Source organism: Oreochromis niloticus, linkage group LG12 (assembly GCF_001858045.2).
Source record: "Oreochromis niloticus isolate F11D_XX linkage group LG12, O_niloticus_UMD_NMBU, whole genome shotgun sequence".
NCBI lineage: Eukaryota > Metazoa > Chordata > Actinopteri > Cichliformes > Cichlidae > Oreochromis > Oreochromis niloticus.
In genome coordinates, this window is record NC_031977.2 from 7,314,907 (window position 1) to 7,377,617 (window position 62,711).

At 42.6% G+C, this 62,711-nt stretch overlaps 2 protein-coding genes across 5 annotated transcripts; both read right to left on the reverse strand.

Moving 5' to 3' along the window:
• Positions 1–3,832: 3,832 nt before the first annotated feature.
• tet3 (tet methylcytosine dioxygenase 3) lies at positions 3,833–40,094 on the reverse strand. Of its 4 annotated transcripts, XM_005472976.4 has the most exons (11): positions 39,772–40,094; positions 38,951–39,010; positions 21,201–24,129; positions 18,105–18,195; positions 14,864–14,957; positions 13,283–13,491; positions 12,173–12,323; positions 11,911–12,000; positions 11,532–11,669; positions 11,049–11,403; positions 3,833–10,900 (listed from the first exon to the last, which is right to left on the reverse strand). In XM_005472976.4, the coding sequence occupies exons 3-11, from the start codon at positions 24,079–24,081 to the stop codon at positions 9,102–9,104; spliced, it is 5,808 nt and encodes a 1,935-aa protein (XP_005473033.1). In that variant the 5' UTR covers positions 24,082–24,129; positions 38,951–39,010; positions 39,772–40,094; the 3' UTR covers positions 3,833–9,101. The 4 variants fall into 4 exon arrangements, with proteins under 4 accessions (XP_005473033.1, XP_025752688.1, XP_019221066.1 ...); XM_025896903.1 differs by lacking the exon at positions 38,951–39,010; XM_019365521.2 differs by lacking the exons at positions 38,951–39,010; positions 39,772–40,094 and adding an exon at positions 32,357–35,961.
• A 13,654-nt stretch (positions 40,095–53,748) lies between these two features.
• On the reverse strand, positions 53,749–60,966 carry ap3m2 (adaptor related protein complex 3 subunit mu 2). The gene is made up of 9 exons (XM_003448583.5): positions 60,810–60,966; positions 59,832–60,116; positions 59,560–59,731; positions 59,202–59,339; positions 58,700–58,785; positions 56,795–56,928; positions 56,271–56,478; positions 55,969–56,113; positions 53,749–55,325 (listed from the first exon to the last, which is right to left on the reverse strand). Exons 2-9 carry the CDS (start codon positions 60,102–60,104, stop codon positions 55,225–55,227), a joined length of 1,257 nt encoding a protein of 418 aa, XP_003448631.1. The 5' UTR covers positions 60,105–60,116; positions 60,810–60,966; the 3' UTR covers positions 53,749–55,224.
• Between the last annotated feature and the right edge of the window lie 1,745 nt (positions 60,967–62,711).

Consider the following 62,711-nt stretch of genomic DNA (forward strand, 5'->3'; position numbering starts at 1 on the left):
TTTGTAAACTTACCTCAAGTTTCATCAGTAGTTTGACTTTTACATAATCATTAGTGTGACAATTCTCTAGTTATCAATTATTATGTGATTTTTTTTTCTTGTTTACAAAGCGAGACTGCTTCATGGTCTTAATAATTCATTTCTCATTATCAATATATTATTTAACATACTGAAAATAGATCAGGAATATTTCATTTATGCTCTGAAAAAAGGTCAAATTCAGTGTTAAGCAACTTCCTGCCTTCTTTTTTAATGTAATACCATTCTTGGTATTACAGAGATTCATCACAATGTATGTTAAATACATATGTACACACACACACATATACATACGGTCTTCATCCTTCAAGCTCGGGTCCTTGACCTCCTCTGGGAGCTTGAGGGTCCTGCTCAGTATCTTAGCTGTTCCCAGGACTGCGCTCTTCTGGACAGAGATCTCGGATGTTGTTCCTGGGATCTGCTGCAGCCACTCGCCTAGCTTGGGAGTCACGGCATCTAGTGCTCCGATTACCACTGGGACCACTGTTACCTTCACCCTCCACATCTTCTCCAGCTCTTCTCTAAGCCCTTGGTGCTTCTCCACCTTCTCGTGTTCCTTCTTCCTGATGTTGCTGTCATTCATTATCACTACGTCTATCACTACGACCGTCTTCCTCTGTAATCTCGTTATGTTTTTTCTAAAATTATAGCTTATTTTTCCTTTGTAAAGTGGCTTTCAGCTGCCAGTACACTAATCAATGTGATTGGCCAGATGTTGCCAGTGCCACCCCTTTCATGTGAATATGTTAATTGGGAAACCCTTCATCCAACCCTTTCCTGTTGATTTAAAGGTGGCTGAACTACAAGACTTAACTGATCAACAGGTGATGCTTCCTCAGGTTTTGATTTCCAGGGTTTGCTGCTGAGCTCATTGCTGACATCACTGGTTTAGTCCAATCAGCTTTCAGCCCACTTTCTTCAGGCCAATCAGCCTCCTCTCCATGTACTTTAAATTTCACCACTCATCTGTCATTCTCCCCTGAAGACACCTTAATCTACCCATTTCCATGTCCACCTCTCCAATTGTTACTCAGTGTTATACACTCCATCTTCATGTCCACCACCAGCATCACTGTAAAACTTCATATTGTACAATACTGCAAAATCTGGTATCAATCGATGCCCAGTAAATACAGGGCCAGTATTGCCAATACCAATACTGATACTTTTAACATATAAAGGCAGCTTATGTAAGGGAGAGCAGTGTGTGTATTATGTCATGAATCATCATCGACCACTAAATCACTGTGATTTTTAATTTCAGTCAGTAGGTGGGGGTATGTGGTGGGGACCGGCGTTGGAGGGTGGAGTGTGGAGCCAGCTGGAAAGCTGCCCACATGAAACTGAGAGCTATTTGATCCCAAAGCATTGTGGCAGAGGTGCGGAGCTGAAAGCATTGTGTGCACCATTACCTTTGAATAAAAAGCAACCAAACAGTTACTGAATGCTTTGTGGGTCCGAGTCATTCACAACATTTTTAATTGATTATGTCAATAACGTAACTACAAAGTTATGGGAAGCTTAAACTTAGTTTCAGAATAATTAAATCTGAGACTTTGTATTGTCATGATCATCTTTGTCATTGTAAGGTTATTAAAGTTTTAAATTGTGTAAAAAATAAATATACCATTTAAATTTGATCATATTTAAAGTATTTTTAAATAACACAAGCTACAAGGGTTGCTAATTACTTGTTTGTTGTATTAGTATGTTGGCTGATATACATTTTTGCATTTGAAAATAAAAGTTGGGCTGATTTTAATTCCGTTACAAGAAGTGTTGTTAATTATTCTTTTTGAATCACACTTACATAAAGTGCTTATATTGATTGTTGTACTGTTCTAGAAATCTAAAGGATGATAAAACATAATGTAATTTAGTTATATTCAATTTGTATATAGCAAAATTAAAAAAAATAGTAAATTACCACAAATAGTTTTTTAATATAGTCGAACTTGAAATGTTTGTCAGTGGGTAAGTTATTCTTACTACCTTGTACTTACAATGAATAAGTTGTCCTGACTTAGTCCTACATCAGGGCGATTTTGGTCCACTCCTCTACTGATGTCCGAAAAAGTTTTAACTACACAACGAATCCCTAAGATATCTTCATATGAAGAAAAAAAGTGCAATTTCAACAGCACATGTTAGTGTCTTTTCTTTTGTTTTACTGTGAAAACACTTTATGAAAAAATAAATTTCTTTAGTATATAGAGAAAAAAACAGGAAGTTTTCTGTCATTTAAATGTTTATCTATTGCTTAATTGCTTTAGTGCACTATGAATGACATTGGAGGTGTTTAGGTTTGAAAAGCTGTAAAAAAAAATTGCACAAGTTTTTGCAGCATATATATTATGACCAGAGATGGGCAGTAACGCGTTACTTGTAACGCGTTACTGTAATCTGATTACTTTTTTCAAGTAACGAGTAATGTAAGGGATTACTATTGCAAAAACGGTAATTAGATTACCGTTACTTTCCCGTAGGAACGCTGCGTTACTGCGTTACTAAAACCGTGATTTTTTGCGAGAACGTCTCATGACAGTGACGTAAGCGAGTGCGACGTTCGTGACAACAGCTGTCTGCAGATCATGCAGCGTTTAAAGCGTGGAAGTACTGACCTTATTTTGAGTTTGATTCCATAAAAAGTGACAAAAACATTAGTGTCCGTTGTGCGTGGGAAGAAAACTTCTTTTTACAGCGAAAAAACCCCTAAACTTCCAAGCAAGCACCGAGTGTACTACGACGTAATGTGAAATTCACAGAGAAACTCGCGGATTCTTCCACTGACCGCCGCGGCACACCTGCACCAGGGTAAACCTCCTCCGCCTACCCCAGTCCTGCTTTACAGGTGAAAATAGAGCAACAGGACCGCTAGTCTTTGATTTGATTTATTTTCTGCTGTGTTTCACTTGCATCTATTTGAAAGAGTGAGTGTAAACACAAAAATATATTTTATTTTATGTGCTGGAATGTGCAGAAAATAGGTTTAAATGTTAAACAAATTTCTTCCAGTCAGAGAATGTTGCATATAATTTAATTTTTGCTTGATGCATAAAGTTAAAAGATTAAAACTAATAAAACAAGTTTTAAAAAGAGACTTTTCCATTTGATTACATTTTGTATGATGAATTATGCAGAAAAAGTAGAATTGGGCTGAAAGATCTATCGCTTTATCACCTATTCAGGTTGTAAATCGTGTTTTTAAAAAGTAACTAAGTAACTAAGTAACTAAGTAATTGATTACTTTTGAAAATAAGTAATCAGTAAAGTAACGGGATTACTTTTTGGGGGAAGTAATCAGTAATTAGTAACTGATTACTTTTTTCAAGTAACTTGACCAACACTGATTATGACAGCCTTGAAAAAAAAACATGTAAACCTTTCTATTTATTGGTCTGAAGTTATAGAGACGTTATTACACAAAAGGAGACCAGATATACCAACATGAGCTGAAAAAAGCTGCCTTGAACCCCTCAGAAGCAGGACTACTCTCACCACCACAGACACATTTTTGAGAACCTAGGCAATATGTCTTTATTGAATTGAAAGAAATTGGTCACCACTTTCTCTCTTAACCCATGTCCACTCTATGATGCCCTCACATTTTCTCCCCAGCTGCATTTTCGATGGCTGAAAGACTAGAACACATTGAATATTTACAGTTTTCCCTTTTTAGATCCTTGAGATGAGCCTTCACTGAGCAGAGGCCAGGACTCAGTGATCCTCGCTGCACTTGGAACCAGAATTAAATACAACTTGACCAAGAAATGAAGTCACTAAGAACAACACGTGTTTCACTTCAATTTTATTATTTATCGCGCAACATAAAACAATATTGTGGGTTGTTTTTTTATTCTTTTTTTCTTTTTTAACCACATACACTATGTATTCACATAATACACCATACAGCTACAAAGAGAGAGAGAGACTGAACAAAAACACTTTTTTTTCCTTTTTTTTTACATACTGCATCCTTGACATGAAAAATAAAGAACCAAGAACAATCCTCAAACTTAAAGGAATGTAGCTGCCAGTTGTGTTGGTTCACTTTCTTTTTCTTTCTTTTCCTTTTATTTAATTTTATGGGTCAGGGTCTCTATCCCAAATTTCAAGTGTGCGTTAAATTAGGACTGTGGGCCGTACACAGTTAGATGCAAATCTATGTGTGTTTATCTATGTGTGTCACAAACTATACAAAATTTAGAAGAAAGAGAGGGAGTGAGTAAAGGAAGTGCATCACTTGGGAGAGGAAGAGGGAGGCAGTACGCAATTTTTTTTTTGTTTTTTTTTTGTGTCGTTCAAATATCTTAGCATTCAGTTAACATGAACATGTACAACATACTCAAAAGATCATTTGAATAGCCTCTGGTACTTGCAAAGTACCAAATGTAAAACCCAGCTAACAGTCTTCATATAATATGATTCTATATCTCGTCCTATTTTAAATGAATTCAAGTACAGTATGGAATGAAGATTAATAGAGAATGTAATCAACAGTTTGAGTGCACCACCTGCCCTCAAAAAGAGATGTAAATTTGTAGCGTTGTAACAAAAGACTTTTCATAAAGTCAGCACCAGGGCAGCTTCCCTTCCTGTGAAACTGCTTTAATCAAAAGTATAGTTCTCTTGACATTCGAAGAGCTCAGAAAAATATTTGTGGTAATTATTTATCCCTCGCTTTTTTTTCCTTTTTTGTATTTTTTTTAACACAGTGAATTTTTAAGGTATAGCATCATAGCACCGACTGAACCGACTCACCCCCCAGGATCTCAGTACTTGTCCACTTGGGAGGTGGTGCCTCTCATGAGAACCATCTACCAAAGTTATGAAGCATTTAGAAATGTACAAAGTCACCAAGATATCATATGCACCATATCCTCAGCACCCTTTTGTTGTTTCGGTAATTGTTTGTGTTGTGTGTGTGTGTGTGTGTGTGTGTGTGTGACTAATATATGGGCAAGTCTTAAGCTCAATAAGTAAAATGGGTCTTGTTACTGTACTATCAAACTACTGTTAGACATGGCGTGGGTCATCTAATTATCATGGCAAATGAAAGATCTGCAGTCTTCCGCAGGGGAGATGTGATTTTTCTGCCACGTGCATACTTGGCTATTATAAAAGCTAGAGCGAATAATAATGATGAGACATCTAAGCAAGCAGGGCGGTGGTAACACAACTGACAAAGACTGCTGGGCAGTAACTCATTAAAACGTCACCCAATGTGTCACCTCAGACTGGCTCCGTGGCAGTCAGTATAGTTATAGGGGGTGTTTGATATTAAAAGAATAGTTCATTATTGAAAAACTTCTTATTCGCTCTCCTGTTGACACTCAGAAGACAAACTCTGTACTGTTCTAAAGTCTGTATGATAAATATGAAGCCGCAGCTATGAGACAGCTGAGATTAGCATAAAGACCGGGCACACAGGAAGCAACATAGGTGACAAAATCTGCCCGCCAGCAGCTTTAAAGCTCACTCTGTTTTCTTGTTGTTAGATTTTTTTTCTTTGCAGGGGAATGTGTACCAGACGGTTTCCAGGCTGCTAGCAGTGATTCTTTTTTATTTTTTATGAAATATCTGCTGGTGGTTTTGTTAGCCTGGGTTCTAACCCCCAGTAAAATCACAATGTGACAGTGGTGTTGACAAAGCTTACTTAACGTGTGTTAAAGAGGTTTAAAGTGCCGGCAGTTAGATTTTAGTTAGGCTAGCTGTTTCCCCATGTTTTCAGCCACTCTGCTAAGCTAAGCTAATCAGCTGCTTAAGTCAAGCTAGTAAACTAGCCAAGAGGTAACTCTTATCACGCTCATGGGAATGTGGGAATCACATTATTCCGATTTTGGTGTTTGTTTGTTTTTTTAAAAATATGATGCTGTCATGAATCTGTCACAGAGTTTGAGACTATTGTCAACAAAAATGAAAATCACAACAACTGAAAGCTGTCAAGCTAAAACTCTAAATTCCTACATTAGCACAACTGCAACACGGGGGATCTCTTATTTTCGCTTTACTGTTGCCAGTGAGTCAGCTGAGTGTGGTTTCATGTTACATAATTGGGCTGACTAAATCATTTTCAGAAATTTCTGGGGCTCTGTCAGTCGCATGCCGACAGGGGGTACAGTACTTAGGAAAGCAAAAACAGCAGAGTGACTAAGCACAGATTTGCACACAACACACTGGGGCCAAGTGTTGTTTACTGATGTTCAGGGCTGTCAGAGACTTCAGAAATACCCCCATGTCATTCGTGGTTTTGTTACTTTCCTCACAAGTTAAATAATCTTACCTAAATAGTTTGATATTTACATTTTTTATCTCTCTCTTGAGGAAATTAAAAAAAAAAAAGCTTCAAGTTGTCAATAATCGGCTCTTTCTGTGTCATTAAAATCAAGATTAAAAGTGCTTTTATAAATCTTTTCTTCTTTATGTACAATTTGTATTAGCTATATAAAAAATGATGAAAAAAACAATAACATCAAAGACAATCATTATCATTATCACCATGTAGTAATAAATAAGAGTAAAAAAAAAAAAAAAGCAGGTTAAAATGAGTGTGGAGATCTAGAGCACACAAAGGGACATGCATGATTCTCTGCCCTCAGTAGCAAGTCGTGATTGTGACCAGTGTCTCTACAGCGTGAGGTAGAGAGCTGGAGAAAATCGGGAGAGGTAACAGGGTCTTTCACAGATGACCAGGGCCTTGGCCCAAACGACCGCCCAGCAGCTGGGAGTCGGCTTGCATCAGCAGTCTCTCATTTTCATTTCTGACACATGTTGCAGGTGAACCATGTGACCACAAAGGGAAATAAAAACGAGCGATTTACGGACTCTCGCCAGGCTATCAAATAGTCTCTCTCTTTGGCTCTTTTCAGACACACTCGCACGCAAAGTGAGAGATTCATCAATCTGATGCGCTCGCGTTCGGCGCCAAACCCTGGAAGCTACAGAAATTTTCTACGGTTTCCCTTTTATCTCTCAGTACTATTTTCTCTGTGAAAAGCACTGCTAAATGGGTTACCAAGAAATGCAGTGAATGACTGTGCTTTCTCTGCCCTGTACAGTGTACTTTTCTTTTTGTTTGAGACAAAAATCACTACATGCCACAACAAACTGCAAAAAAAAATAAAAATAAAATAAAAACTCCTCTAAAGGAAACCAGTTTTTGAGCCCAATGCGGAGCTGAACCACACGGTGGCCATTTTGATTGGCTGGCTCTGCGGTGACAAGGTGCCTGCGGAAGGACACGCCTCGCTCTGCTCAAAGATGACAGCACCATGCAGAGAAAGGAGTGGGCCCTTCACAGTAAATCAAGTGTAATAGGAGAGCACCAGAGTGTGTGTATGAGCACCAAAAGCACTGCTGTCCCAACACTGTTTCCTGCTGCTCTAACCCACGAAGGGTTTCCCGTTCACATCTGTGGCACATTTGTAATGTCAGCTTTGCCTTCAGCTGTTTTATCAAGTCCAATCTATGGTCAGCAAGCAGGGTGGAGAGCCCCCTCTAGTGGCCATGGATGGTTAAAGCAACAATGAGACAAGGCTGCCATCTAAATGAATCCCAAGTGCTTATAGGTTTGTTTGTACACACCACTTTGAAACAGCAGTCGACGCTGCCCTCTAGAGTTTACACTTGGAAGTGCTCACTCCTACTTGAATGTTATAGGAAGATAAAAGAGTGCCACCTGCTCCGTCTCTCTATGTGGGGATAGCAGATCTGGGTTAAATGGCTTGCACAAATAGTATCGCTTGTTTTGGCCTCTGTGGAGCACCGGGTATGAGAACTTCAGCTCTCCGCACAGAGCAGAGGAAAGCATCCGTGAGATAACTCGTTAGGGCTTTTCCCTAGCGCGACACAAGTTCTGCACCTTTGTGTTAAAAGCAGTAAATCCCAGTGTTCTGGTATCCCACCTGGGCCGAAACACAAATGTTTAGTTGCAAATACTACTTGAGCCGAATTTGAGTTAGAGCACCTAAATACAGCATCGAGTGCCATGAAGAGTAGCGGAATGAAAATCGATCAGAGCAGGAAGCTGAGCACCAGTCAGAAGCTAGAAGGGAGAGTAGGAGGAGCGCATCATCTCATCATCACGACAAGGCAAGCTGCAAAGGTTTCTCGCAGTAATGCTTAAGAGTTATTCTGAGCCTGGGGACTATTTTCTTCCTTCAGCATGACACTTGAAACCAATTGCTGCGCTTTTTCTAAGTACCTGGAGCAAAAGGGCTTTGGTGATTTCCCTCCTTACTGTTATCTTTTTTAATATTTGTGTAGATGGTTGTTTGTTATAATAAAAAAAACATACTGTCAGTGGCGTATTTGACAGTGGTGATGCTGGTACTGATTGATTAAAAATCAAAAAAGCTTTTGATCACGATCTTCATAATGGTGATTATCGGGATTATTCATTAAAAAGGCCCAGAAATGGCTTTATAAACTAAAAGAAATGATTGTGGTTACTATATTGTTGATTTTTCTGCCGTATCAGGGAGATAATGGCTCCTCCTCATCTAAATACAGCTTTAAGATTGATAAGAACAAAGAAAGTCAAATGGGGGGGAAAGGGTGCATGTTTTCCAAACATGGAAAAAGCAAGTGTCCAAGTCTGTCAAACTCAGACTGATTGATTTAACAAAAATATAAAACCAAAACAAAACAGATCACCTTATTAATAATAACATTAATGAAAAGAGCAATAAAAAAAACAAGTCTTCATCATAATAATACCTGTAATAACAACATTGACAGTAACAATCATAATAATATTGATAATAATAGCAATAATTAGAATCATTAAAATTCTATAAACAAGAAAAAGCAATGGAGTTCCTCTCCGGGGAAAAGAGAGGAAGAGCACCACAGGCAGTGTGTCTGAAGCCCAAACCACTGCCTGACATGAGGTAAAAAACAATAAAAATGTCCCCCTCCTCCAAGTGGACTGTAGAGGGAGGCAGGATGGAGGGATGCCAGACTGCGGGACGGCTGAGAGACATTGATTCTGCTCAGTGCTCTCTCTCCAGCCCTCCACTGCACCACTCTGTAGCTATCAGTCACTCTGTGTCTATGTGTCCTCACACAAAGTGGCTGTAGGGCCCAGTGACGACGGTGGAGGCATAGGGAGACACGGTAACCGTAGAGGTGGTGTAGAACGTGGGGGCTAACCGCGTCACCGGCCCCTCCTTCTTGTCTTTAGATTGTCCAGGTCCTGGACTAGCGCCTGCCGCCGTAGCGCCCCACTTGCGTTTCTTCCCGAGTGTCTTGATATCCTCCTGGGAGAGGCCAAGGAGAGCCGCTTCCTGCTGCCTCTGCAGTGCTCGCTCTGCCAGCAGCTTCATTTTGGCCTCCCACAGAGCCAGGCCATGCATGGGCTGGTTGAGGTTCTTGTGCTGGTAGAAGACCAGGGAGATGCGGGAGGGGTGGGAGCGGTCAGGCTTTTTGAGTGGAGTGGTAGCGTGTAGTTCCCGACGAGCACATTCGATTAGGATGGAGCCGTGGGCTGGTGCCACTGCTACCCCGCCAATGTAAGGGTCCAGGAAGTTGTGCTCACTATCAGACCAGACCTCATCCTCCTCATCTTCGCAATTCTTGGTGCTCTCAACGTCGCTCTCTGCTCGGCTGGGCGTGTAGCAGGCCTGATCTGATTGCTGCAGGGCATCGGGGAAGAGGCGACCCTCTGGAGCAGGGGAAGGGGTGTTACTTGCCACAGAACCTCCAAAAGATTTCCAGGCCTTTTCCTGGGGCCCAACCGGAGTGGAACACCGACTTTCTCCAGTCTTGGACCAGATCTTGTCGGGATAGGCCCCTGCAGGATTGCTGTGCTTCATACCAGGGCTATAAGGCCCCATGCCCCATGTTTGCGGCTGTGGGCTAGCAACGGGGCTCACCCAGTGCCTGGGGGTGCCTGGACGTGGGGTACTTGGCCGTGGTGTAAGTGGGCCTGAGTGAGAGACACCGGGCTGTGGGGTAACCGAGTGAGGGGTGCTTGGGCGGGGAGTGCCAGGACGTGGGGAAGCTTGATGTATGTTACCTTGGACCACTGTGCCTAGCTGAGGGGATGGAGATGGAGAGGGAGGTACCTGGAGTGACGGTGATGGGGCAGGGGAAGCCCTCATAGTGTTTAAGCCAAGGAAGGATGACCACTGCTGCGGGTAAGGAGAGGCCTGCCGCTGCTGGAGATGCTGGTGAAACTGCTGCTGTTTTTCTGATGAGGCCTCGGAACTTTGTTTATGCTTCTGATGGGCATCCCAAGTGGTGGGAATAAAACTTCCATTAAGCTTGTGCCCAGACCAGGTCACAGGTTGCGGGGTGCTTCTTGATGTGTTGGCTCCGACCTGGTTCGGCAGCGTGCCTTCATAGACTGGCACATCCATAGGCTCCTGTTTGATGACCGGCGTGCCTCTGTTGGAGGACTCAGAGGAGGCAGAGGAAGGACGGGATTGGCTATAAACTGGGGCCTGGGTGTAAGTCGTGTGGTTTGGTTGGTTGGCTTGCTCCGCTTGGCTGGAGCAGGAAAGGGCCACCCTGGACTGAAAGTTTTGAATGTCAGGCTTCTGATCTACCTGGACAGCTTTACAGCCAGCTCTGGGCAAAGAGCCATTTCGACCCTCGTAGGTCCTCAGTACAGGGGGGAAAAGTGTATTGGGTGAGCACCTGTAGTAGGCATAATCCATTGGGGGCAAACTGGTGTGGAAACCATTTACTGTATCAGGTGCAGAGGGCTGGCCAGTTGTGGGGAGGCCTCCCCTTGCATAGTAGACAGGGTTTGTATACATGGGATTTACTGGGTCTACTGCTTGCACAGAATATCCATCTATCGATCCGTTTAAGGGATCCTTTTTGATGTTGGGCTTCACCTCTTGTTTTATAATTGCTGTTTGTTTGACACAAAAGAAAAGTAAGGAAAACAGGTTACAAACAAGTCAAAATCTTAAAGTATTTCAGTTTTTACGATCCGGTAGATGATAACAGGTAAACGCAAAGGACATTTTTAGTTACTTAGATCTAAAACAGTAACTAACCTTTATTGCCTTGGGGTTGAGGGGAACTGCTAACGCAGACCTCGGCTTTGATCCCCGTCTTCTCCGGCGTCTCCCCTGCCTGCTGGATGAGCTTATTTTTCTTCTTCTCTGAGGCAGCCTTCTTTGCCTCCAGTCGGCGCTGTCGGCATGACTTGGCAGGTTCGGGCAACTTGCGCACCTCACGGCGGAAAGCGTTAAGCACCTGGATAGCTCCCGTCTCCATCTTGCGGCGCTGGGCCTCCTCACTGCCAAACTCATCTGTCGGGGACACCGTGTAAAGAGGCAACACGTGGAGCTGCTCGTCCTCTGGGATTTCTCCTACTGTTCGGTTGTCCTCCTTTGTCAAAGTACACACCTGGCAGAGCGCGGCACAGAGTGTGTGATAAAACAGCCGCACTTTTTATGTAGCATTTTCAGCTCATGAACAAAGAACAATGTAGCCATCATTCAGTGCAAAAAAAGAGAAAGGTTTAATGATCTTACCACTGTGCATCCATTGTACAGGTTGTGCTGGTCCTTATGAGCGTGAGCACAAAAGTCCATGCAAGCAGTGATTCCAGAGAATGGACGGCCTTCCTTCAAGCCCAGCCTGCAATCAGGAGCTTTGGACTCTGTCTGGCACTGAAGTAAAGGACAGAGATAGCATTAAACCAGCTATAGGAAGGGACTAATTTCTGCATTCTTAAAATACACAGAAACACAACACTTAAGATTCCTTCTTTTCTCAAAGCCAAGTCCTCACAGGTGTACTAAATGATAAGGTAGTAATGCATGCAAGTTGTTTTTGTGTCTTTAGAAAAATCTCCTGCTGAGATCTTCTTTCCTGTGTTGGTTTGCTAATAGACGTGCCTGTACAACACACCTGGTTACTGTAGGCTTGTGGTGCTAGTCGCTTGTACACAGGAGCCACCTCAGTTGCCAGATGCTGGAAGTTATCCCTGAGTTTTTCCTCCTGATGACGAAAACATGGATCACAGGTCAGACAAAACACTATAAAGTGGTATCTTAAAATTTACAGATACTATTCTGAAAAGAACAAGAAGAGAAAAGAATTTTGAAATAAAAAAATAATATTAATCTTCTCATTTGCATATATATGTACATATACAATGCTTGATGAGTACCTCTTCAGGGTGTTCTCCCTGTAACCTGAACTTTCGCGGCATTTTGCTTCGGGCATACTTGCAGCCGTTAAAGTACATACTCCATGAGCAACCAAAAGAGAAGGAAGCACCACAAGTTTCAGGATCCTTGCCTTGACAGGCACAAGTACGGCTGCAGGGGGAGACAGAGAGCACACTGAGCTTCATTCATAGAAGACGTGCAGTCTGGCATGTTTTACTACCTCGTGTGCACCACTGTAATTGAGAGTGTTAGCAAGACAGTTGGTTTCATTTGAAGCAATGAATGTTGAATGGTGTTACAGCAGATCATCTTAGACTTAAGCCAAACATTTTAATAATGTCTGGTTTTTTAGTATTGCTTTATATGTCAAAGTTTCTGTATGTATGTTACATACATATTGGGGGGAAACACAAAGGCAGCTTCAGTGCTTACATAGAGGATAGAAGCAAGACTTATTTCTCCATCCCAGATGGTGAGTGGTTCACATATCTAAGCCACCAGACACGGGGGTGTGTTAACATTTACTCATGGTTAGCTGAAGGGCTGGGTACTAGGTGAACAGTATAACACAGAACAAAATGTACACATTTCATTTTTGTCGAAATTTTTGTCTTAAAATTCACTTTTATGTCATGAATATGAACTTTGGACAAATTTGATCCAGTCAGGATATTTTCCACAGTTCTCCACTGCTTCTGACTTATTCCCACTACTGGAAATACAAATACAACAATAGTAAGGAAGCATTCTGAACATGCAAAGAGGCTGGACACATGACTGACTAGCAGTGAATGTAATGAACAATAACCTGTGCTTTCCCACATGGGTGAAATCCAACACCACTCTGACTTTGTACTAGAGAGTTGGCAGGTTTAAGACAGGCTAATGTCTAATCGGACTGAGTCAGACATTACTGTTGTCACACGCACTTCTGTCTAAGGATGTTTATAAATGTTCAGGACAACCATGTGTGGCATGTGTGAAAAAGATACCCAGAGTTTAAACAGTATATCAATAATCAATATATTCAAAAGTGCATCCATTTGCTGACAGACATCCTGACTCTGTCTTTACATATTCACATGAAAAACTAGCCATCCCCTACTCACTCCTCATTGAGGCCACAGCGTCGGCTGGTGGGGTTGCCATATTTGGTGAGCGTGTCTGTGACCTCTCTGTACAGTTTGTCAGCCAGGGCTCTCGGTACACCTTCCCAGGCTATAATGACGACGATGATGACAGCATTGGCACAGTGATGGCCTGCACGTTGCCTCACCAGACACAGCAGCTTCTCTTTCTCGCTGCCTCTACGGATCACCTGACAGGAAACAAAGCTTGTGAGCTTTTACTCGCACAGAAAAATCCAATGCTAATGAAGTCAAATACAATTTCAGTCAATTAATAGGATGTTCCAAGAGCTCCTTGTAGTTCCTGCATTTGGCCAGCAGATGTCCAGCACACCCATATATTTTGATAAACTGACACAGCCAGACATATTTGAGGGTTACATTTTATTTAAGAAGGATATTTACTCCTTGAACTAAAGTCTGACCCACTTCTGTGACTGAATACCAGTTCTTTTAGTCGGCTCCCCTAGCTTCCTTGTCTTTCTGTCACAAAACACACCCACACAGTCACCCTCCCTCAGTAGGGTGGTTGTTTTGAATCCATAAAGTCATTAGCAGGATGTGTCAGGGGTGACACAGGAGAGGAGGCCAGGCAGTTGTCACAGAGTGAGACGTCCTACTGATTTGCTCACTGTGGATGACAACTCGCCCGTGTGTCTCCCCAGGGCCCCTCACTATACAAACACACACACACACAAGCCACATAAATTGCTTGTTGACAGGCTGTCAGTCTTGTCAGGTGGGATAAACACTGAAAAAAAAAAACCTCACTCTCACTTTTTTAAAATCTTTCACTTGAACTGACACAAATGTTAGCACCCAGTCAGCCTCTCTTTACTCTTAGGGCCTTGGTTGGTCAAAGCCCATTGGTCGCTTTGTGCACTGCTGGAGATATCATCGGAAAGCGGCACAGGTACCTGCTGCAGTATTCTCCCGAACAATAGGCATCGCCACTTAGACAGTCCCTCCACATCAGCGCTGATACAGGAGAAGACGAAGGCAAAACTGGAAACAAAACCTCATCTTTTCAAACTGCTGCAGCATATCCCACTGTATAATCTATGCACCGCTGAGCTTCTGTATTCATCATTGAAACCGAGGTAAAAATGACACGATTGTACATGCGTGTCATCAACCTGGTTGCAGCTATAGCACCATGTAACAAGAGTCAAGAGGTGCACGACAGCAGCTAGGGCGTCAACTCTTTTTGACCGGTGCTGTTCACCAGATACCAGGCAGAGGGTATAACGGGCTCTTTAGTGGAACATTCATTTATAAAATTAACATCCTCTTTACTGAGGCTTGAATCAAGCGAGCAGTAAACATCTTATAGGCTCCAACTCAAGACTTTGCTCCCCTGGCTGTTAGAAATAAAGCAGATGTAAGGCACTTAGCACTGGCTTCACTTTTCAGATCCAAAAGCTATGATATGTTCCTCCTTTATATACAGTGTAGAGACATATATCTCAACACTATTACTTACTGTCTGTTGTAGGCATGTGTGTTGGAAGTTATCCAGTATTTTCCAAAACCACATGTTGGATGTGCTGTGATGCTACTTACCCACTTAGCAATAGGACATCCGTGGGAACTCTTTCCCTCTTTGCCTGTGTAAACCACCTTCTCAATCCGGATGGCTTCCCCCTTCTCTCCAAACCTGCACACAGAAAGAAGCAATTCACTGTTTTACTGCATGCCTGACTTTAGTGTTGTGACACAAAAACCTGACACTCTCAATGTCCTACATATAAAAACACACTGCAGTCATTTCTATGTTTTGGTGTCCTGAGAGAAACCAAACCAACCGCAAGGAACTGGGGCATTTAAATACTGAACCTTTACAGCTTCATGTTTTGCTACAGGGGACTTGTTATGCTCATTTCCAGCTCCATGTAAGTAGAAAAGCTTTGCACATTTCAAAATACTCCTTGTTTATCTCAAGTCAGACTTGGTGAAGACCCCCAAATTCATTCACTGTCTGGAACAAACTGTTCATCTTCCTTTAAGCCAGCTTTATTTTGAATAGCTACCGTCTCACAAACAGAAGGCCTAAATCTCAGGTGGGTGTGGCGTTCATGCAGCCAGTTCTCTGTACCTGTGTGATGGTCATATTCAGGATATCCACTCTCACTGACATCACACAGATCCAAAAGTAGAAAAATAGTGTGAAAAGGAGCATTTAGAGAAGCGTGAAAGCCTGAACCTTCAAAAAGAAATTGCATATTCTGACCCTATTCTTTGAATTTTACAGAACTGACTGTAACAGCAAGCAAGGAAGGTCACCTTTAAGAGCTATACTCAAACCCCCCAAAAGACTACACACATGTAGTTAGGTGCAGGTACAGTTTCTAAAGGTACTGTGTTTCAAAAAATGTTGTAAAACTGGGAAAACTTTCCAGTTTTTCCATGTTTTCAAAAACCAAGGAAAAGTGTGACATTACTGATTAAGAGAGCAGAAAAATATGCTGGCCAAATGCTATTGGTACCAAAACACAATAACTATGGACAATGAATGGCTACTCAGTAGCCGTTCCAACAGCACCTGATCAGTAACAGGAGATTTCAGATTTCCGCTGAGGGATATTAATCAAGGGTTTCTTATTGCCATAAGTGACTTCATCAACAGTGGTTCTTAGTCTTTCTTCCAACTGTTCGTTTTGCCTTTCTCATTTTTCTCTGCCTCTAAGTAGTCTGAGGGAGTCGCATTAAATGTCAATCCTGACAAAAACAGGTCAACTTGATTAGGAGTGTGTGTTCACAGTCCTCTGCTGAGATTCACACAAGCATGGCAGAGTAAATCTGATCCCTTAGCTTCCAAAACAACTCCGGCCAAAAGGACTTCTCTTGGAGATATGTCTGTGCTGATAGTAGCTTGAATGCATTAGCCATTGTACACAAACATTTCTGTTTGTTTTTGTGTCCTAACGGTGCATGGTGTGTATTTCTGCAGGTCTGTTTGTAGTTGCACAGGAGGAGAGAGGGGGTCAGAGGTTGCACCGGGGCGCGGGTATGTCATTGGGGCTTGTCAGATGTTTGTTCACAGATCATATCAGGTCTCCTGTCAGCCAGATACCTGCCATTGTGAAAACCTCAGCCTTGAGCAGATTTGGCATGGCAGTGAATACGCCGTGCACCTCCTGAATAGGAATCACCCTGAGGTGGCTGAGAAAGTGGGAGGGGATTAGGCTCTGTCACCACAGGGGTGGCTGGCTGGGGTGAGGGGTAGGTCAAAGGACTATAGGGGCTTAACATCTTGCGTCATCTCTCAAACAACAAAAAGTGGACTCTGGTTGAACACCCCCTCCGCTCACTTACTCAAGCTGCGCTCTCTGGGAGCTAATGACTCATTGGCCCTACAGAAATCCAGCCTCTCAATGAATAGCAACCACTACAGCATTCAGCATTGTGAAAATGAAGCTTAACACAAGTGAAAGATCTGGTAAAAAAAAAAAAGGTTAAAGTGTGTTTACATTCTGCAGAGAAAAATATTCATTAATTCAACCTTGAAAAGAGCTGTTTCGTGGCATGTTTCTGCAAGATAACCCAACAGCAATTTCATTACTGAGGCTGCAGCTGCACTTTGCTTATTAAGGGTTCTATACATGAGATTACAGCAGCAAGCAATTATTTGTGGTGTAAAGATCAAGTGGAGTAATGGTGTTTCTATCAGAAAAGGAAGTCACACTTCCTCCGTGTGTTGCAATTTGAGCTTCTCTTTTCAGTGGTTAGGTAGCCGGTCTGGCTGCACATGATGCCCCCTCCCTTTAATGGGCTCATTATGCTCGCCACCCAGCCTCTTGCGAATGGTACCGAACACAAAAAGCGCCATCAAGTCCTCTGGCATAAGCTGCACTTTAGTGTCATTTTGGTTTCAGCCGGTCAAGCACTCGTCAGCTTTTGCAATATTCCCCAAGTTGAAGACACAAGTGCACGATCATGTCAGTTTTGACCTCCAATTCAGTGATCTATCAGTATAGTAGAGTTATAGAGATTCAGAGATTATACAGTCTGAGGCTTTCTGGAAAAACTTTGCCTTTGTTTTCACTTCTTCTACCCATACACCTGACATAGAGGTTTGGTATGAGTGTCACTATCGCTCAGGAGAACACTGCAGCGAGTACTCGGACCCTCAGTACTGGTATAAATGGTATGTTTGGAGACTTTGCTGTTTGTGTGCAATACTGCCAATCCGGTGGGTATAATGGGCCCATAAAGGTGTTCTACCTTCCCATCCTCCCTGCATTTATAAAGGGAATACGAGTATTTCAAATCACATTACTTTGCTCTCTAAAATGCCCTTTAAAAATGAAAGCATTTAGAAAAAAAGATCTCTAATAATGTTATTTACCTAATTTATATGCACATCTACACATATACAATCTATTTATATAGATGCACATGTGACAACATATTTATTTTATCTTTAATTTGTGAAATTTCTTGTTAAATTTTATGTTTCACACAAACCAAACTCATTTTTATATCTACATTATTGAAAAATAAGTTTACCCATCTCTCTGTCTCCCCTCACTGCTTCTCTGTTCATTTTTTCCTCCATATTTTATTGTATTTTGTCATCAGTTGTTCTTCCTTCTGTGTTCTTCCCATTCTCAGCTGTCATCTGCTGCTAATCCTGTGCCTTTTGCTCTGCCTGTGATATGCTGATGATGCTGATATTTCCTGTTCCTCCTACTAGATTCTAGGTCACAGATTCCCTAAGGACAAAATGTGAGGAGGAGGACTCGAGAAGAGAAGAGAAGAGAAGAGAAGAGAAGAGAAGAGAAGAGAAGAGAAGAGAATATACCTTGTCTCCATCAGGGTTCGTATAGAGGCCACAGTAGGTCCAGATCCCAGGTGATTGTAGTAGGGCCCTTCATCTTTCTCAATTATGTGCTCTGGGGGAGGAAAATAGACAGTACAGAGTAAGAACGCAACATTTTATCTGAAAAACTAATACAAACTGTGGCAGCAATTGACAATAAACACTGGATTACAGTGTATCAGTGATTCCACTACAGCATGAATTCAACACAGAATCAGAATAAGATTGGGTAATATAGTCACTGCTGTTCAAGTCTATAGCTTTGATGGCAATGTCCCCTAACATCAGCCTATTTAAAACAGTTTCTCTTTTGAATTTGAATCTTTAGTTTTATAAACATTTTTGCCCTTCACATTGACCAAAACATTTACATCTAAGCCCCAATTCCTAATGAACAAACTCTTGGATCTGAGTGTCACCTAAATTGCACACAGAGAAGACTTGAAAAGTACAGCTTGGCTTTGCATGTTCTCACATGTTGTAGTGTTTTGTAAAAGGACAAAGGTACAGCGGATGTGCTTTGATGTATTTCTGGCCAAACTCAAAGATATTTTCTTTGTAGGTAAAGCCAGATCTTCTACGAGAAGCATGTGAAAGTAGAGCTCATTGCGACATCCAGTTCAAACACACGTTCACACACATGAGCACACACTCATATTTTCTCTAATCATACAAAGTAGCCTGTCACTGTAGGGAGTGGTGTGGGGAGCAAAACATGGTGAAGCAGAAGCTTTTTGAGGTAGTGTGTGATTCAGTATGTAGGGATGTTTAGAGGGAGTGTCAGTGTGTGTGTTTTGTGTACATCTGAGGTGATGTTGTACATGAGTATGTGCGAGCATTTGACCATTCCCCTGCACAAGACCTATGGTTTTAAACCACACTCTGTGACTTCAGTGTTACATTTTCTATGAGATACTGTGCAGATTAATGGTATGATAGCCTCGAGGAATTTCGCATTGCCCAGCTGTATCACCTAACTGTGTGTTGTTAAACTAACATTGTGTTGTTTTTGCTCTTGTATCATTTCTAAAGTACAACTGTGGATGCCAACATTACAAAAAATGCTCTTAATGCGCTCCACACTATCAGATGATTATCTGAAATGTAGTCTTCCACTCTGTGTGTGTGTGTGTATGTGTGTGTGTGTGTGTGTATGTGTGTGTGGTTGTGTCTGGTCCAGAGGCAACATGAGGTCACATTCTGCTGCTGGTGAAAGGAGGCTCCAGGGCGTGGTTCATGGCAGGAAATGGAGTAGTCATAGTCCATTTATGTGCAAAGAAAAAAAAAAGTGTGTGTGTGTGTGTGTGTGTGTGTGTGTGTGTATATACTGTATCCTGTCGATGTTAAAAGCAACCCATTCCTATGCAGTGTTATGCTATACTGCTTAAAAAAGGAAATGTGTAACCAAATTATGAAGGCTTGTTGTTTGTTGCTCTATACCCCTAGTAACACCACATGGTTAGCAAGTGTGTGTCATTGACGGTGCTCTTCCCACTGCTGTGCACTCCTTTTAGTGCTCAGATGCAACACAATTTCATAGACCAGGCCTTAATCCATCCCAAATCCACACCCAGCAAACTGACAGCTGAATAACTGTCAGTTTACCCGTTTTCTCCACATCTAGTCTTGGTTGTAAAACAACTCGTCCGACCAGCCAACCAACCCCTGGATACACTTCTTGGGCTTTCTGAGTCAGTCACACAACAGGTTTAAAAGGCTGTGCGATGGCTGTGACCATCCAGACACATGCAATACAAAAGATTCCATAAATTACACATAAACATATTTATATTTGTTTGAAAAATGGTAAATGGTAAATGGCCTGTATTTGTATAGCGCTTTACTAGTCCCTAAGGACCCCAAAGCGCTTTACACATCCAGTCATCCACCCATTCATGCACACATTCACACACTGGTGATGGCAAGCTACGTTGTAGCCACAGCCACCCTGGGGCGCACTGACAGAAAAATGGGAGTCCTAAAACTAGTCTGTGTACATGGAGTGACTGTTGTGTGGCCGGTCGATCACAATCATTTCTTAATAAAAGTTGTCAATCAAATGTTGCAGTAAAAAAAAAGCTTTCTGTATTATGCTTATATCAAAAACAAGATTTTTTTTGCCTTGTCAGAGAGACTGGCTGGAAATGCTGTTGTAGGTGGAAACAGTGACAACATCTATCTGTCTATGGTATAGTTTTGCCATCATACAGTGACCAATGTTGACTGGGAGATAAAATCAATGTGGGCAACTGGTACACAGTAACTCCAAGAAACAGGTTGTCGTTTCTCAGTAGCCTCTCTGAGAACACAGTCTCTCGTTATTTGGTATGTGTGTCGAGTTAATAAACTATTAACCACATTAGCTAACGCAGCAATATTCAGATTTACTGAGTTATTAATTAATGACTTAGTGAGACACTATGCATTAGAATAATGTGAGTGTAGTCTAACAAATTAAATCTCCAGCATATAATGTCTTTAAATGTAACATTTCAACTGTAGGACCACCTACTTGGTTGTAAATAAATAGGCTTCGCTAAACAGGGTTCCAAACTATGGGACTGAACTCCATTCTGTCTAACAAAGGCTGTGTTCTGCTTGCCTGCAAGACCCAAACCCACACAAAAGAGTCCTTCTGCCACCAGTGCTATTGTTCCTGCCTGTTGCCTTTATTGCCCCACACTGTCACAGTCTAGATGGTCACTACCACACACCCTGGCAACTTACACATTCTTTCTTAGCTGCAACCAACAAGCAACCAGAAAGAACTGGGGTGGGAAAGGGGTGAAAAAATCTAAAAGTCAATCTGTTTAGATCAATAAGCAAAGTGAAATGCTTACAATGGCTAAAAATAGACTGATTATTTTTTAGTGGAAGAATAAAACATTTCCAAAGACAACAAAATGTGCTCAAATTGACAAAGACTCAAATTGATCTCTAGTCAGAGATTAATAAGTAATGTTTGCATAAGACTGATTATTGTTAGACCATTTCTAATTTGTGTCTGAAATGCACTTTGTGGATGGAAAGTAAGCTGTGTGACCATAAGCAGAGGCTGAGACTGATGCAAAGACTTACCCACGCAGGTGCAGGTGGGAAACTCTGCCTGAAGATCCTTGGAAGGAGTACTTAGCAAGCTCTTAGTGGGGGTGTCCAGATAGCGTAAAGGAGAGTCCAAGAAGCCTTTGAGAGATGGAGAAGAGGACACACCTTCCTTAGTTGGCGTGTCTTCCTCAGAAAAGCAGGTGGTGGACACTACTGTTATATCACCCGAGGATTCAATCTTCATTCGTTTTGACAGCGGAGAAGCTGGCATGCTAAAAGTATCCTGCACCACTCTGGACTGCTGCTGCCTATACACTATATCTTCCTGTTTCAGAGGAACTTGAATGGACCCCTTGTGCTGCATCTCCATAGGGTGTTCTGTAGATGCCTGGCTCAAGGCTGCCTCACTTTGGGTCCTGGACTCATCTTTGCTCATTTCCATCTGATGATCTCGATGTGTTGTGGGGGTGGGTTGACTTGTGGAAATTAAGGGAAGTGGCTGGGAGGTGGATGATGATGCAGGACTGAGGTCCTGAGGACTGCTCAGGGATTCATTCCCTGACTTTGGGGCTGTAGCAGTCTCCTCCACGGGCTGACTGGCAGATATGTCTGGAACTGAGTCCCCAAATTCAGCCTCAAACTGGCGGATCAACTCTTCGTACTTCGGGTCCAAGTTAATGACACTTGGTACATTTGAGGTGCTGGGTGAAGATGTGGAGGTCATAGGTGTCATGGTGCTGGTATTACTGGAGGCCAGGCTGCCCATCTCTTCTGACTTATTGTGAGCTGCAAGGCCCACAGGTGGGAGTAGAGGGCCCAGCTGGGCTGGAGTGTTTTCTGATGGAACAGAAACAGTGGAAGTGGGTGTCATTGAGGAATTGAAAATGGATACCTGAGATTGGGCTGGGGCAGGGAGGCCTGCAGCAGCAGCAGCCTGAGTGAAGTTACTGTGGAGGGGCAGTTGGTCGAGAGGACCTAGTTGCAGGTTGGCCAGGGGTGCGGCTCTGTCCATCATGTGGACCGGTGGTTTCTGTATGGTGATCTGAGTCTGAGGCAGAAAGGTTGGCATGGAGGCTTTCTGTTTGGGCTTCTTGATGATTATCTGTTTGGGTTTGGGGAGGGGAGGACCCAAAAGCGTCTCAGTCATAGCTTTAAAACCAGGAGATCCTTGGCTGATTTTTTTCCTCTTGGGTTCCTGTTTGATGGCCAGATGTGACAGGGCCTCTGCATCCATCTGTGGCCACCATTTTTTCAGATTTTGGCAAGCCAGAGGCCCACGTGGGCCAACGCCTCCAAAGCCAGAGGGGTGGTTTGAGAAAAGATTCCTCTTGTAGTGAAGGTGCTGTTGTAGAGCTGCCTGAGTGGAGTGGCTAATGGCTGCTTGGCCAGGAGAGAGGGGAGTGCCAGGGTAGTGCTGACCCTGGTGCTGACCATTAGCAAAACCATAATGTCCCATGGAGGCAGGGTGATGATAGTGGTCAGCAGAGTCTGATTCTTGTTTTATCCTGACCAATGCTGGGTTATCCTGGGCCTGGAGAGTCCCATTCTGGTTCAAGCTAAGTTGTTGCGAAGCTGGAAGCTTAAAAGGACCATTGCTAAACTTGCTACTGGTGTCACCAAGCAGCTGTTTGAGCTCTGACATGGGGTCTGAGCTACTATGAGGTGCCGTGGCAAGGTGAGGCTCAGACTTCACACACATCCATGGATTTCTGTGTTCAGATCCTCTGCCCGAGGGTTGCTGCCACTGCTGGGGATTAGGGTTGAAGCCTGGTGGTTTTCCCTGACTCGGGAAGGGAGAGGTAGAGGACTGGATAGGGGTAACATGGGGCGGATGGCCCTGGGATTGGGGTCTGTGGTGCTCACATGACTCTAGGGCCTGCTGGCTAGTGTGTAGTCCTGGGGGGACAGACTGAGAGCGTGAGGAAGATGAGTAGGTGCCAGAAGAGGATGGGATCATGCCAATGCCATTAAGAGGCTGAGATGTGGTGTTTTGGTTATGTTGATGGTGATGGAGGTTATTTGTGTAGGGGGTTTGACCTGGTGAAGAGGCAGTTTGTGGACTAGTACCAGATAACTGTGTCAGAGCATCTATGGCGATGGCTGTCTGGAGACTGATGTTCTTTTCCTTGGCTATGGAGAGCACCTGGGGAGAGCAAGGAATTGGTGGTTTGGAGCAGGGCACTTGATCTGGGTGAGGGCCTTGGGTTTCCTGTTGCTGCTGGGTGCATGAAGTAGACAGATGGTGGCCACCATTTACTTGTTGGTAGGTCTGAGAGTGATGCAGCAAATGGGGTTGCTCTATGTGAGGTTGTAAATGTGAAGGAGTATCAACCAGCTTGCGGGAGCCTTGATCCTCATTGGTTGCTAACTTTATCTTCTTTTCCAGCCATTCAAGGTAGTCTGGACAGTCGGGCCCATCACAGTCGCAATTGGGAGGCTTGTGTCCATGTTTTGCTTGGCTCAGTGCTTTCTGTAAGGTGTCCAGGTCTTCTGAAGGTGGGCAGCTACCCTCAGGAGCCCCTGCAGAGATTCTAGCTTGAGCCTTCCCAGCGCCTGTTTCCTGGGTAAACTTCTCATACAAATAGGCTGTAGTAGCCTGCAAGAGGTGGCAGGAAGAGGAGGAAGAATGAGGCAGTGAGCCAGCAATAGCAGAAAAAGCCACCAGATTGTGAGCATCCTCCATGTCTGCATGGTGTGCAGGTTCAGCAGGGGTTGCGCCACACGTTTGTTGTTGTTGGGTGTCGCTGACCTTGCCATGTCCAGGCACCCAGCACTGCCTTGGCAGCACGCTTTCTGCACACTGCTGCTCTGTTTCTATAGATGGCTCACCATCATTAGGGTACTGATTCACCCCATTGGCCAGTTCCAGGCTCAGCGCGCCTTCCTGGAGGCCGTCATGTGACCCAATTTCCATCTGGCCTCCACTTCTGGGGCCATCCACTGAAGTAACTTTGTGAACAGTCTGAAAGACAAACACAGAGAAAAACAATGGATTCAGATGCACATTAACATATACATTTAGGTATGGCTTTGAAATAGCAATTGTGCTAAACTAGATTATGCTATGCTAAATGTACTCATGGAATTCAGTAGTTACTATTACATCATTCCTTGGATGAGTATCAATCCAGTAATCCAGGACTCCATTCCCTTCTTTCCAGCTCTTATCCAGATGTTTGCCACCCACCTCTCACACATACATAGCATAAAGTTTCTCCGGGTCACACCAGTAAGGCTGGTGTAAACTGAATTAACTCTTCCCATATTCAGTGGGCTTATTTTACAACTGGTAAGTCACAAGTCATGTGACAAAATTCCACAGTTGTTTATAAATGGACGTTCTGCTTGAGATCAGCTGGGCTATACAAAGCAGGCAGTGGTGTTAGGAGACATTGTGAGCCAGATGTGGGAAGCAGAGAGAAAAGAAAATGCAGTACAAATCCACATCCTTGGACTCTTTGTTTTCATCATTTATTACTGGAAATATAACAAAACACTGAAGACTTATCTGCAGTTTACTCTTTTATTTCAAGAAACCAATAAGGGAAACAAGTCAAATGTGTAGTGTAGCTTTTCAGAAACACAATTACTTGATTAGAACATATAAATGCTTATAATTTATAAATGTAAATTATAAAATAATAAATCAAATCAGAGAGTGAAGAAGTGGATTCATTATGGCCTGTGCCATTTTACCAAAGGGTATAGAATCAAGAAATGTCTTCAGTTCTTTATGTCTGTATGTGTGCAGCACAGCTCTATTTACTGGGTTTGTAGACTCATTTTTTTACAAGACTAAAATTTATTTCCTCTGAAACAACACCTTAAATGGTAAACCCAAATTGACCTGAATATCTAAAGATAATCTCCTGTCTAACAGCTACTCATCAGTAGATATAAATCAAGCTGAACCAAGATCAAACTGCTATGGATGTTGAAAGTACAGTCATGAGATTTATCTGAGAGAACTGCTGACCAAGTGTGGATTTACAAAATACTGGTGTCCTTTGTTCAAGAGTGAAGGGACATTTTAACATAACCTCATGATTGAACAATACAGTTATTTTGTCATGACACCAACACAGAGGGTTTTAACCCCTGTATGTATGCACTGACGTTTAGTTTGAAAACACACTGGATATGCTCACAGTGAACCCCCCCAGCTGATTATGTATCATATGATTAATGCTTATTTAAAGCCCCATTCTATTTTTAGGAAGTTGGGGAAGGTCAAATAGTGAAAGCAGAAGCAAACTGAAAACCATCTGCTTCCATGTCACCGCTTCTGAACCAGAACTTTCAGTATAAAATAAGACCAAAAACCGTTCTGTTTTCATGATTTAAACAGCACTGTAATGTGGGACACCAGTGGCTGGTTATATCTTTTAGTACCAGTCCTATGTCCTACACCTAGAGATTTACAGGAACAGGAATATCAGGAGACCATGTTTTGCATCTTATTTGAATCTTTCACACTGTGTGCTGCTTTGTTGTCCCATCAATTCATTTAGTTGCGCTCTCTTTTCATCTTTGCTTCCACTTATTGAATAAGTGTAACAAAAGTCCTTGTTAAGGTTTAGGAAAAGAATGTGATTTGTGTTAAAAGACACACTTCACAACAGAAACCCTGCACATCAAAAAGTGAAGTCTGCCTGGTGTGTTTAAATGTGATGCAGAGAGGTCTCCTGAAAACAGGCTGCAAAAAGAGAACTCATACATTTGTGAGTCAGACTTTAAGCCTTCACTTAAAGTAAGAGGGTTTCCATCTGAGTGACCACATGCAACATTAATCATGTGATTATTGATTAGTTCTATAATTCAGATCATAGATTGTTATCATGTGGTCTTTTGGCTTGATCACGCACGCTTAGTAGATTAAGCAGGCACAATACTTCCCAAGTCAGGATTGTACAAATGATTTGATGGTGGGCTTGCATGGGAAGTGGTTGAAAAAGCAAATTCACTAGTTTAATTCAATAATTTGCAGACACTCCCAAGCATCAAGCACCCCACAGCTATAGGAGGATAGCTTAAGTTATCATTTATACAATACACCAGATATTGCACATAACACTGCACAAAAATGGACCCATGATAGCACTTTTAATTCAATAACATTAACAGTCCCATGAGTCTTTGCTTTCTCTGACACAAAACTGTCCAGAATCCCAAGTGACTGCCCCTCTCAGCTTGCTACAGTACAGAGGGCCGACTCAGAGAGAGGACAATTAAAACACTGCTGCAGTTTTAAATCTGTGCTTCATTCTTTCTGTGTCATTAGTTACTATGAAATCCATCTCAAGTCAAAGCCATTTTTAGGGACATTTTGTTTGATGATTACTCATTTTAAGCTTTCAGTGTTTCCACATTGTTGAAACGTGATCACTGAGCATGTATATACATGTAGTGACAGTGGCTTGTGCTATAAACCATGTCCTTTTCAAACATTAGTGTAGCAGTTCAGGAATTTGATTCATTATTTTTCATTTCTGATTTCTGATTTCTCCACATCTAAAATGTCTGTAGGCTGTGAGGTTTTTCATAGTTTGACTTCCTTTTTTCTGAGATTGCAGCTCTATACTATTATCTCTTTTCCTCCAAGTCAAAACGCCAACCTGGTCATCTTGAATTACATTTTCAAACTTTTTACTTTAGTCTGCTTGAACAATGGAACAAAATGTAAAGTGGTGTTGATCTTTCAAAAGTTATGTTGTTAAATTTGTCTAAATCTCAGTGATCTTAATACATTAAGTCCAGATGCGGTTTGCAAATAAACCCAGTGAGTGTACAATCCATTCAGTCTTCAGGTTGGTTCCTTGTAGATTATATTATGATGAATCCAGCAGAGAAGAAAAGCAAACAAAGATAATCCAAGGGCAGCTTCAGAAATCATTGACAGAGTTCATGTTGTTGCATTTGAACTTGCTCAGTGGTTCACGAGAGAGGGAAACAGTGGCACTATATAATTGCATTAGATGTGCTAACAACACAGAGGGAAGTCTGCAGGCTGTATTACTGTAAATAGTTGAGATACTTCAATTTGCACCTGCTGCATGCTTTGTGCGGTTGTGTTCAGTTTAAGGAGCCCAAAAAACTACAAGATGCTTGAAGATCATGTCATAGAGGAAGACATTATATGTTTTATGCATACATTTTATATATATAATGTAAGTATCATCCAGTAATAGATCATCCCCGCCAGAAGAAAAGAAAGAAAGAAAAGGGCTTCAGTTTGTAGATCCATTAGTGTGCGGTAGCAGAAGTGAGCCTGATGTCCAGCTTCCCCATCATTTGAATATTATTGAAATGAGCGTTTGAAGTGGCTAATTACTGGACGTTCTGTAAGACCTTCTGAATTCACTTTCTGTACTGGGTGTCTAGCAGGGGGCTCCCAGGGGGTGTTGCTGGTGTTATGGGTGAGAGGTGAAGCGGGTTTGGAAACCGGAGAGTTTTGGAGGAGGGTGCAGCGAACAGCCGGCATGCAATACGTGAGAGGCCCCATGTTTTTACTATCAGTAGCATCAGATGGGAAAGAGGAAGGGGGGGTGGAGGTAGTTGCGTGCAGTTATGAGAACTGCAGTGTGTTGAAACAGAGCGACTGCAACACTGCATAACCTACGAACCCACAATCACGCACAGTCACACACCGACACTCTCTTTTCCTCCTTTTTTCACAGTTGTGCACACAAAACGCAGCAAAAGAAAGGTCAGAGGGGTTCGAGGCTGAACACTCAGAACAAATGGACTTCGCTGAGCTTTGACGCCAAACAAACCCAAACCCTCCTCCACCGCACACACACACACACACACACACACACACACACACATTAAAGGCTCTTTTGACAAAACTTAGTCGATCTAAAACCAGTCCAGATTGTGAAATGTTGTGCTGACACCTGCACCGCTTCACACCTACCCGGCTGCCCAAACTGCACAAACCACGTGCTTTTGCAAATATTTTACACTACGACATAAGATAAGATAAGATAAGATAAGATAAGACAAGATAAGATAACCTTTATTAGTCCCACACGTGGGAAATTTGTTTTGTCACAGCAGGAAGTGGACACTGCAAAAGTTATATAGCAAAATTAGAATACAATAAGAATAGAATAGAATAGAAATAAGAATACTGTACACAACTGTAAAGAATAGAATAAAAATAAAATAAAACAAAATACTATATACAGTAGAATAAATAGAATAAAATATTCAATAGGATAAAAATAGAATGCAAATGCTTTATACAACTGAGTAAAAAATACAACTTTTTTAGAAAAAGATTATTGCACTTAGTGTTATTGCACATGTGTGTGTTAGATCAGTTGAAGTCTTGTTGTATTGTATAGCCTGTTGTATTCTCTCTGTGTTGCACACAAACACACTTGTGCAGACTTGACACACAAAAACGGCACAAAGTGTATCCAAAAACACCAACCAGCCCAACTGGCTTAGACCTTGTAGAACCTGGTAGACCAGACTGGGTCTGGGAGCCCTTTAATCGAGACAAGCCTGTGCAGTTTTGTTTGTGAGAGTGCTCTTTAACCCTGACACTGGAGGGAGGAGACAGAATATGTGAGGATAGTAGAGGTGGCGGCGGCGGCGGTGGCGAGAGCCTGTGAGTAGACAGCTGAACCTAAATCCAACACCAACCCATCCTCCCTCTTATCCTCCTCCCTCTTCCCCCACCCCCTCCCCTTCCCCTTTTTTGCTGTCGTGCCGAACATGAAGCAGAGACCCTGACAATATGAAGCCGGCTGAGAGCCTCTAGGACACAGCAAACGCGTACTTACGTCGTCCTGGACGTCCAGACGGGGCTGCCGGTCGAAGAGTGGGGAGCAGAAGAGGAAACAGAGAGTAGCATGAGAATTGCTTGCCGGTGCAGCAGCGGTCCACGAGCGATCTGGCCTTGTTGGGGGTTGTATTCCTCGTTTTTTTTTTTTTTTCTATTTCTCCCAGCCCGGGCGGCGCGCAGACGGAGCGAGCGGTGACACACACATAAATGCACTCACACACGGCCAGCCGCACGCACAGCGCACACCTCCCCCCAGCACACCGCACACGTTTCTCATTCTCTTGCCTATTCTTATGGCCAGCGCTTTCTGTTCTCTGCTTTTTCCTTTCTCATTATCTCTGTCTGCTCCTCCCTTCCCTTTTTCAATATCCTCTTTCTTTCTCTTCACTACAGATGCAGTCGGCTTCTCCTCGCAGCCCCCACCTTCACCTCCCCTCCTCCTCCTCCTCCCCCCTCTCTTTCCCTCCCTCCATTGCCCTCCCTCTCGCGCAGCCTCTCCCTCCATCTCCTCTCCCCTCTCTCTCTCGTGCTTTTCAGTGTGTGTTTAGAGCGAGAGGCCATTATCTAAGCCACAGCGGGCACGTACGAATGGAATGGAGGAGTGCGCAGTGAGCAGAAACACAGAGAGCGGTGGGGGGATAGTTGCTAGCAGCAGCAGCCTTGGAAACAGCACAGTGCAGCAGAGCTCCTTACCAGTGAGAAAACCCCTCTCTGTCTCTATCCACACCCATTCCACATTATGTGCTCTGCTGCATTAGATTATGTTACATATAAGGCTCTATCTCTGTCTCTGTGTGTGTGTGTCTTGTTTATCGCCATAAGCCCAATACAGGCAATTCTGAGTGTGACAGAGCTTTTCTGCTTTCGACCGCAGAGGCAAACCAGCGGCTTGCAAGCGAAAACGCAATCTCATCGCGCAATGGCATCAACACAGGAAAAAGAAAGAAAGAAAAGGGAGCAGAGAAAAGCATCATTACACTCCTTGTTTATGCCTTTTGAAAACGAAATCCGTTTTTTTTCCTCGCGGACATTTTTGCTCCATCTAGACTGGGCTCCACCACGGGCCGAAGGAGAAACCACCGATGATGGTTGTTGCATCTCCATTTTCATTCCTGTCCGCATTCACATCGCTTCCCTGTTCCTCGTGTGACAGGAAAAGCTTCAGACCTACACCTGTGACTGATAACATATCCTCTAGGATGCTCTCACAAGAGAGGGAGAGGCTTGCTGGCGCTCTTGCCGGCCCTTTAATCCAAGATCCAAAGGACGCAAACAAAGTAGAAGGCTTCCGACTGCAGGAAGCTCAGGGTCACTTGGTTTAAAAGAAATCACCAACACTCTATGATGTCAACTCACTCCTGCAGACGGTGGGAAGCAAACGAAAGAAGACCTATATGCTCAGGAGTAAAGCAGCAAGACGGCTGCATTGGGCAATGGAGAGTAAGAAGGGCACGACTCTTCAACATCGGTGAGCAAAAGGAACAGAGTGGAGATAGCAAGAGGGAAATCTGTGGAGTAAACTGTTGAAACGTGCAGAGTTGATCAGCTGTTCGTGTGATACTGATTCTGTAACCAGAGGTACGAGAGTGGCACAAACGGAAAAAGGGTCAGGAGGTTGCTGCCGAATGAAGACCGCGAGCAACCGACTAATCACAGTTCATCGATGGCTTCTGTCCTACCCGTCCGCCAGCGTGTGACAACGTTCTCCCATTCCTCACCATTGTCGCCTTGCCTTGCTGTCACTGGCATTATCATTATGAACGCCGTCATCGCCTCTGGCTGACCGGCTCTGCGGTCCTCTCTTCGCTCCTACATTGCTGGAGTTTTGGAGAAGATTTAACCAGGAAGAGGAGGAGGAGGTTGGGTGTTATGGCCGTCTCCCTCATGCAGATCGCTGTCAGCTCCTGCGTAGTGTTTTTCTCTTATATTACTGAGCATGTGTGAGCTACACTGCACTGTGGCTGGATTAACTTCTGTAGCCCTTCCCTGCTTCACTTCCTTTGGCTTTCCCTGTCTCTCCTGGTCTCTCATTTTCTCTGGCATCTTCAATCTGCCTTTGCCTGTCTCTCTCTCTCTTTCTCAATTCGTCTCTACTGTTTTGTTTCCCGAGCTTTTTGCCTCCATCCAGCAAAGCTTATTGCATTACCGTTCCAACACTTTTCTCACGCGCTCGCTCTCTGGCGCTGTAAAATTGCACACACTGTCTGTCTCGCTGTTGCCGCACAATTTCGTATGTACACACACAGATGAGCGTCAATCCCAAAGAGAAACACAGCCCGAGCCGTCTAAAAAGGAAGGGGAAGGAGAAGTAGAGCATTAAGGTCACGTGACCAGGGAGGGCCAATGAGTGGGAAGGGAGAGTATAGTGAGCGAGAGAGGTAGGAAACACATGTGGCGGTGACGTAGCTGTACCGTCACCGTCATCGTCATCAGTGTCTCCCACCAGGACGCTTGCCTCCACCACTGGGTGGGCGCGTGTCATCTCGAGCACATGCCCACCATCACCAAAACCACACCAAAAAAACTGAAGCTCAGAAAGCACGCTCTTTTTATTCACCCGGCTGGCTGGTGCTCACTCGCTCACTCCCCCGACTGTAGTGACACAGCGTTTCTCGCTCAGCATTTGGCTTAACCCCTGAATCACATGTTCTGTACGCACACATCCTCATTTTAGACATCTCCCGAACACAACAGGTCTGCTCTTTAAACAGTCCCGTCTTATGCGAAGTTAGTGCTTCCATAGTTTATACCCAAAATTTGGAGAGCGAGACAAACAGGCTGAAAAGGAGCTTAATAAACATGAACTCTGCCTCTTTCTTTCACTGTCCATGTTCACAGCTGAGTAAAACAAAGACACGCTGTTTGACCAAAACACCAACATGAGGGAAGGGATTCAGCTGTTTCCGACACATGATGTGCCCACACTGTAAATACAGCATGTAAGCTGACACAGCTTGCTCCATGTCAGAAGGCGAGTAATTTACAGTAAGAGTGCTCTTGATTCAAGCACATATCCTCTTTGATGACTCATGTCAGCTTAAAATGGTGTCATTTCACATAAGACATTACTCAAAATTTCTTCACCACTGGCCATCTCTGACAAAAAGAATAGAAATCTACCGAAGCGAAACAGCAACGGCAGAAAAGCGTGTTGTCGCTTTAAGATGCTGGCGTGCGATATGTGGATTACAATGCTGCCATTCAGGTTTGTTCAACAGAGCTGGTCTGAAGTCACCTCGTGAGCACAACTGTAGCGTGGTGAAAGAGAACGTTAGAAGTGCAGGGCAGTCGTGCCTTTAAGCGAACTTTTGAGTCACCGAGGTTACCCGATATTTGAAATGACAACAACAATCCACGCAGCTTGACATTTAAATGAAAATGAAATCGCACTTACGGTAAACCTGTAATTCGGCATTGAGAGACACACGGGAGAGGTAACAAAGACTCCTCATCGATCACTTCATTTCACAATGTAGTCACATTTATCATCCAAGATGAGTTACTGCACGCCCTCATCTCTCTCTCTCTCTCTCCCTCTCAATTCTCAGGCTCTCGCTCTTTTTCTCAGCAGCACGGAGGAAAGGTCTAGGTTGTAGGAGGGATGACTGACAACAAAAGTCCATCCTCAGCAGTGTGTGTGCTCGCTTATGAGTAAAGCTTGAGTCATCCTCTTCTTTTCAACGAAGTCATGACACAGAACCCTCAAACAGTGAAACGAGCTTTTTAATTTACTTTTTTTTTACCAGCACATCGCTACTGGGAGGTGTACGTGAATGAAGCATACTGACAGAGAACAAAATGTTTGCTTTTCAGGCAGTCCACGAGTTGAATTCTTGCAATTTCACTGTTAGACGTGCTTTAAAAAAACATTTGTTTCCAGCAGTGACCAAACTCACAGGAGCATGACACAAGGGTCCTTTGCTTCTCCTAACATCACTTCCTGTCAGCTGATTCCATTTCCTCCATCCACCTCTGTGCGCCCCCATCCCCAGCACACATTGTCCTGCATTCTAATGGCATCAAGGTCATCGGATCTGACACACTGTGTGCACCCCCTCCTTCCCTTTCTCTTTTTTTTTTTGCTCCACATCTCTTTATCTTTCACTCACCGACCCCCCTCCAAACTGCTCACATGCACGCAGACGCTCCAGTGCATGCACACACACTGTCAACAAATGCAGAGGCATGCTTTAATGAGCTCTCTCCACTCTCTCCACACACACACACACACACACACACACACACACACACACACACACACAGAGTACACACTAGTATGCACACAGTCCACTGAGGGTCACTGGGTTTATTGGTGGGGAGGGGCCAGAGACCATAGGGCACATTATATTTAGCACCAAGGTCGTAATCATAACATATTTTGGAGGGGAGACTTTTAAATGTGTTTTGTATCCTTTCTATCTAGAGACAGAGAACAAATACAGCAACATATGGAGAATTTATATGAACTTTTATTTACATAATAAGTCCTGTATGTATATTCTAATACTTCTCTTATGATTCAAAACACTATATTATTTTCCGTGTACTTTAGTCATTTTTTACAATACAATCTACAAAATGTGTGTGTGTGTGTGTGTGTGTGTGTGTGTGTGTGTGTGTGTGCGCGCGTGAGTGTGTGGGTTTAGTTTTAGTCATAACTGGTTTTCTGAAAAACACATAAAAACAGTAATGAGAAAACTGCCTGTTTGAGTATGTGTAACTGCATCTGTAACTGTAACTTGAGCAACAAGACTCTTTACCTATTGTTCATTTTCAGGCATCACCTAATTTCATCTGTGCACCTGTCTGTTTGGCTGTTTTTCTCTCTTTGTTTCAGCTTGGTGTCCAAACACACTCGTGCCAAACCCCCACTCAGCCAGGACGGTGTTAAGTTCAGGGTATGTTTAGGTGTGGATTGCACCACAGCGTAGTGTATATCAAGTCTGAGTCATACCTCCTGACATTTGGCACGTGCAAGTCAGCACGAATTGCCCAGCTGGGGGAAGGCCTACCCGCCTATCCCCCGTCAAACCCCACCCCTCGCTATTCCTCACAAAGAGAAATGGAGGAGTGGCTTGCGAAGGAGGAGAGAAAAAAATTGGAAAGGTGGTGCCGGGTGAGGGCTGTTAAGCAGGGTGGAGCCACAAAAAGAAGAGGAAGGGGAAGGGGGGGCTGTTTTTAAGAGACAGCTCTTTGTGCTTCAGGATTTGAACAACAGCAGGATCAATGAGCAGAACAGAATGTGTTATCAGAAAGTTTTTGGACCTGAGACAAACAGGGTGAAGGCAAATGAATGAAAAACAAGTGAGTTCAGAATGGTTTCGACCTGTGAAAGAACACTGCGTTCCGCTACCTGCTCGCCTTTTGTGTGCCAAGTGTTGAAAAAGAGCTGAGTGGTCAGATTTGTTTGGACAGTGATGTAATCATTAACAGAACGCAGCAGTAAAGATGGGCAGAGTGTTTTCTGACAGGTGAAACACCCTGACTGAGAGGCTGTGTAATGACTTTTGGGTTGCAATATTAATTTTTAAAACTCGAGAGCGAGAAAGACATAAAGCAACAGAAACCTGCCTCAGCCCCTGCACGGTGGCTGGTTGCCAGCCTTGTCTCTCTCTCAGGGCTCGGGCTAAGATTAGCTTCCCATATGTTCAAGTCAGGCGTAGCCAGACTTAAAGGGCCAGTGCTCGACCGTGGCAAAACAAGAAAGCCTTCACTGTGTCTGCTGATCCTCTATATCAACACACATGTGAAGGTTCAGCGTGTGTTTTTAATCATTCCAGTGAAAGCCGGCTCATAACAGATAACTACTGGAAACTGGGAAGATCCAGTGCTTTTCTTGTACGTTTCCAGTTATAGACTTTGTTCTTTAATATCGTCCTTTTTCGTGTGTGCGTTTTGATAGTATGGCATGAAAACTCCCACAGCTGTTGGGCTGTATTACATAAAACCTGGCAGCGTCTGGCAGCAGTGGGATTCAGGATTGTTTAAACTGGGTGCCCAGTGGGAGCAGCAGAGCAGCCGCCAGAGAGGCGAGAGTTCGAGCTCAAGCAACAGCTGATGACTCCTCCCCCTTCTCCCTCCATTCATTTTTTATTAACTGCGGCACCGTGCGGCTGACGACCTCGCTCTAACATCAGATACCACCAACGATGCCACTGACCGCAACTCATCGTGCTCGCAGGATACCAATCCAGGCCCCCGCCGGGTTTGGTCACTAGTAACAGAAACCCAAAGCAGCACAGCGAGGCAGTGCCGAGATAAATGTCTGCTAATTGTCATTAATTAGAAATGAAACATGACAACAGTTCAGGGCTTAGCAAGTCCTTAATGATTGCATACGAGTGAGGCAATTATTGGTGACTGTATAATTTAAAATGTCACATCAAATTCCACGAGGACCTATGAGATGTGATGTTTTGAAATCCTGGGAGTGCTTTTTCTTTTACAATCTCGGCGAACATTCACTTTTCAACCAGTGCATCTAAAGTGACTTCTGAAGCAGCCTCTCCTCAGTGTAAGACCAGAGCTGTGTCAACTGATTATGCGAACCGTACACTGGGTAATTATTTATCTGTTTTTTGTGTACAGTCTATGTGCTGCACAGTGCTATGTGTCCAGCTTGGAGGATGGCTTGTTTTGATGAAAATTTGCTTCAAGCTCGCTGTCTAATCCAGAACATTCAGAAAGAAGTTTTACTCATGAGGTATGCATCTCAAAAGTTCCCTAAAACTGAGGTTGTTAAAAGCTTAAAAGCCAATATTTGGTATGGCCATCTTTATTCTTTCTTGCGTCTAGCTTTCTTATCATTTCTTTAGTAGCCTTCAGGAATAGTTCTCCAGGTTTCTTGAATGACATTCAGATCACTTTTATGGATGTTTCTACTTTTTTGTTCTGTTCACTGTCACGATGATCCCACACTGTTTCAATAACGTTTAGGTTTGGACTCTGGGGAGGCCAGTCCATGACTGATAGTGCTCCATTATGTGTTTTTCTATCCAGGTATGCTTTTACTGCATTGGCAGCGTGTTTGGGATCATTGTAATTCTTTGCAGATAGTATTGCATGGTGGATTAAAAATAAACCATACTTTTCTGTGTTCATAATTTGATCAATTTTGACAAGATCCCTAACACTGCTGACTGAAATGCAGCCTCAAACCATGACAGAGCCTCCAACGTGTTTTACAGATAAAGTAGACACTCACTGCTGTACCTTTCTCCTGACCTCCTGTATCCATATTGATGGTGTGAAAAAGTTGGATTTATTATTTTACAAGATATTTCAGGACTAGATACATCTCTCAGGTCTTGCGTCAGGTCTTCGCTGGATTTTTTCCTTGCCTTTGGCTGATGGCTCTTGGGAATCTGCTATTGGTACAAAAATACTATTTTTTTCCTGTCAAACTGTGCTATCCTCGACATTTTTTGTAGATTCAACTCATGAAATGTGAACAAATTGGGTCATACTGTGACAGGCTGCTTGTAACAAACCGCCTAAAAACAATTTAAATTTTGCTCTTTCTAACTCTGTTAGCACTCTGTAGACACAATACTGGTTCAACCTTTTTTTATGCTGAAAAAATAAGTGAAAAAGCAGCCTCTGTCCAAACAAACCCTTTAGAAATTCTGGAGAACATTTGCATTTTTAAAGATCGCTTTAATAAAACACTACAAAGTCTGGCAAAACACAAAGAAAGGAGGAGAGGCTTTTTTCACAATAATGTGCATTTGATTGCAGAGGCTATGTTATTATTAACCCATTTGGTAGTTTTGTTTAAATAGTCTTTACTTCCCATAATACGATTTATATTTTCAGGAAGTAAAGACGCATCTTTCATTTCTTGGAAAAAAACTAATATTGTTATATAACATAACAAACGCCCAAAATAAAGCATCAACAAGTTTAAAAGAAAGATCGGTTCAAAGTAGGCCAGTCTACCAACTACGGAAATTCTTCACAGTCACAGTTTACACAAATTTGAATAAACCATTAGCTGCACTTCTTTACTGACTGAGTGGAAACCTCACAGAACAGTAAATACATCGAAAGCTAACACTGAATGGAAGAGGTGATGTCAAACCCTCCACTTCCTGAGTTTGTACTATACACCAAACCACTTACTACACAAACACACACAATACGCACATGTGGTGCCGGCTAGCTGGTCACGTGACCAACCTTGGACGCCCGAACTCCAGCTAAAATTAAAGCAATGATGTCATCAGACATTCAGTGTTGCCACGGAAACTAGGTCAGTATTAACCCTTTGCCGATGAGGCCGGGGATTCCAAAGCTCGACGAGTGATTAATAAACATTCCATGTGCCATCACGTACACAGCAGCGTCAGGGTTTCTACTCTGTCTCTGACTCGTTTCCCACCTGTGTGAAGTTCGCCTCATGCATAAAGAGGAAATCCTGTGCATAGGCGTGGAAAAAAAAAAAAGAAAAAGAAAAGAAAGAAATCACACGAGCGCAGTCTGTCTGTCTGTAACCCACTGTGGTACACCTCTCAATTCAGCTTTGCTTCCTGAACAGCAGAAAAACAAACCTGCTGCCAAACTCACTTTAAACCATTTTGTTTAATGTTCTTGGGGCTGTAAATACCTAATGATACTCTATAACTGCTTATTTTAGTTTTCTAAAAATGTGCCCTCGGTCTGTTGGGTGTAGACTGTGTTTGCCTGTGTGCGACCAGGGAAATGTTTGACAAGGAAACAGATCTTGGGCGAGATAAACACTCCACCCAGGATACGCACGGCAACCGTGACCCTCTGCAAACAGGAGCTCAGGACAACTATAAAGGCAGAGAAACTTATTAAACACAAAAAAGATTATATTCCCCCTTTAAACCAGATGGTCGTATATACCTTGCAGATAAAGAGCCTGCCCACATATGGATGGGGATTAAAGCAGCTTAGAGGTAAGCTAAAGTAGATCATAGAACCATGCTAACCCTACTTATGACATTCGAAACTCACTGACATATATCACTGCAGATGTGGAGGTGAATCTATTTCGCTTGTCTAGGATTTCAGGTTGCTCTCAGTGCACGTGACAGAAGTCAGATCAAAGCTGTCTTTTTCCCCTTTTGGGAGAGGACCACAAGATTCTTAGAACTCAGACAATTGTTAGATGTTCAGTAAATTCCTTTATGAAACTTCGCATGCCACCTGTCCACATGCCTTTCCACATAAACAGACGAGTGTGCCCCGGACCGGCGAGCTGAGGCAACAGCAGCATTCAGCAGCGACACGCCACAGGTTACTACACCCGACAATCAACTACGTATACGCATGCGTGACCCACTAACTTTTACTCCCTTTACCTCATTTGACTCCAGAACCTAGGAGAAGCAGGACGGCCTCCCCCAGCTCATGAGCCAACGTGCTGAGTTCCTCCTCCTTCTCCTCCTCCCCTCCTCCTTTCCCCGGCCTCTTGTATCTACACATGCCTTGCTCTGGCACCAATCAGCGGGCAGCGTGGGACGCTTTAAACTGAGGATGCCGCCACTTCATCAGTAAGGGCGCTTTAACTTGGCGCGCCTCAGAGATAAACTCGGAGCAACTGTATTAAACACAGTCAGCTCCCAGGCAGCAAAGCCCGGGTGTGAAGACGAGACTAAAGGGATCTGGCACAACTGTATTCCACTTAGAGATGATACGAGGGATAACGCGGCATCCGCCTGGGAGAGCAGCGCGTGACATACCCGCGACAGAGCGAGGACGGTCACAGCTGTGTAACAGTTACAACTGGTTAAACCAATTCTTACAAACACATGCGTAATCAAGTTTTTCTTTTTTTTAAAGAACAGGCAAACAGATACAGACAGACCGAGAAGAGGAAGTGATCACTGGGCTGACTAACCGTGACATTAACACCTCATCCAACAGTTGCAAACGGGCAGAGATTATGCATAGACGCAGACGACAGACATGGGCACAAACACTACAAAAATTTCAAACCCACCCCTCAAGTGTCATCTCTTACCTCAGCTGCCAGTTCAGGGCTTCCCAAGCAGCCTTGACCGTTGTCGTCCAAATATTCCACCTTTACAGCCATTCAACCAAACAGGGATTTGGGGGGGGGGGGGGGGCAGAGAGAGAGAGAGAGAGAGAGAGAGAGAGAGAGAGGCAGGGAGGGGGAGAATAAGAATCAATAGAATAATGCGACAAGGGCCTGTTCAAAAAGACTCATCATTGAGCACTAATGTGCCACCTTTACAGCTGTGCACAACGGCACACAGGCTCTGCCATCCGCAGTCTCTTCATCCTATCCATGTCAACCTCAGCGACCATCAAAAAGCGCAAATCTGTTTTCTTTGATTTCTGCTCAAACAGTGAGCCGGCACTTCCCTCTGCTGCCGGGACAGCGAATGAGAGACGCAAAATAGATTCGATTTCAGTTATAGAATTATGTAATGTCTGTATCCCGACTTGGTGCAACCTTTCTAATATATATATGTCTGATCATCTGATGTCAGCATATCCCCCCCTTTTTAATCTTAAGGCGAAAGAATCCAAAGTGGACGGGTTAAGTGAGAGAGGCATGGAATAGATGGAAATGGTAGATCAAAGCAGGGCTGATCATTATTATTATTATTGGAAAACAATAGCAACCCCCCCTCAAAAAAACCTTCTTGTCTACACGACCCCAATGTTAAATTGTGTTGTGTCTCGAGCTGAGTCCCGCCAACCTCCGATATCCCCCCCCACCCCCACCCCAAATCCCCACCACCCCCACCACACCACTCCACGCCCCCACCCACCCACCTATCAATCCTAAAATAGTCTGGAGTGATGAATATTTACCCTCCAAGCCTCTGAGCTGCCTCGGTTTGTACTCCTCCGTCCGCTGGCCGAATCCCCATCAGAAGACTCCGGCTCCCTCTCTCTCTCTCTCTCTCTCCTTCACCCCTATCTCTCTCTCTCGCTCTCTTTCTTCTCTCTCTCTTTCTCTCGTTCTCTATCGCTCCACTCCTCTTTCTCGGTCTCTCGGTCTCTCTCTCTCCCGTCTGTGTTGCAGCGGCCCATTCAGGAAGCCATCTTGTGTTTTTATTCTGGCTTTACATGAGCCCTCGTACGCACGTTCTCTCTCCCTCTCTCTCTCACTTATTCTCTTGCTCTACCCCCGTCCTCCCTCCCTCCCTCTCTCTCTCTCTCTCTCTCTCTCGCTCCTGCTCGTATGCCAATAGGTCTACCGCACGCACACACACACACGTTCATATGCATACACACATACAAGAGGGATTTTTTTTCTAAACGATCGCTATCGCTCCTTCCTTCCTGCTGATATTTCTTTCTCTCTCTCTTCTCTTTCTGTGAATGTCCCCTCGACCACCCCCTCCCCCCTCTCTCTTTCTATACAAACATATACACTTGTGATAAATGCACACACACACATATACACAGCTCGCCGGAGAGACGTCACACTAGAGATAGCACACAAAGGCAGCACATCCACCAATCAGAGGCCCGGCTGGGCTGCTGCTAGGGTGAAACCGAAGGAGAGCGTGTGAGGGTGGCGAGAGAGGGAGAGAGGGAGAGATCGAAGTGAGAGAGAAAAAAAGAGGAGGTCAAAAAAAAAGGAAAAAAAAAAGAAAGGGTCTGCGTTTTCATGTGTGTGTTTGTGTGTGTGCAGCACCATACCGACATAAAGAAACAAAGTGAAGGTGGGCGGGAGGTGTGTGTCTGGCTGTGTGTGTGTGTTTGTGCATGTGATGCGGGGGGGATGGGTCCTCTCTATGCCTGTCAATTATCTCCTGAAACTGGCCTTCCCTAAACAATGCCTCTGGTATGTGGTATTGCCGAGCACCATCTGTGTCAGGGCTGCCTGTAATAAGTGGACTGGACTGCACAGTGCACGCATGCATGCACCCACACACACACTCTCACACACACAAACACTCTCAGAGACAGCAGACAGCCCCGCTCTGATGGGCAAAATTACACAGCAAAGCCCAGTGTGCTGACTCAAAGCAAGAGAAGTGCTGTTGTTAAAAGCGATGCTGTTGTGCGCTCCTGTAACAGCATCACAAATCATCACCTGCAACTGTGTTCGCATGCAAACATGCGCTTAAAGGGCTGCCAGGAACTTGCGTTTCCTTTTTACGGTCTCTGTGTAAAAGACACGCCGAGCATATTTCGAAGGCCTGCGCTCATAATGTTTATATTCTGAGTATGAAAGATCATCTCTGAATTGGATCTTTTTAAACTCGACATCAGCGCGAGTCCTGAACATCATCTCCGAAAACCAACAGGATCGGAGAGTGCGTGTGTGTGCGTGTGTGGGAACTGTTCGCTCTAAATCAGCGATCGGATACCGCAGTAAGAATTCACTTTCACCAATCAACTTTATATGAAACGGGAAGTTAAGCAACGATTAAAAAAAAGGAGAGGGCAGCGATGAGCGAGACAGTGGGGGGAAAAGAAAAAAGGCGACTGATGGATTAGAAAACTGTGCAAAGATGGAACAAAGTGAGCAAAAGTTCAGGCAGCATGGTGAAAATGGACAGACAGCGAGAGGTGGGCAGAGATGGAGGGAGAGTCGAGAGAAAAAGGCAGAGAGGGAGCTGAAGGGCGGCACGGCGCGGTGAGGCGAGGCGAGGCGAGGCAGCCACACGGTGACACAGCATTTTGTAGTGTTTGCGCTCTCGTATGGCATGGGAAATCCCCTCTGCTTACGTCAGATGGGGGGCCACGTGTGTGGATGAATGTGTGTGTTTATGTCAGAGCAGAGTGGTGTTGGTCGCAAGCTGGACAGCGCGAGTGGCTGCTTGGCTTATTTTGCTTCGTTACAGTTAGGCCAGCATAGGAGACACACTTTAGCCAGTAGCAGGTAGCACAAGGCGTATTAGTTAAGGCAGAAATACGAGTAAGCGTGGTGAGACAGATAGTAGATGATGGAATCTGTTTGTGTGGGTTGGAATAAAGAAAACACCTATAGAGAACAAAGCAAAAGCAGTGATTATAGTAGAAGTAGAAATAATAACAGAGTTCATCCTCTGCTATATGGTGCCACGCTTTGACTTAATTGGATGGATGTTTCCTTAAACAATGAAGAGGAAGAAGACAATCCACCTCATCTCTCCAAACACCAAACCTTCCTCCCCCCTTTAGCCTTTTTTACCATCCTCCAGCAGACACCTGGTAGTTGCTGACAGATCATAATCACAGCCCCAGACAGTGCCATAATCCCAAACTATACATGCCTTCATTTAACTTTGCTTCATTCACACAGGTCCTGCCTCTCGCTGCCACCTGCAATTAGAGTCTTCCCAGACTTGGACCAACTCACACAAACACACTTATTTCACAGACAGACCACAGAGAGGCTCATTAAAGCTCCTCTGATTGTGTGTTGTAAGAAATTTCGCGAGGTTGCAGGTGGAGGGCAGAGCTGGCCTACAATTAGACAAAGTCTAATTAATAGCATTGATTGGGCTAGGCACCCCAGCTCTTCATGCTCCACATCCTTCTATGAACCCTAATCCTCTACTTCATTCACATGAACAATAACAGTCACCTGTCTCGAGGGGTTTAAAAGGGAAAGAAAGCCTTTAAAGCACATTATCCACATGCAACAGTGAGCTGCAGTTTCGCGGGAGAGAATGGTTCGCAGCCAGTCAGGAACTCCGCTGCTGCATCCATACAGAGGTCAGAGGGCAGAGATAGAGGGACTGCAGGGGAGGGATACTGACGAATGAATGATGAATGGACGGCCACATCTTTTTCACATCTTCTGAGCCTCCAGAAGAGAGCATTTTTGAATGAATCTGTGGAAAACACTGCATATCCTTATAGTTTCGAAGGCTACATGGAATCTTGACCCTTGCCGTGTTGCTGTCGTGGCGAAAAATAAATAAATATAAACCATATAAATGTGGCTCTGCGGTGTAGCAGTCAATACATTATCCTTACACATAGGGTCACAAGCTAGTGTATCTTTAGTGTCAGGGGGTCACCACCTAGTGTAACCCTTGTGCTGGTCCCAATCCTGGATAATGGGAGGATTATGTCAGGAAAGGCATCTGGTAGAAAATCTGTGCCAACATGCAGATCCATCCACTGTGGTCACCACGTGGGAAATAAAGGAGTAGCCAAAAGTACCGAAAAATTCAAACATAAACTGGTAGTACCTCCTAATTCATGCTACATATACACTTTGTTTACTCTGTGACATTTGACTCTTTCAATAATGCATACCCCCACGATCAATAAGATGTGGTTCCAGTTTTACACACGTGCATTTTTTAAAGAGTCTAGTCCTTCTAGCAGCTCTGTTAGGCTGAGCTTTGAGTTGCAATGCTAATGCCGACACGCTGATCTTTAGAGGGAAAGTCACAGTTTTACAACGCAGTGACTAGGAAAAAATATGCAAATGATTATGCCACAACATCAAGATTTTTGTAATGATTTCTAAACTGTTCCTTTTCCAGGGTGGAAAGTGTACAGCATACATGTTTAATGATTTAAAGAAACACAAGAATTTATTGATTTCATTGATTTACTTATCTTGAATTTTGTGGGTGCACAAAAGTATTTTTTGAGCTACACTACTGGCTAAAGACATGGATCAGTGACCCAAACTGTCACTTTGCCAAGGCCTGAAAGAAGACCCAAACTGTCACTCTGACAGGAAACTAGTAAGGATGTTTATGAACAACCCAGGAAACATCAATCAAGGCACAAGCCTGCCATTAACTCAAGACTGTTCATAGTGAAGCCAGTTTTACATTCATCATGGACTGAGAGGATGCTGACCAAGAAAGAAGGCAATGCTCCAAAATCTACATCTTCAAGGCTTAACTAAAATTTGCAGGTGTCCACATGGGCAAGCCAAATGCCTTCAGGAGAAAAGTTTTAGGGTCAGATGAGACAAAGATTGAGATATTTGATCACAATGACAACACTAATGTTTAGAGGAGTAAAAGTAAAGCTTTCAAAACTAAGAACGCCGTACCAACTGTCAAGTATGGTGGTGGTAGCATCATGCTCAGGCGCTATTTTGCTGCCAGTGGTACTGGCACATTGCACAAAGTGGTTGGAATAATAAAGAAGGAGGACTATCTCCAAATACTTCAACCTCACCTCAAATGCACAGCTGGATGGTTGAAAGTTGAACATACTTGAACGTAATGGGACAATCATCCCAAACACACATTAAAACTGGTTTTTGAATGGGTCCAACATGCTAAAATTAAGCTTGTGGAACCCCTTCCTAAAGCCTCAACCTCAACACAACTGAAAAATTAGTGTGTTGTTCTAAAAAGTTAAGTCTGTGCAAGGAAACCAAACAATTTAAAGGAACCCTAGCAGTTCTTCTAGGAAAAGAGGTCAAATATCCAGCCAGAATTATGCCAGAAACTTTAAATTTATATATTTAAGCTTGTATGTCCTGTGTGGATTAGAGAAAATCCCAAATGAATCCAAACTTGTGTGCCCAATTTTTATTATTTAAGGTCAGTAAAGATGTATGTTGTATAATTATTCCACCCTGGAGAAAGAACAGTTGAAAGAAATCATTTAAAAAAAATTACCAAGACATTAGTCACCATTATGAGTGTATGCAAAGTGTATGTATGCAAAATCATGACCACAACTGTATGTGCAACTGTACTGGAGCAGCATGGAGGTGGTGCTCCAGTAAGCAGAAAAAATGTCTGAAACTGTGTTTAGAGCTGTCTGAAGTCTGAGCTTTTAGCTGCCAGGGATTACGTTTACACAGACTGATCTCACTATTTGAACTTGTATTAACAGGTTTCAAATAGTGATGTTTAATTCAACATTGAAACAGTACTTATATGACCTAATAAGTGTGCACTAAAAACTTAACAATCCATCCATTGGCTGTTGAAATCCATCAGTCTGGACCAGGGGTCGGCAACCCGCGGCTCCGGAGCCACATGCGGCTCTTTAGTCCTTATTTTGCGGCTCCGGGTGGTTTGGGAAAATAGAAGAAGTATTTCGCTGAAGTGCATTTTATTTGTGTTTAGTTCTTTTTTTTAACTTGTAGTTCTAAATTGGAAGATTATTGTGATTTTGAAATATAAAAATAAAATTATATCTTATTATTTTTTTTCATCGCTCAAAATAAGCGTCACACTCGCGGAAGCCGGTGTACCCGCCGAAACGCCGTGCATTTATCGAGACTTTCAACCCCAGGTAGGCCAATTATGGATCTTCGGATCCACATTATGTCAGCAGCTGTTCTCCACCGTGAACTATGTTAAAAACAAACACTGCTCCCGCCTCACAGATGACAGCTTACAGTCCTGCGTAAAGATGAAAGCCCCGATTTGCAGACGCTGTGCGCCGAGGTTTGGGACCAGAAGTCTCATTGTAAACACATCACGGCAGACCCGACGATGTTTCCATGAGCATGCTTTTGAGCATCTCTTTATTGACCACTTTTCACACACGGTTGCTGTATGCATACAGCCGGCTGTAGCTTTTCAGCTCACAGCCCGACAACACAACAGCAGAGAGAGAACAGGCTTTAAGGCGGCGAGGCGCGATTGCGGGTGCAGCTCAGGTGCGTCCGACTCCCATGCAGCGGCACTGCAGACCACGCCCCGCCACACACATTAACCAGGTAAAATAGATATTTAGGCAGAATTTTGCAAATATCTATTTTTTATTTATTTTTTTTTAGCGGCATAGTGCTTTTTTTCCAATTACTTTTTAAAAGTCAGGTCAAGGCTCCAAAAGTCTTGACCTGAAAAGGGTGGCGGCTCACAACAGTTTGTGTTTGCTACATGGATCATTTTAGTTCAGCTGGGTGTCTTTCCTTTTGTTATATTTCTTTAAGAGTTCAAAATGTGTTGATTACATAAATAAAGTGTAATTTTCTCTGTAGCACTTCATGGATTTCATAAGCAACACACCTTAGTTGCTCTGTGGATTCTTTTAAAAAGCAGTTAAAAACCTTTGTTCAAACAAGCCTTTTGTTGATCTACGTATTTTATATTCTTTACACTATTTACATTTGATCTTTTACATTGTGTATAATGTCTATTGATTGTATTGTTTATTTTAATATTTGTGTACAGCGCTTTGTGACTGCCTGTCTGTGAAAAGCACTTAATAAATAAACTTTACTTACTTACTTTAGATGTTCGCACAAAGCACAAAGGTAAAAAACAATATATACAGTGTTATCTTCATTTTAGATTTCAAAAAGTATTTGCGGCTCCCAGTGTTTTGTTTTGCGTGGAAACCAGGTCCAAATGGCTCTTTGGGTGTTAAAGGTTGCAGACCCCTGGTCTGGACCAAAATGGACTGAAGAAAGCACAGATCAATATATGCATGTTTTCAGCCACTAGTGTAGCTCAGAAAATACAGGCAGAGTAAATTAGTGAAATGGGTGGTTGAACAATGGGTGTGAGAGAATTTTGAGAAATGGCACATATAGACTTCTATTGCCCTTAAAGACAAATAGAGAAACTTCTCAACCAAAGCTATTTCTCTGCCAGTTTAACGTGCATGGCAAAGCCTTTAACTAGAAATTTTTATGATGATGATGTTCATTGTTAGCAAGGTTGTGAATGGTGTGAGATACTTTTGTGGTATGACTTTTCCACAGTGCACAGTAACAGGACGTCAACTAAATTAACTTAAATTGTGCACCCTATGTAATATTTGCTAGTAGAATGCATAAGGATCTCAGCTAAGCTTTAGCTCAGCTATTCTGCTGGAATTGTGGGATGATCTTGACTTTGTTGTCTGCCTGTAGTAAGATCGTATCTGACCATGATGCTATGCTCAGATATAAAGTTTAAAAAATTCTGAGTTTCCCGTCATATCTTTGTCTCAAAGGCATGTGCTTTTTAACCAAAAAGTGGCATCATAAAACACTGAGTCATTTGTCTGTTTTCATGCTCAGTTGCAGTGTTGCATGGTTTTTGTTCATGGATTGTTGCTGCCACTTCAGAAGCCATTTAACAGACAAGACAGGACAGGCCAGAAGAGTGCTGATAGTAACCATTATTTTGTGTTTGTGGCTAAGCAAACATCATACCTTTTCTTCTAGATTTTGATTGTCAGTTGAAACTCCTAGACAAACTGTCTGCGGTGTGTTATTTACATTACTTTTATATTTACACATATAAGAGACTGATAGAATAATATGTGCCAAAACAACAGCAAAAATCCCATCACAGAGAGTTTTGTATCCGCAAATGGAGGCATGTCAAGCAGATTACAGTCTATATGAACCTGGTTATTATCAGTGGGGTGCTATCATCCCAACACTATAAGACAGCATGCAGTTTAAAGACTGCAATCTGTTGCTTGTTCAGTATATGATTCATTTTTAATTCTATTATTTTAGTGTGCAAATTCTTCTCTCTCAAAATGATCTTAAAGGATCTGGAAACAAATGCAATTGTCTTTCTAGGCATATTTGTTGGGAAATTCACCTTTAAAATTCAAGGTGCTTGTTTTGCTCGCCTGTGTGTTTGACGCAGTGTGTTTTATTTCCTTGGTCATGCTTTTGTAGCCTATTCAGGTTTTTCCTGCTTCTCCCCCTCCAATACTGCTGACCATTTACTGCATCTTCCCGTCTTCCTCTTACTTGACTTTACGGCCCATCCCCCTGGGTTAAGATGCTGGTGCATGTACAAACACACATAGTCCCACGCGCACACTTCCATTAACACACACAAGTGAGCACTTTTAAAACCCTGCACTCTGTCTCTCTCTTTCTTTACACACACACGCACACACAAATAGAAAAAACGGCCCGAGGTTAACCCCCACCCTCATTTGAAAACCTCAAGAGGTCAAAGGACAAAGCACAGGCAACTGCCGGAATCTTGGGTAACCGTCACAGTTAGTCCACTCGGTCTGCTCAACTGTCTTGTTGACTTTTTCACTGCCTTATCTTACTGAGAATATTCATGTAAACTGCAACACTTGCAAAACCTTGATGGTTTCAACATTACCCATCGGTATCACACACAACATATATACACTCCCACTGTGGAACTACATTTAAAGTAGATAAAGATCCCCCTCTACTTTTCTGACTACTCAAAACAGAATGAACAATTTAGTTCCAATAGAATAGTTTCAGGTGGGGTTGTTGTCCAGGAGTTGTTCTTTTTACTTCTAAAATTAACAAAATATATATAATTTGTCAAAATTTTTGCAAATAAATGCTTTGGAATTTTTTCTACCAAGCAGTTTGTTTTGTTTGTTATAATACAGAGCGCTGCATCACTTTATAAAATGTAGTACCTCGAGATATCTGGGTCATTTGAGGTTGATTTGCACATTGTGACTCACTTTGTGAGGAATTTTTCCTCTGAAGTAACTGATTTAACATGAACTCTGCATACATGATCCATGCAACTGTCTGTCCCTTATTAGTCCAGCAAAGGTTCCGTCTATCCGTCTGAACGGACATCACTAAGAAGACATTTGTGATCATGTAATGATCTGTAATAAATGCTCGCTTTTTCGTGCTTCTCTAGCTAAAAAGCAGAACAGGTTGCAGTGTGAAAACCCACTAATGGAAGTTTGCAATCTAATGATGTTGGTGTTTTTTAGGCAGACAATCAGCAAACACTCTCAGGCAAACAAAAAAAAAACTGTTTTTGTGCTTCCCTACTTGATGTCCTATGAACGTTCCCATGAAATGCACTGAAATGGATGGATGATGGATGGATGGACGTTAATCGATATGATAATATTTGTATGATAATTTGCCCATAATTTTACTGTTGTGGTCATTTTTTTTTCAGCCTGCCTTTAGGAAGAAAAAAAACATTTTACACAAAGCACGTTGATACTTCTGGTGTTCTAAATCTACAGTGCCTATATAAGCAGTATTACGATAATTCAAGTTAAGAGACGTTTTCACTCCCAACTTGTCATATACTGATGCTTGATTAGGAATCCTTTTTCCTTACTATTTACCCCTGTAGAATCTTTTATTCACATGCTGGGTAAGGCTTCAGAATGCAGTTTTGAAAGATGATGGTGAATAACAACGGTCATTCATCTAATTGCATCATCAAACGACTTCCAACCAGAAGGCAGGAAGTCAAATTCTGGCCTGACTTGGCTCTTTCTGTCACAGTTAGGTTAAGTTAGGTTGGGTTAAGAAAAAAAATCTTGGTTTGGGTTTAAACATTCCTTCCTATCAACACATTTACCATCCTTCTATTTCTTTAGTTACCTAAAACAGTGATGACACTGGCTTTCAGCTTCCTTTTCAGACGTTAAAGGAGTTTTACTGAAGTCCCTGCACTCTAAGCTAACCCTATAGGTCCTGACCAAGCATCAGAATTTGATGGGTTGGAAGCACTAACGGTTTGTATGAGATTGCAAGCGTTTCAGTACCTCAACCACTTCCCACTCGTCCCGCCTCTTCTTCAGCTGTTCACATTTGCGCAGCTTGCAAATCTGTTTGCCCGTCTTACGGTTCAAACAGTTTGCGCAGGTACCACAATTCTCCTTGCGGAGACAAGGAGTGCAGGCTCCACATTTCTTTCTTCTTTTCTTCTGGAGGTCAAGCGTGGCTTCCAGCGAGGCGTCCAATGGGGATAGAGAGAAGAGTCCTGCTTCCTGGTGCTCAGCTTCGATATATTTGCTTAATGGGGATGTTGTCTCTATGCATTTCCTTTGCAACTGAAGAGACTGAGCCTCCTCCATGTCTGCGGGGAACTCGTAAACATTCTCAGGTGCCAGACCCATTCCTCCCTTCGGCCTGGGCATAATGACTCTCCTGCTATATTTGTTCAGTTCTATTATTTAAAAAGACTGAAAACAGTCAATATATACATGCAGTTAAGTTTAAAAAGTAGAGTTTAAAAGCAACATCTGCTAAAATCCTAATATGGCATAATCATTTGGCTGCTCTTAAAAACAGATTGGGAGATGGATAACTTGTCTTGGATTAGTCTTTGAAGATAACTCGGATATTAAACCAGCTGCTGCTACACAAGTTTGGTTGATGCTCATTTTGTCTACAGGTAAGACGGCATTATCAATGTAATGCTTGTGCTGCTGGTCACAGGAATGGCCCTGGAGAATCTGTGTGGTAACTTCCAGTCTGGAGTCCATCTATCCCAGCTTCCCTGTGGTATGGCCGGCAGCCCACTCATGGCTTTGTGTACGGAAGCCTGGGTCTGTCTAAGTGTGCAGAGACAACAAAGGCAAAGAGGGAGAGGACAAAATATTTAAAATCAACATCAAAACACAAAAAGAAGTTTACATTTCTCATTGCGAGGTTTAAAGTGTGGGGCCCAAATATCTTAATGTGTTATTGCCTACTATTACACATTTATTTATATACAACTGGCGGCTTCACATTAAATGCCCAACATTAGAGTTCAGCCTGACTGCTGTCTGGATATCGTCTGGTTTCTGAACACAGCTGTCGGTGCTGTGCATCCAGTTGGCTCATAGCCATACAGGCCTACGTGAGCAGTTTGAGAAGATACTGTGTTATAATGGCAGGCCCCACATGGACAGGGGGGCTTATGTCTCCCTGAATGAAAGGAGGGGGGTGATAAGTTGAAGCCAGGGACAGTCCTCTTTGTCTTGTAGTCGCATGCTCCAGTCAACCATCAGTAAAGTGAATTGTGCTGAGAAAACCCACGGTTTCTTTGCTACTGCCTGGTTTCACAGCCTGCTCACAAGGTGCTTTTAGCACATATCAAAGGCAACTTAAACTACTTTACTTCCAATGAATGTGCTCTTTATTGTAACTTTTAGATGATCTCTAATATATGAGTGCCTTCAAGGGTGGGGAAATTTAAAAAGAGGTCACAATGATTTTCTGGGGAGATATAAAGTGACAGCCTCTGAGACTGAGAAGTAAAGTGTAGATGCTAAAAAACTGCAGTTCATCTAATGGCCACTGGAGACCATTAGATGAACTGCTTCAAAAGCAAGTCATTCCCCCCAGACTCCACGATAAAAAAAACAACCTTCGGAGATTTAAAAAGTAGCCTTTATACAACCTGGTACAACAAACATTCTTTTGGCTCTTATGGACAGTTCCCCCTTTAATAAATAATCTATAGCAACGCTGTTATTTCATAACTGGACAACTCGTCCATCTGGATACTTGGATTAGGGGCGTGACCTCCTCTAATTGGAGGTTCACTAAACTGTGGCATTGCAGGATCCTGTGCTGTTTGTGCCTTTTGGAGCATTTTAATCCACTTATTTGACAAATAATATTATTGGCTGTGTAGCAATTCTACAGACGGTTCACAAAGGTGGTGTTTCCCTTTTGGTAAGTGAAATTCTGATATTTTATTAGTCTGTTACTAAGCACTAATAAGTAGACATGTGAGTCTGTCCATTGCAACAGTACAGTTAATGACCAGAGCTTGCTAACCGAACTAGCTAGCATTAGCTGATGACTAAATACTGCCTTCTCATCCAAGTATGGCCAAAAACTAACACCAGTTTGCAAAATGTGGAGTTTATGGAAGATAAACAAACTACTTATAACCTGTAAATATAGGTCTATGAGGCATTTATAGTATGCTTATATTTGAAGTTTTGCTAGTTGGCAGCTTTGTTTCCTAGCTAACCTTAACTAGATAGCACCCTTAAGCTACCAAACGGATTTACTCCGCGTAAATGTTTTAGCAATTACTTCTATAACATTTGGTGTGAAGACAACCCTATAGATGTCCTCTGCAGCAAGGCAGCATAGAGTTAACATTAAAGTAACATGAAGTTGGAATAACAGCTAATGTCATTATGGTGGCACTACCTTTTAAGGACACAATGGCAGTCGCTCACGTAGCTGTCAGTTAGCTGATAAGCAACAGCTGGAAGTTGATAAGCGGTGACAATGTTGCAGAAGAGTTTTATTGAAGTAGCCATTATCTGTGTAAACATGCAACAGTGTAAATAAACTCTGACTCATAGCTAGGATATTAAACTACAAACACTGCGCTGCACAGCCGCTGCACGCGCTCCGGCAACTAATCAAGAAGCACGTGGTTAATCAGCAGTTGTGTCGTCTCTTTAATGTGCTGCGGCCAGTGTCAAGTCTGAATGAGCACCCCTCCCCACCCAGGCTGCTGTTGTTACTGTTACTGTATGTCCACGTGCTCACCGACAGGGACCACTGCAGGGCGCCCGGCCGGCCAACACCGATCAAAGCAATCAGATAAACACTTAACAGGCATCCTTAGATTTACATTACGATAATGCCCATTATCTGGGCTTCAATACACAAAGCGCAGATTGGGCTGTAAGCGAGGGCACGCGGCTAATTGCCCCGGGTGCCAAAATCGGCACGTTAGCCGAGCTTCAATACACATTTTTGATTTATATTCATGTTTAAAACTTACCTGCTGTGGACAATTAATGCAAAGCTGCACATTTATTTTTTACTTTTATTTTTTTTTGGAAAGCGTTATTTTGGTATATAACATATAACGTGTGCTGCTCAGAATTTTTCGTTTCTCGGTTGTTAAAACAAACAAAATCGCCGCTGTGAGGGAAAAACATCCACATTATTATAATGGCGAGCGATAACTTACCACTAAATGCCGCGATATTCCTCTGTCGCGACAGCCTTTAAAGTGTTTGAAAATGGACATAAAGTTAAGCGAAAGAAAAAAAATAATAAAAATGTGAATATTCGAAATGATAAAAAAAAGAAAAGAGAAAAGGTTTAGAAAGAAGTTTAGAAACGTGCTAAAAAAGCGATGCACGAGGGAGAAGAGTGAGGACAAAGTTGGACCCAAATGACATAACTGACTTTAAACGGCTCAGTCTGGTCGATAGGGGGGAGAGAGAGGGGGGGGGGAGAGAGGGAGGAAAAGGTAGTAGATTGTCTTTTGGAGGGGTTAAAGTAAATTATGGACTGGAGTCCAGCCAGATGGAGCAAAGACACAGGGCTGATGTCACACATCTGGAAGTGGAAGTCACCATAAGACAATCCAAAGAGTCTTCCCTTTAAAAATGATGTTTTATATAAGATCTTGTGAAGCAGTTAGTGTGTTTCAAACCAGATGTTTTGACATCATGAAAAAACCCAACAATATTTTAATCCCATTTAGAAAAAAAACAGGACTGTTACACCGTGTTTGATTATTATTACTTATCAGTAATTTCTGATCAACAAAACATTGCCATCTTATCTAACAAATTGGTACTCCTCCTATCTTTGCTTAAATGGAAATGTGTTTTTAAATATTTACATATTTTAGAAACCTACATCCACAACTCACCTACAGCTGAGCATGTCTGATAGTTACGCTGGGTGTATGTGCAACATTTAATGTTGGTTAACTTCAAAACTGGATGCATTTTCTGTATATGCAGTCAAGAGAATCTTTCATTTATTTTTTTAATTTCACTTTGTCATAAAAAAGCGCACTCCAAGACTGCAATCCTTCACCAAAAAACTTGATATTCCCTACACACAATGCATTAAATTTTATTTAATGTAAGAGTCCCTGGATCCAGAGGATGTGTGAATCTGTATTAGCTTGTGACATTAAGCCAGTGTCTTCTAATTTCTCTTAATTTACTTTGAAGATATGATGCCAAATGTTAATTTTGTTCTATATAAGTGAAGCCACTGAAAACAGAAACTGGCATCTGTTTTTGGTTACCAATCATCCTGGGCTAAGCCCCTCCTCTGTGAACAACTTCATATAGGGTTGCTCATAATAGTTCCAGTAATCGCACACATACAACCTTAAACCAATTACTTCATTGATGGATGGAATCATAACTTCAAAGGACAGTTTGACTCTTGTAACTGGTAACACAATATCATATGTGGAAAACATCACATTATACACATTGAGTAATCAGTGTTATTACTCGGTTATAACACATCAAATTCTTTATTTTTTTCACCGTTTTTACACTCCATTGGAGGCTGTTTAAGAAACACAAACATTTTGCTGTAAACACAAAGCATTTTTTCTGAGGTACCGCGCTGTTATATCTTAACACACTTTTGTTTTCGTTATACTCTGAGCTGTTAACACCAAACTGTACCTGTAGCAACCATGACTCTCCATGCCAGGTTTATGAGACCACAATGTGATGGTGGGCTGATTCCAGCCGAGACCCTGAGTCACGGATGCATCACTTTATTACACTCTTATTGATTTATCCAGCTCACCAGTTTCCATGGCGACAATCATAATCTTATGTTTATACAATGTATGCAAAGACAAACTTAAAAAGAAAAATGCACATCATACTATAAAGGCTGAGATAACATTTTGGGAGTATTTGGACCATAGGGTCAAGCACCAAACTGTCAGGATCAACCTTATTTTCCAAGAAATTTAATGACAACATTCTGTAATTAATCACAATTACAGCTGAATAAAAAGATGAACATGCGTGGCTTTCTGGTAATAAATAGCTTAAAAAAAAAAAAAAAAAAAAAAAAAAAAAAAAGTCACTCTATCGTTCTTATTTGCAAACAAACAAACAAACAAACAAACAAACAAACAAAAATATATCTTCAAAGATTGAGGACAGTTTCAGAGACATGTCTAATACATCAGCATGCTGACTCCAGTGTTGCAGACAATATCATCAAACTGCGGCAAAGAAGAAACAAAGAACAGAATAAACAGAAAACAGAAGGCCCAGGGTGTTGGGAAAAAAATGAAAACCTGGACAGCAGGATAAGAAGTATAGTGTGGATTTTCGCTGGCAGTAACAACTCTTTGGGACTCTATGGAGCTCAGACCGTTATTGTAGGTCCGTGCCATTTCATTTGAATTTAACTCCTTAAATGTGCTACAGCACTGCCTTTTACCTTGCAGAGTAATCTGAACCTAGAATAGTAGATTCCTGGCATAATGTACAGGTCACTACTTCCTAATTAATTCTAATTTCTTTGTGGAGAAGCTCGGTTTTAATATACTCTAGGGTCCATTTATCCGGTAATCCAGCCTTATCTAAATACATGGATTTGGTTTGTTAACACCGTCAGTGAAAATCCTGTAAACGGTGTATTATATGGACAAATCTTTATTGGGTTAGTGTGGTTTGTCTGAGTTCAGCAAGGACAGTGTTGGAAATGTTTTAGGACACTTGCTTCAAACTTGCCTGATTTAGGCAAAGTTCTACAACAGAGGTTCCATGTCTATGTGCAATGATCCACTCAGAACTGCTACAAGGAGCCTCCAGTTTGTATTGGTAAGCCTTCATGGGTAAATGCATAAGCACAGGGAACGTACCAACTCCTCTTTCCCATCACATCACCCCTTAGTCTCATGGTGGCTCAGTCCGGTTGTCACAGAGAAGCAGTCTTTAAGTCCGGACCTGGAACTTACCAGCCTTGGTCATGTACTTGATGCCTTTGAAAGGTTTATACTTCTCACCATACATGTCCAGCCGATTCACTTTCAGTCCTGATGAAGGAGAGAAATACATCAGGAATTTATTAGACTTATGTGTTACTAGAACAGAACAAATACCAGGGTTAACTATCTGGCTAGACGGCTTGATGGTGGAGGGCTCTTCTAGAGATGTTTCAACTAAAACCTCTACAGAGATTTCAACAAGAGATTCCTAAAGCTCCAAAGGCTTTGTTTGCTCTGAGTTTAGTATTACCGTTACATTCTGTGTCACACTGTAAAACATCATATTTTCATAAATGTATCAACCCTTGGTGAAACTTGAAAAACTAAGATGGTTGTTTTATACTTCACTGAAAATAAAATTATTTCCTGGTGTCATGCAAGGAGGTTTATTTATGGGTGTGGCGCCATCTAGTGGTCACGGTCTCACTGTTCCCCTACAATGGGACTGTCAGGTGGTTGTCAGCTGACCAGACTGAGCCTGACTGTGTGGGGGTTGAATTAACTTTTCTGTGGTTTAAAAGGCAAAGTGGAGCTCATTTTCATTAATACAGTGAAATTATGAATCTCATTCAATGTTCAGCTCGGTCACTAAGTGCAAGAAGAGCGAGGATCACAAATAAGAAATGAAGGAATTCTTGAAAGGCAACAGTCATATGTACATGAACATGTGGTTCAGATGGTGTGTGTGTACCTGAGATGGCCATCTGTTGGATCTTGAACTGAATATTGATGGTGGGGTTCTCATCAGGTTTGGATGCTCCAGCCTGCAGGCTCATGGTGCCCTTCAGACTGGGAAGCTTCTGTGGGTTGATCTTGCCAACATCCCATGTCAACAACTGGTTTAAAAAGATAAAAAATACACCAAGATGACAGAATTAAATATTTTGTCTCTTAAACATATTCAGATAATTCAGGTTTATATATTTATTCATTCTATTATTTACACTTCCCTTCATCTGTGTTTTTGTGATATAAAAATTGCTGCAAAGTTACCTTTGTGACTGGGTCAAAGGTGTATGTTCCCTGGGAGGGGTTGAGGTTGGCATTGAGGACGCCCCGGGGCAGCTGGCTGCTGACTAGGACCGACTCCACGGCCTTGCCCATCGTCTGTTTGGGGCCCAGGGTCAAATCAAAACGCCCCTGGGAACTTCCCTCCCGGAAGGTGATGTTGTGTTTCACATACACTGGGATGGCTACCAAACTAAAGGTGATAAAACAACATCAGCTATGAGACAGTGGAATCCTACTTTAAGGATTTGTATTTCTGTTTATATCCTAATTAGATATATGCAATGACTCAACTATGGGATTAAATGTTGCTACTAGCCAGTTAAACTAATTATTCATATTTTAGGACACTAACTACAGTTAATAGTTTTGTCCCTCTATCACTGGCTGGGGCTGCAACACCCCTCTCTGGTGAACAGGAAAGTAAGACAGACCGCACAAACCAAAGCAGGATTCTGAACTAGAAAATGAACGGTTGTATGTTGCCTGTGTCACAGCAAAGTACTAACTTCTGAGAGCTGACGTGGTAGGAGAGCAACCGGAAGTTTCCATCAGGTGGGATGAAGGAGAGGATCCGCTCGGCTTCCCAGCGCTTGAACCGAACACATGGGTGGAAACTGACATCATCCAGCAGCCGTGGATTCTGCGAAAGAAATGCAGTGGGTCAGGATGATTAGTGGTGAAGTTTCAAAAACATTAAAATACTGTCAATATCTTTCCATTTCTTTTTGGTTTTTACACAGTGTACCCTGTAAGAACAAACAGCACTTATTCCAGCAACACACTTTACACAGTTGTGATGTTACTGCATGAAACGTGGGATTTTCGTCAGCAAGTTTCACTAAATTTTTGTGGATGTTCAGATTAGACACTCTTCAAAGGAATTTGCACTGAATATTTCAAACTGTTGGACACCATAACTGTTGGATGCAACAATTAAACCTTGTAAATAAAGTAGGCAGGAGAGTAACCTAAAACAAAAACGCAGTTGAGTCTGACTTACACTGACCTTTCCTCTAGTCAAAACTAGCAGAGCTACACTATAAACAGAGAGGTTGACAGTTTTTAAAGTCCAATAGAGGTCCAGTCATAATATCGATCAGATTGTTGCAATGAAATAACAAAATCGCACGCTGTTGTTTTTATTAAATTCATAATAGAATGATCCTCCAAATATCAGAGCGTATTTCTTTGAACATATTTTAAGTAATTTGAACTTTATCTACCTATAAATTCAGTCTTATCTGCTGCACAGTGAACTACCACATCTGGATGGTTGCCTCCCTGTGCTCCAAATGTTAGCATTAGTGTATCTCAGTACGATGAGAAGCAGACTTTGGGTCAGCAGACGTCAGAGTTTCAGAGAGCGTTTTAGTTGCCCTCGTGGGGCATGTTTTTTCTTGACCTCCTTAGTTTCATTTTTTTTCCTATTCTAAAGGATAACAAAAACCACATCATGATAAAAAAAACTCTTGCTAGAGACTTCAACAAGGACCTCCAGGCAAGAGTCAGAAAGAACAAAGAGACAGGAATAAAGAGGCAATGCAGGGGGAGAGAGGGAGAAGCTGATCACTTGAGCTGAAGTTTGATTACTGAAGTGTGTTTCTGTCTTGCATTAAAGAACTGCACGATTAAATTTTTGACTTTGTACTAAAAAAGGTTTTGCCCAAAATAGAGTATAACTAAAGAATTAAATATGACATCACAGAATGAGGAAAAAATAAGTGCATGGTAACACTGTCAGCTTTCGGCACAAGCAATTTGCTCTTGTTAACATCACTGTAACATACATTTACTTGTCCAGACTAGTCGAGGAAACGTCAAATGGCGTGGTGCAGGAAATAGCTATGATGGGCTCATGCAGGCACGTCGTCAGGGAGTGATTTTTGGAGAGCTTGATTTGCTTTGGCTTTGTGTTCTTTTGGCAGAGCACACATTTTCAGTGTTGGACAGCTGTGTTTTTACTCCTAATTGTGGGAAGCCAAAATTGTAATCAAGATTAAAATGTGATTACTTGTGCAGCCCTACTTGCATATTACAGGAAGCTTTTATCAGGAAGTTTTATCATTGCTGTGAAGCAAAGTGCAGATACTCTGGAAAATCAGCTCCCTGCATGCTGCCGTATAAAAGAAAATAAATACATTCTCTGGCAGCTGAGCTCCTCTCAGTACTCGGGTCCAAAATGTGCACAGTGTGGCTATGACATATTTGGAAGTAAATGTTACTGCATGTTTGACTTTTACTCTGAATATTAATTGTAATGTACAGCACACTGATTTAAATGTTTCCAAGCTGAACCTTGGAGAACCCCCTGCTTGCTATACAGTTATGACCATGTGTAATCATCTGTTATTTGTCTGGAGAGTTCACGGGCTTAAAATATAACAAGAGTTTGTGAAAAAAAAGAAACTCACCATGAATGAGAGGGTGAGATCAGGCATGCCCGTCAATTTAACGCAGGCATCAATGACTCCCTGTATTTCTGCTGTGATGGTGGAGCCTATGGGGGTTGAGTTGATCAGAGACAACAACAGAAAGCAAAAAACATGTTAGAAGAGAAGGCAGGTACAAATAATTGTGTTGTAAAGCTGACATTTTATGTATTGTATTGGCCATTTTCTTCATTTTTTGACTGACTGACTAGAAACTCTTTTCAGGTTCTTCCTGATTCACAAGGGGTCACCACGGCAGGTACCTCTGCATGTTTGATTTGGCAGAGATTTTACACCCGTCCTGATGCAGCCCCAAAGGGAATGAACCAGAGATCTTTCACTTGTTAAGCAAATTTGCAAACTACTACACTATGGAGCTACTTCATTTACGATTAACTGCTGATTAATAATTACTGTGTCTCCCATGCATTATAATGCAAGCAAACAGTGACATGTTTCACAGCACACAGTTGAAAAGAAATACCAGATTTATCGATAATCGCATCGATCTCCTCCACCACGTCGAAATAAGCTTCATTGTTTGTGTACTTGACCCCAGTGCGCCGCCAGGGGACTACAGACAGCTGGCCTGTAGGGAGCTGCTCACCCACATTGGTGCTGCCTGGAAGCAGAAATTAACAGTATAGGATCATGCACACAGAGTCAAACAGCTGCTGTAATATCCTGCATAAGCCATGGCTCACACTGTCAACTGAATTCATTCAGTGCTATTTAGATGAATTGTAATTGTTACTGAAAGAAGTCTCAGCTGTGTATGAACAAAGCATTACTTCCTGATTTCAGGCAACATTAAAAGCAGCACAAATAAAAGATTGAAAGACCTGTGATGGTGTTGACCATGGTGCGGAGGATGGTAGGAGGCTTAATGAGTTCTTTAAGAATGTTGGACTCTGTGGCCAGAGGAAACCCGTTATCCAGCATCTCCTCCAGTAGTTCGTAGACCACAACCACATTGTCCTTGATGGCCGCCTCTGTACACACTCCAAAATAGTCCTGAGAACAAAGCACACAAGCAGGATATGCACTTTTAGTTAACTTCAAATAATGATAAAAGTGGAGAGAAACATGCAGGGAAGGAGAGGGGAGGAACAACCTGAAAGGTGTCTACGACTCTGTGCAGGAACTCGATGACAAAGAGCGGCGGGACCTCACTCTGGATGACTGCCACAAAGTAGATGTGATGCCTGAGCACACTGATAAGGTAGTGATGAGGCGTGGGGATAACTGGTGGGACATTCTCTGGCTCAGTAGCTCGCTCCTGGGCCTCAAAGAAGTAGTCGCACACGGAGCGGCTGACCACGCTTTTCCAGTGCTTCTCCAGGAAAATATCCCCTGAAGCGTTAATTAGGAACAAGCTGTGGATCATTGTGGCTAAAGGCTGTTGGGAGGGAAAAGCAAGAGACCACCAGAGGTTTTTAAATGAGAAAATGGTAAGGCAAACATACTGTGGCTTCTGTTAACTTAAAGAACAGACAAAGAAAGTTATTTAAGAGTCGCAGTAAAGCATTAAGTGTGACAGTGAGGCAGCAGGCGCAATGGAGAATTATACCCGAAGACAGACCCTAACCTCACATGACACTGGGAGTACCATGCTCTGCTCTCTGGATAATACTGTCTATACACTGTGCTTAGTTTATAGAAGAGAACGGCTCAAGTAACAGAGTAAATCTACTGAGCTGAGACTGAAGTTCAGGGTTTCAGAAATTAAAAAACACTAACTTGCGATGGCTGAGAAATGTGACCCCTGAATATAAATTATACATGCGGCAAAGCTATCAAGTTTTAACCGGATATAACTCTACAACTAAAAAAACTGCAACTGCTAAAGTATCAAGTTTAAGAAAAACAGGCGTGTGACTAACTAGCTAGCTCTTTCTATTAGATTGTAGATGAAGGCCTCCATCTACGTCTACGAGATGCTACATCCGTCCCTCCTCCTGCTTCAGTCTCATGACAGAAAGCTCCGTCACTAGGTCCAGGGGGTTAAAATGCGTTAAATTAACGATGCTTTTTTGACGAATGAAATTGTAATTTGCCGCTGGAACCATTTCTAAAATTGCAAGTGACTCACCGAAGACAATTTTCTGACGTTTTCGTCTCGCCTTTCACCTTTTTTTCTCTCAATGAAAGATTAAGCCGACGTTGCTTCCCGTTAGGTGGAGCAGCAGATCCTGATGTGAGGAAGGATTGCAGAGCAGAGCGAACCAATCAGAAGACAGACCAAGTGTAAAATCCCGCCTTCTTAATAGAGGCATAGGCCAACAGTGCGGAAACTGGTGGCTCGTGACTTGGCTGTGATTGGTTCATAGCGGGAGAACAACGGTAAACACCAGTAAAAATCACCCGCTGATTGGTTTTAAGATGTACCTGGTCTGACATTTTGTTTGCAGGATCAGATTTCATCTTGTGGAGCTCTTTTTCGATTCAAACAAATATAGGAATATGTACATAAGGAGGGACTACACCAGCCTCCACAATACAACGCACTATAATCTGTCTCTTATTATTCATTATTACGTTAAAAAAAAAAAAACACCGTAAAATTGTAAAGGCAAAGACAAAAATGCACATAATAGCCCGCAATCTGATATCCATTAGGCGGGTTAGGCATACTTTATCCATAATAAAGTGAGACTTAGCGATGCCTTATACTAACGTTCACTGTAAAGATTATCAAATGTGATTTAGACAAACAAAGAACCAATGCACAAGAGCAACTTTGGGCTTATGCTCATTCTTAATAACATGTCAATTACAATTTGTGTACACAGTGCAGCGAATACACAGATTAAAAAACTAACACTACCATCTTTGCCACAGCAAAGACATATAGCTGTATAACCGTAACATATACCTGTCATAACTCTTTATCATGTTTCAGATGATATGAGTCAATATTCCAAATTTCAGTAAAGCTTTTGTTTGATTTTGAGCTGCTTTAGAGCAGCTCTACGTGAAGGCATTAAAACAACCAAACAGAAGAAAGGAGATCAACAACTTAAGCAAAGGGATCAAGAGTGTTAAAAGGAGGTACAAAATAAGTGCCCCGGGGAAAGGGAAGGCATAAATAAACTCAGAAGCAGCCTTCAGGGATGCCTCAGCCGACTAAGAAGAAAGAAGAAAGAAATTGAGCAAGGAAAAGAAGAAGAGTAAAGCCCATTTCATTAAAGATCCCTACAGCTTCCCTTCAATTTTTAAAGGACACATACTGGACCTGATAAAACCTACCCCTTGGCAACCACCCAGAAACGGGCATGGCAGAACCCCCCACCATCATTCTCAACACCAACAAACCAACATGGAAAGAAGTACAGGAAGTGACAAAAATGCTTGAGCAGTTTTAGCCCCCAAACCCAGCAGTATACCTTAAAAGTCTCCTGCATCTTGAACATGAACTTTATCATTACAGTAGCTGAAAAGGTACCCAGAGGTCCAGCAATGGATACAGGGGTGCAACAATAGGTTAAAAGAGCCTTCATGGATGATGTTACAATCACAACATCTTCCCAGACATTGTGCAGACTAGACTGGTTCTAGCCAGACTTGATAAGGTGGTAACATTGCCTAAGATTACATACGTCCCAAAGAAATAAGGGAGGATGATCATTATGAAACTCAACATTACTGACAAGTGCCATCTGTTTAAGCAAGGCAAAAATCATCCCATCCATCAAGGACAATCCCGTAAATTATCTGGGAAGGTGGTACGACAAGGTGCTAAGGGACAACCGTGTCCACAGCACTGAGGGGGAAGCAAAGCTGAAGAGTACTGAAAAATCTGGAGACCTGGGGAAGTGTAAGACGTGGCTGTCCCACTTACAGTGGTGGAAGAGGTGGAGGGAAATTTAACAAGTACCTAAGAAGGTGGCTGGAAGGAGGCATTTGAGAGGAAGCACCACAAAGAGCGGGTGCAGGACTGTAGGCATAAAGATGGGCAGACAAGTACAGAGGTCTCCCTGTCCAATCAGCGTGG

Excerpts from the sequence above, each read along its gene's own strand:
- ap3m2 (XM_003448583.5), bottom strand. The coding sequence starts at position 60,104 with ATGATCCACAGCTTGTTCCTAATTAACGCTTCAGGGGATATTTTCCTG. Across the intron at positions 58,786-59,201 it reads TGCGATTATCGATAAATCTG|GCTCCACCATCACAGCAGAA; the intron begins GTATTTCTTTTC and ends CAACCCCCATAG. Across the intron at positions 56,479-56,794 it reads TACCACGTCAGCTCTCAGAA|TTTGGTAGCCATCCCAGTGT; the intron begins GTTAGTACTTTG and ends TATCACCTTTAG.
- tet3 (XM_019365521.2), bottom strand. The coding sequence starts at position 32,377 with ATGCCGAATTACAGGTTTACC. Across the intron at positions 24,130-32,356 it reads TGCCGAATTACAGGTTTACC|ACTGTTCACAAAGTTACTTC; the intron begins GTAAGTGCGATT and ends TTTGTCTTTCAG. Across the intron at positions 18,196-21,200 it reads TCCCACCTGCACCTGCGTGG|AGCACATAATTGAGAAAGAT; the intron begins GTAAGTCTTTGC and ends TTCCTCCCCCAG.